Source organism: Arachis hypogaea, chromosome 14 (genome assembly GCF_003086295.3).
Source record: "Arachis hypogaea cultivar Tifrunner chromosome 14, arahy.Tifrunner.gnm2.J5K5, whole genome shotgun sequence".
Taxonomy (NCBI): domain Eukaryota; kingdom Viridiplantae; phylum Streptophyta; class Magnoliopsida; order Fabales; family Fabaceae; genus Arachis; species Arachis hypogaea.
In genome coordinates, this window is record NC_092049.1 from 25,077,767 (window position 1) to 25,149,855 (window position 72,089).

General features: G+C 32.8%; 3 protein-coding genes across 3 annotated transcripts; 2 read left to right on the plus strand and 1 right to left on the minus strand.

The window, feature by feature from the left end:
- The first annotated feature begins 30,746 nt into the window (after nucleotides 1–30,746).
- LOC112741850 (uncharacterized) lies at nucleotides 30,747–31,516 on the plus strand. Its single transcript, XM_025791005.3, has one exon. It carries the CDS (start codon nucleotides 30,845–30,847, stop codon nucleotides 31,268–31,270), a length of 426 nt encoding a protein of 141 aa, XP_025646790.1. The 5' UTR covers nucleotides 30,747–30,844; the 3' UTR covers nucleotides 31,271–31,516.
- A 10,973-nt stretch (nucleotides 31,517–42,489) lies between these two features.
- On the plus strand, nucleotides 42,490–48,571 carry LOC140178546 (serine/threonine-protein phosphatase 7 long form homolog). The gene is made up of 4 exons (XM_072215724.1): nucleotides 42,490–42,567; nucleotides 47,076–47,791; nucleotides 47,876–47,966; nucleotides 48,086–48,571. The coding sequence occupies exons 1-4, from the start codon at nucleotides 42,490–42,492 to the stop codon at nucleotides 48,569–48,571; spliced, it is 1,371 nt and encodes a 456-aa protein (XP_072071825.1).
- A 1,421-nt stretch (nucleotides 48,572–49,992) lies between these two features.
- Nucleotides 49,993–52,910, minus strand: LOC112742436 (uncharacterized). The gene is made up of 8 exons (XM_025791667.1): nucleotides 52,617–52,910; nucleotides 52,365–52,418; nucleotides 52,242–52,257; nucleotides 51,722–51,909; nucleotides 51,518–51,637; nucleotides 51,332–51,418; nucleotides 50,917–51,259; nucleotides 49,993–50,816 (listed from the first exon to the last, which is right to left on the minus strand). Exons 1-8 carry the CDS (start codon nucleotides 52,908–52,910, stop codon nucleotides 49,993–49,995), a joined length of 1,926 nt encoding a protein of 641 aa, XP_025647452.1.
- Nucleotides 52,911–72,089: the final 19,179 nt, after the last annotated feature.

Below are 72,089 nucleotides of genomic sequence, written 5' to 3' on the forward strand. Positions count from 1 at the left end.
ACATTATTTAGGTATCGGATCAAAATTATTGTTTCCCATTCAAATGGCAGCAATATTTTCATACTTGAGGATGATGAGGTGATGCAAGTACTCAAAAAGAGTTATTCAGACTTTTTGATAGACGAAAGAAAATCCTCCCAAGTAATCATTTTGGTTTTAATTTAATTTAGTTGTCCTTCTTTTCGGTTTAATATTTATGGTTCAGGTATGTCAATTTTGCTAATGTACCTTCTCTTTTTTTTTTGTTTTTTCTTAGTCAACCGATGATTACACTGTTCCGAATGGGATGATTTCTCAGTTGATGAACAAGAAAATTGTGTTCATAGTGGATCCTAGACCTGTTGGGTATGAATTGAATACATCTCTTCACGTTGTTCGTGCAGTATGTGATGATGTTGAAATTGTGAAGTTTTTGGAGGACTCCAGCCATGATAATCAACAGCAGGTGATAAGATTATTAAGTGAATCTGATGTTGAGTTAGTCAAGTTTGTTTCTAATCAGGTCAACCTGAATTGGCTATATTGTTCTGTGTTTTCCATGTGTCATGTGTTAATGGTTACTGATGTTATTCCTTTTTTGTTCAATTTAGAAATTTGATCTGGATCCCTTTGTTCCTCGTTTTCCTTTTGAATTTAAGAATCCAGTTCAGTTTCACTCCAATGCAAGCATTCAGTGTTCATCGAGCTCAAGTCCTACAGTGGGTCAGGCTTCACCCATTTCTGTTCTCAACTGGAATTGTTGGGTATTTGTTGACCTAATTCACTTTGATTCTTTATCTCTTTTTAAACTATGTGAACAGTGATAGATATATTCCTACATATGTATCGCTTAAATTTTTTTACTTTATTTGTTTAATATTTGTTTTATTACTCTTCAAAGTTTCATCATACCTGGTTTCTTTCTCATCTTTTTTTATTTATTTTTTTTTTTTTGTGGCTTCTTCATTCGTTGTTCTTATATTTTGATGTGTTATCTGTAGACTGTTAACCATGATTTTCATGCAAGAATCTCATCCTCACAAGGTTCGAATTTATTTGGGAGTCATCAGCCTCTCACTATTAGGGAAGTGCTTCGGAGTGCTTTTGGATAATGTGAAAATACTGTCAAGGCTGTTGAAAGGATGGATGAGTGTAGTGGCTAATGAATTTGTTACATTACAATATATATAGATATCTATAATATAATTCCAACTATGTAAAGAATTGTCAGAACTTTGCTTAGTTGTGTTAAGTAGTTGGAAAATTGGTAAAATCTGTTGTCAATATATCTATTTTGGTATGTAATATCAAGTCATTTCTGGAGTTGTGATGTTTATGAAACTTATTGTACTCTTTCATATATTTAAATTTCTATGTGTGGGTATGTTTCTCTGTGTTATTGAATAAACCATGGTTATTATATATAGATGAAGAACTGAAGATTGATGGTTTAGAAGTTATAGTAAACACTCGTTGCAAGTATAGTTACTAAACCAAGTAATCAACCTTTCTTACAAACGTTTTGGTTGTCACAAGTAACAAACTCCTAAATAAATTGTAACCGAAGTATTTAAACCTCAGGTCGTCTTCTCAAGGAATTGCAGGGAGGTATGTTCTTATTATTGGCTATGAGTTTTGTAAATTGGGGGTTTTGAAGTAAGGAACAAGTAATTTAAATAACAAATAAAATAAATAAATAACTGTAAAATAAACTCTTGGCAAGGTATGAAAATTAGAAGTCCTATCCTAGTTATCCTTATCAATTGTGATGAGAATTGAATTTTTCTCCCACTTTGTTAACCTCTAACTATGAAGGTAAGTTAAGTGGATGAATTAATTTTGATTCCTCAGGTCCTAGTCTTTCCTTGGGAAATGCTAGAGTTATTGGAATTCAAATTAATTCTTAAAGAATTCTAATTTTTAGTCAACAATGAGTTTGATAACTCAAGTGTCTCCAATGACTCAACCAAAGCCAAAAGGAAAAAATTCAAATTATTTATATCATAAATAAAAGAGAGCGATCATAAATCTGAATTACCTCAAATTGCATTAAGTAAAGAAAATCAATCTAAATATAAAGAGTTCATAAACTAAATTGATAAAATAAATAAAAGGAACATTGAACCTGAGAAGAAGTTGAAATCCTAAATCCTTTAAGAGGAATCCTAATCCTAAATCCTAAGAGAGAGGAGAGAACCTCTCTCTCTAAACACTACATCTAAATCCTAAAATTGTGTATTGTGAGCTTATTCGATGAATGGATGCATTCCCCCACTTTATAGCCTCTAATCTGTGTGTTCTGGGCTGAAAACTGGGTCAAAAATAGCCCAGACATCACTCCCAGTAAATTCTGTTATGTTCAGGTCGCGGGAAAGCGACGCGGAGGCGTCGTCCATGTGTTCGCGCGATTGTAATTCGCAGATGCGACACGGGCGCGTCATTCACACGTTCGCGTCGCCTAACTTCGGGGCAGCTATGACAAATTATATATTGTTGTGAAGCCCCTAACGTTAGCTTTCCAACGCAACTGGAACTGCATCATTTGGACCTTTGTAGCTCAAGTTATGACCGTTTGAGTGCAGAGAGGTCAGGCTGGACAGCTTTAGCAGTTCCTTCAACTTCTTGTATTCCTTTCACTTTTGCATGCTTCCTTTCCATCCTCTGAGCCATTCCTGCCCTGTAATCCCTGAAATCACTTAACACACATATCAAGGCATCTAATGGTAATAAGAGAGGATTTAAACATAGGGAACTTAAGGTCAAAGAAGCATATTTTCAATCAAAGCACATAATTAGGAAGGCAAATGTAAAACCATGCAAATAGTATGAATAAGTGGGTAAAGAGTTGATAAAAACTACTCAATTGAGCACAAGATAAACCATAAAATAGTGGTTTATCAACCTCCCACACTTAAACATTAGCATGTCCTCATGCTAAGCTCAAGAGAAGCTATAAAAGAGTGAAGAGGAATGATAGAATGTATGAAATGCAACCTATCTATATGAATGCAACTACATGCAAAATGTTTCTACCTACTTGGTTAAAAATAAATAAGCTCTTCAAGACAAACATAAATCAGATTTCACTAATTCAAATCATACAATAAAAAGCAAATAAACTTGTAAGAAGATAGCTCATGAAAGCAGGGAACATAGAATTAAGCACTGAACCCTTACTGGTAGTGTATATGCACTCTAATCTCTCAAGTGTATAGGGTAATCACTCTACTCTTCTCTAATCATGCTTTCTAAACTTTGTTCTTCATCTAACCAATCAACAATATTTAATGTACCAATACAAACATCATGAGATCTTTTCAGGGTTGTAATGGGGCTGAGGTAAAGGTAAGGATGCATGTATGGCCAAGTGAGCTAAAATATGAATCTTTGACTAACCTAAGCTCTTACCTAACACACACATTATGTAACTTTAAAATCATACCTAGCTACCCATAATTCCCACTTTTGTATTACATGCTCATGTATCAACTTTTCTTTTTTTTATTTATCACATATGCATTGATCTTTCATTAACTTAACACTGGGGTAATTTTGTCCCCTTATTTATTTATTTATTTATTGAATATTTTTTTCTCTTTTTTTATTTTTTTTATTTTTTATTTTTTTATTTTTTTATTTTTATAGAAAAATAAACATAACTTATCAATGCACATGAATTTTTTATTTTTCTAGTCTCACATGAGTAGGTACCCAAATTTCCAATATTTTATCAGAGTAAAAACATAACACATTCCCTTATTAACCCATGTTCCCACAGTTTCCCCACACTTAGTTGATGCACAATCCCTATCTTAAGCTAACCAAAGATTCAATTGGGATATTTAATTGTTTTTCTGCTTAAGGCTAGTGATGTGGTAAAATATAGAATAAATGGGGGTTTACAAGGCTCAAAGTGGCTGACAAGGATGATTTAAAGGGTAGGCTTATTTGGGATAAGTGAGCTAAACAAGTAATGGCCTTAATCATATGCAAGCATATAAATACACTAAATATTGGACATATAGAATGGAACAAAGCAAAGATTGCAATCATAAAGAAGAAAACACACAAGAATAAAAATTTATGGTTAAATAATGTAACCATATAAATAAGCTCAAAATCTCACAGGTTGTGTGTTCTTAGCTTTTTTAACTATGTTCCAAATACAACTTCAAACAAATTTAACACAAAAATTTTGATTTTAAATTAGTGAAATTTTTTCAAAAAATAGGATCTTGAAAAGAAACTTATTATTTCTAAACCAAGCAGTAGCTAAATGCATAAAATCATGCAATGAAACATGCAAATGTAACAATGTACTAAATAAAATATTGGTGTTGAGAAGAAAATAACTAACCCATGGAGATCGGTATCAACCTCCCCACACTTAAAGATTGCACCGTCCTCGGTGCATGCTGAGATGTGCAGGTGGACGGGTTGTTCCAATTGATGCTTTTCTTCAAGGATTGTGCAGATGGACTTGTTTGTCTCCCCTTTTAGAAGTTTCTCCCTTTTTTCGTCTTCGGTGGCCAGCCTAAAAGAAGAGAAAAAGAAGAAAAGTAACCCAAAAGATAGAAAATAAATAAAATATGGGTATTAATGCCAGATGATAAGGGTCTCATTTACATGGAAGCTTTAACATGTTCGTGAGAAAACAATAGAAGCACATGGCATATCAGTGGTGCAGAAATTGCAACAAAGGGGAGGAGTGTGGGTAATAAAAATATCAATATAAGTTAATGTCAATGCAAATGAAGTGCAAGTATCATAAAAGATTGGCATTGGCAGATAATTAATATCATCCCACAGTGTAAAACAAGTCACTAAGCACCAAAGTAATTCAAGAAAAGATGCAACAGTTGAATAAGAACATTTAACACCAATGGTAAAATAATAAATTTAGAAAAGAAAAATAAAAATATGCACAAAATTAAAATGCAATGAAAGAAATATGCAAATAAATTAAGTAAAATAGAATGAAGGTGAAAAAGGATGAGAAGTTAAAAAGATGAAGAGAAAGAAAGTAAGAAAGGAGAGAGAAAGACATTTGGATTTGGGGAAGAAAAGATAAGATATTTTGGCTGATCTGAATATTCTGTGCGCCGCATGCGACGCGGACGCGTGAGTGACGCGGTCGTGTGGTGCGCGATAAGGTCAGGTGACGCAGACGCGTGGGTCACGCGATCACGTGGCATGATTTGTGCGATTGGCGCGAAGGCAGCCTCGCGGTCGCGCAACTCTCTGTTTAAATCTCATTTTGCCAAAAATTTGGGTGACGCGGTCGCGTGGTTGACGCGATCGCGTGGATGGCCATATTTTGAAAATGACGCGGACGCGTGGGGCACGCGTTCGCGTGGTAAGGCTTGTGCTTCTAGCACCGTTCCAGTCCCATTCCGGCCCAACTTACTGCCTTACACTCTTTTACATCGATTTCACAGAGTCACGCGTTCGCATGGGTGACGCGGACGCGTGGGAGGCATTTTTCCCACATGACGCGGACGCGTCAGCGACGCGGTCGCGTGGATCAATTTGTGCCAAAGGCACGCCTCCAGCCACGCTCTCGCATGACTCTCTGTTCACTTTTCTTTTCTTCCAAACGCACTGGTGACGCGGACGCGTCAGCGACGCTGCCGCGTCGCGTGCGTGTTTTTTTTTTATAATGCAGTATGCAGAATGCAATGCTAATATGAATGTTATGCAAAACTCCAGGTTCAATATAATAAAATAAAATAAAACTCGAAAACAAATAAAACTAAATAAAAAAATGAAAAAAGAGCGATCATACCATGGTGGGTTGTATCCCACCTAGCACTTTTAGTTAAAGTCCTTAAGTTGGACATTGGGTGAGCTCCCTGTTATGGTGGCTTATGCTTGTATTCATCCAGGAATCCCCACCAGTGTTTGTGCTTCTAGTAACTTCCGGGGTCCCAAACTAGGCGCAGAAAGCCTTCAAGCAAGTTGAAGCAAGTGATAAGGCCCCAAGAGTGTTGATTTCTAGACTGAATTCCGGGGTCCCAGACCTTGCTTTTGCACCCGTCTTCTTGTTGATCATTATGATTCCATCCGGGTGGCACGCAATTTGAATTCTCACTAAAGCGGCCAAACAACTTCCTAGACCCATTCAGTTGAGCTTTACACCAACCTTTGCGTTTAAATTTAAAGCTTCCAACCATAATGAACCTTGCAGGACAATTCTTACCACTGACCATCTTCCTCTTACTCTTTATGCCACAAAGAGCTCTAAGTTGACCATCTGTCTCCAGTAGCCCATATTCAAGTGGAATTAGAAAGCTAAGGGATATGAATTTTACCCACTTGAATGTTGTGAAGGATGATGGCAACTTAGGGGGAGGGGTCTCCAATAACTTCGGCAAGGTGATTTCAAGCTCCATTCCCCAGGGCTCTTCTTTAACAGCTTCCACCTCTTTGCAAGCTTCTTCAATTTCAACCTCTTCCTCTTGGTAGCTATCTTCCAATTCAATCTCTTCTTCATTGTTCACCAAGAGTGTGGGAGGTTGTGCTTTTTCTTCTTCCATCTCCATGTCAAGTTCAATGGGAGAGGATTCAATTGCGGATAAGAATTCATCAATGATTGAATCCATCTCTTGATCAACCTCTTCAAAGTCTTCAACCATGATATGTCTTGGAGGTTGTACACCCTCTTCAACATCAATTTTAAACGTCTTTGAAGGAGGCTCTATGTCTTGACTTTCCCAAGGAGGTTCAGCATCTCCTAAGTCTTCAACCACTTCTTCTTCTTCAATAATTCCGGCTTCTTCCACTTGTTCCAGTACAAATTCATGCTCCTTGTTGTCCACCGGAGTTTCTAATGTTTCCTTCATGCTACGTTCTTCATTAGATTGTCCACATGAAGCCATGGGGGTTCCTTGAATGTCCGACGTCGGGAAGCTAATTGATTTATCGCTTGATTCAATTGGTGAAGGGTTGCATGAAATCTTTCCACTGTTTCCTTGTGACGATCCTTTGATTCTTGTTGTGCTCGGCTATCATAAGTAGGATCATAGTGCTCTTGGATTGATGGATATGGAGATGGTGAATATTGAGGTGGTGGTTTTGGGCGTGGTTCATATGGTGGTTGGTGTGGTGGATAAGGATTAGGGTTATATGGTGGTGTTTGGTGGTAAGGGGCTTGTGAGTATGGTGGTTCAAAGTTGTGTTGAGGAGATGATTTATTGGCATATGATGGAGCTTGCTGGTAACTACAAGGGGGTCCACCATATCTATTGTCTTGGTATGCATTGTAGGATGGTCGTTGTCCATGGTATTTTGGAAGGTGATGTTGCCGAAAGGGTTGATCAGATCCTCGTGGCTCCTTCCATCTCTGATTGTTTTGACCTCAATGCATGTCCCTGTTATAATTTCCATTCCTTGCAACAACATTGGAACCAAACTCAAAGCGAGAGGGGTGAGAACTCATAATAGTAAATAAAAATTAAAAACGAAAATAAAAACAAATTTTAAATTAAAAGGTTATTTAAATTTTGAATTTGAAAATTAAATTTTTGAAATTTGAATTTTGAAATTTGAAATTTGAACATTTTTAAATTGAATTTTGAAAATTTTTAAATTTGAATTTTGAAATTTGATTTTTGAAATAAGATAAGATAACTAAATTTTTTAAAATTTTTTGAAAAAAAATTTTTTTTTTAATAACTAAATAAAAACCAATAACCTCTTAATTTATGAAAAAAAAAGCAAAAAAATAAAAACAAAAATAAAAACAAATAAACAAGCAAAAAGCAAATATTTACAATAACCAACAACGTTTGCAATTCCCCGGCAATGGCGCCATTTTGAAGAACTGAAGATCGATGGTTTAGAAGTTATAGTAAACACTCGTTGCAAGTATAGTTACTAAACCAAGCAATCAACCTTTCTTACAAATGTTTTGGTTGTCACAAGTAACAAACCCCTAAATAAATTGTAACTGAAGTATTTAAATCTCGAGTCGTCTTTTCAAGGAATTGCAGGGAGGTATGTTCTTATTATTGGCTATGAGTTTTGTAAATTGGGGGTTTTGAAGTAAGGAACAAGTAATTTAAATGACAAGTAAAATAAATAAATAACTGTAAAATAAACTCTTGGCAAGGTATGAAAATTAGAAGTCCTATCCTAGTTATCCTTATCAATTGTGATGAGAATTGGATTTTTCTCCCACTTTGTTAACCTCTAACTATGAAGGTAAGTTAAGTGGATGAATTAATTTTGATTCCTCAGGTCCTAGTCTTTCCTTGGGAACTGCTAGAGTTATTGAAATTCAAATTAATTCTTGAAGAATTCCAATTTTCAGTCAACAATGAGTTTGATAACTCAAGTGTCTCCAATGACTCAACCAAAGCCAAAAGGGAAAAATTCAAATTATTTATATCATAAATAAAAGAGAGCGATCATAAATCTGAATTACCTCAAATTGCATTAAGTAAAGAAAATCAATCTAAACATAAAGAGTTCATAAACTAAATTGATAAAATAAATAAAAGGAACATTGAACCTGAGAAGAAATTGAAATCCTAAATCCTTTAAGAGGAATCCTAATCCTAAATCCTAAGAGAGAGGAGAGAATATCTCTCTCTAAAAACTACATCTAAATCCTAAAATTGTGTATTGTGAGCTTATTCGATAAATGGATGCATTCTCCCACTTTATAGCCTCTAATCTGTGTGTTCTGGGTTGAAAACTGGGTCAAAAACAGCCCAGAAATCGCTCCCAGTAATTTCTGTTATGTTCAGGTCACGGGAAAGCGACGCGGAGGCGTCGTCCATGCGTTCGCACGGATTGCAATTCGCAGATGCGACGCAGGCGCGTCATTCACGCGTTCGCATCACCTAACTTCGGGGCAGCTATGGAAAATTATATATCGTTGTGAAGCCCCAAGTGTTAGCTTTCCAACGCAACTGGAACTGCATCATTTGGACCTCTGTAGCTCAAGTTATGACTGTTTGAGTGCAGAGAGGTCAGGCTGGACAGCTTTAGCAGTTCCTTCAACTTCTTGTATTCCTTCCACTTTTGCATGCTTCCTTTCCATCCTCTGAGCCATTCCTGCCCTATAATCCCTGAAATCACTTAACACACATATCAATGCATCTAATGGTAATAAGAGAGGATTTAAACATAGGGAACTTAAGGCCAAAGAAGCATGTTTTCAATCAAAGCACATAATTAGGAAGGCAAATGTAAAACCATGCAAATAATATGAATAAGTGGGTAAAGAGTTGATAAAAACCACTCAATTGAGCACAAGATAAACCATAAAATAGTGGTTTATCAATAGACATGTGCTTTGTTTGGTATATATATATATATATGATATCTTTTTTTTTTCCTTACAAGTTATTTAAATGTATGCAATAATATAAATAATGAACCCCAAAATCATTGAAAAAATGTATTTCTTTTCAATTGTGTTATAATTTGTACTTATTTCTACTTCCCTTTTTTATACAAAGAAAATTTTTTTTTCTATTAATAGAATGAAAATTGAAACATTCTAAATAACTATCACTCTTACATAAATTATTTTACTGAGTTTTAAAAAATAAAAAATATGTCTGTGTGTGTTTTCTTGTATTGTGACATTCTTTTTATGATTTCTTTCTTCCCTTTTTATCGAAAAAAATATATTTCCGCTTAATACATTTATAAATAATTAGTAAAAAAAATATTACTTTATGCATTTATAAATAACAATATATATATATATATATTAAAAAAATAATGAGTCAAATATATGTTAAACAAAATACAGACAGAATACAAAAAATAAAAAATTAAAAGAAAGAAGAAGAAGAAAAAAGAGAAAAAAGATTTATAAGAAAAATAAAAAAAAAGGATTTGAAACAGTAAAATGTAAATTTAGTAGTATACATTCCATTAATTTTTTTCATAAATTAAAAAATCATTTAACTTTTTTAATTTGGTCAAATTTAAAAAATGTGAAAAGTTTATATGTGAACAATTTGTTTCTATTCCATTATGCAAACTTTTTCGGTCACATATAATCTTTTCATGCTCACATTAATGGATTACATGCTCATATATAATCTTTTCACACTTTTTAAATTTGACCAAGTTAAAAAGGTTAAATGATTTTTGAATTTTTTAAAAAAAATTCATGGGATGTATATTACTAAATTTCTTTACTGTTTCTCATATTTTTTTAATTTTTTTTAAATCTTTTTTCTCTTTTTTCTTCTTCTTCTTTCTTTTAATTTTTTGTTTTTTTATTCTATCTCTATTTTGTTTAACATATATTTGACTCATTATTTTTTTAATATGTATGCATTTTGTTATATATTTTTTTTGTTATTTATAAATGCATAAAGTAATATTAGATGCATATTCCCTTTTTTTTTTTTGTTTAACATATTCCCTTTTTGAAACCATAACGCTTTGGCTCCTCGACACTCTTTGGCCCGGGGGGATCAGTCACAAGCTTCAATGGAGCCACCTCAATGTCACTATGAGTTCATGCTCTTTCTCTCTCTGTATCAAAAGCCTAGACTTTCTCTCTCTAGGAATCTTTTATTATCCCCCTTCTTTCATGTCTGGTTTTTTATTTTCTTTGCAAATCTATGGTTGATTTTCTCGCGTTCTGCGTTGGGCTCGATTTTGGCAGCTTGTGCAATCGTTTGTGTATGGTGTGGTGAATTTGGATACTGATTTTTAGGTGGAATTGTGCCGCGTTTTCGATCTTCTGCGTTTTGGGGATAAATTTGAGATTTACGAGTGATTTTAGGTTTTTGGGATGAGGTTAGTTGAGGGGTAAGTTGGGGGAAGGAGGTAGTAATTGGGGAATTTTTGTCTGTTCTATTTCGTCTCATTTCGATTAGAAGTGGGATATTTTTTAAGAGTTAAGTGAAATTGTGCATAATATTAGATTCTTGGGTTTCGTTGTGGTTTCCTCTTCTCTGTCTCTTAGTGCTTCATTAGGTGTCTCTTAGGTATAACTGTGTGCTTTTTGGGTTTCTGATGTACATGGATGAGAGTTTGAATTATTGCCATCCCGGTTGAAGTTAAGCTTGAGCACTTTCATATAACTATAACTTCGATATGCACTGTAAAGGAAATCCAGGAGAAAGCTTTTTTAGTGCAGATGTTTTAAAGTTAGTAGATTATAACGTTATGTGTAATGAGTAGATATTTTCTTCTCTTTAAATTTTATTTCCTGTGGATATGGATCCCTTGGAACAAATGGTGGGTTTTGATTATTATGTGTTTACAATCTTTGATGCTTTTATCTTCTGATTGTTAGTTAATCATGTGTTTTCAGAATAAATTTTATGCTTATTAGTTTGTAGGAATTCATCATTAACATTAATTAAACCTATGTTAGTATGTTTTCTAACTTATTTTTCTAATTATATAGGAAGGTGTTTCTCCTCTGTGATATTAAACATCACATGTCAATTGGTTTACTCATCCACCAAGAATCATGATTTTGAGCTGATTCTTTGATTAATGGGGTCTTCTCTTCTGATGGAGGCAGCAGGCTTGCTAGCAGCGCCCATGATAATAGTTTCTCTCTCTCTCTCTCTCTCTCTCTCTCTCTCTCTCTCTCTCTCTCTCTCTCTCTCTCTCTCTCTCTCTCTCTCTCTCATGTTTCCTTTAGTAATCAAAGTTATGTTATCTTTGGTATGGTAGGATAAAAATTGACTTATGTTCATATGTTTTCAGGAAGTTAATTAGTAAACTGATAAAGTAAGACTTTAATCAACCTCCTTCATGATTTTCTAATCTAGGTTCAGGTTGAAAGAAAATTATCCATGAGAAAAAAAGTGATTAGTTGATTTTGAATTAGTGTGGGTTCGTCTCAAATTTGTCTTTTTTTTTGGGTTTTGGTTTTATTTTGTTTTTCAAATTTCTTGAAGTTTTAGCCGAGCTCTTTTGCATGAGTGATAAAAGTTTATATTTTTTATTTTATTTTTATTTGGGTCAATCTTCATAATTGATGTGTTTAAATGAATTTTCTAGAGAAAATATTCTGATTCATTTCCAAATTGGGTTCTCGAATATTATGCTCTTGCTGGATCCATTTCCTATTAGTGTGATTTTGCAATTTGTGAGGCTTCATTTGGTTTGCAGCATGATATATTTTGCAGTGTGGTTCTTATTGTTTTCATTTCCCATTATTTGCCGATTGCATTATATAAAATTCACTTTTCATCGGTATTGAAGTTTCATTCTGGTTTTACTTATGTGGTGGAGAAAGATTCCTATGATCTTACCTTTGCTTTGACACTCTGGTTAACAGTTGATAACATGGTACTGACATAGACATCTTTGTATTTCAGGCACCACCCGTGATACTGTTCTCTTTTGCCAGTGCACGACTCGCAGGTAATTTTCTTGATCGTTGTTTAGCATGATTTATATATTCTTACACACTGGTTTGGTATCGGTTCAAGGTTGAGCCACTTTTGAATTTCTAAGTAAAGTTTCACAGAGACACAATAAGGTCTGTTCAAAAGTAAAGAAAGATCTGATTGTATGCTTATTAGTTTGTAGGAATTCATCATTAACATTAATTAAACCTATGTTAGTATGTTTTCTAACTTCTTCTTCTAATTATGTAGGAAGGTGTTTCCCCTCTGTGATATTAAACATCACAGGTCAATTGGTTTACTCATGCACTAAGAATCATGGTTTTTACCTGATTCTTTGTCTAATCGGGTCTTCTCTTCTTATGGAGGCAGCAGTCTTGCTCGCAGCGCCGATGATAATATTCTCTCTCTCTCTCTCTCTCTCTCTCTCTCGTAGGACAAAAATCCACTTATCTTCATATGTTTTCAGGAAGTTGGTAAAGTTTTAAAGTAAGACTTTAATGAACCTCCTTAATGATTTTCTAATCTAGGTTCAGGTTGAAAGAAAATTATCGATGAGAAAAAAGTTATTAGTTGATTTGAATTGTTGTGGGTTGGTCTCAAATTTGTCCTTTTTTTGGGTGTAGGATTTATTTTGTTTTTCAAATGTCTTGAAGTTTCAGCTAACCTCTTTTGCGTGATTGATAAAAGTTTGTGTTTTTTATTTGATTTTTATCTGGGTCAATCTTCATAATTGATGGGTTTAAATGAATTTTCTAGAGAAAACTTTCTTATTTATTTTTGAATTGGCTTCTCGAAAATTATGCTCTTGTTGGATCCATTACCTATTAGTGTCATTTTGCCATTTGTGGGCCTTCGTTCGGTTTGCAGCATCATATATTTTGAAGTGTGGTCCTTACTGTTTTCATTTTCCATTATTTGCAGATTGCATTATATAAAATTCATTTTTCATAGGTATTAAAGTTTCATTCTGGTTTTACTTATGTGGTGGAGAAAGATTCCTAGGATTTTACCTTTGCTTTGATACTCTGGTTACAAGTTGATAACATGGTACTGACATAGACATCTCTCGAGAAAGATTCCTAGGATGTTACCTTTGCTTTGATAAGGTCTGTTCAAAAGTAAAGAAAAATCTAATTGTTGGTAATTTGGGTAATAATTTTTAACTAAAATACTTTTCATTGTGGTCTATAGATTTTATTTGAATCATTAAGAAGTAAGTGTTGATTTTTTCAAGCTATAATTATGGTGAATATTAGTTGGTTCTAATTATCTTTGAGGTGATTAAAATTTTATAAAAATCTGTTAATCTTATTCCGTTCAAGATTATATCAAAACAATATCTAATTAAAAAGAGAGAAGTTGAGAATAGAAAAGGTCAGTTTTTTATTACTTGAACTCAAGATTATTAATTAAGTCTTATTAAAAAGAATTTGAATACCAAAATTAGTAACAATAATCAAAATTTTTTTTAACATGTATCGTATATTCTTACAGAGTAGTTTGCTATTGGTTCAAGGTTGAGGCACGTTTAACCTTTTTAGAAAATTTTTACATGAACACAATAATATCTGTTCAAAAGTGAAGAAAGAACTGATTGTTGGTGATTTTAGTCATAATTTTTAAGTAAAATATTTTTCATTCTGGTTTATAAATTTCATTTGAATCATTAAAAAGTAAATATTAATTTTTCAAACTATAATTATGGTGAATATTAGTTGGTTCTAATTTTCTTTGAGTTGATTAGAATTTTATAAAAATGTCTTATTGTTATTCTACTATAAGATTATATAAAAAAAATATCTAATTAAAAAGAGATTACAAGTTGAGAATAGAAAAGGTCAGTTTTTTATTACTTGAACTCAAGATCATTAATTAAGTCCTATTAAAAACACTTTTAGTACCAAATTTGTTAAGAATAATCAGCTTTTTGTTTTAACATCTATCATATTTATGAAGGAGCAAATATTTTAAAAAAAAAATAAATATATCCGTAATTATTTTTTATCTAATTTTCATAATTTGTATCTTAATGATTTTTGTGTCACGTAAAATTTTTATTAATAATTTAGTTTTTTATTGTTTTTTTTTTTTAGCATTTTGTGATTTTTCGTCATTTTTATGCGCATTAACAATAGAAAAACAATTGAAAAAAATGTGAACATTACTTAAAGTTTAGGATACATCAAATTTATTAATATAAAAAACTCAGAAATAAATAAAGAAAATAATTCATGATATATTTTTTCAAGATTTAACCCTTCTTTTTAATTGTGATAAATACTAAAAAAAATTAAGTGCTTCTTAAGAATTCGAATACTAAAAGTTTTTATCATCATTAGTAATTAATTCTTCATAATGGTCCAGTATAATCTTTTTTTAAAAAAAAATTAACTATCTTTTATTTTTGTGTTCTTTTAATTTTTTTTTAGGTATAAGAAGATCAACAGTAAACACCAGCAAAGAGTAAAAATCCAAAGGTCACGACCCACTCTTTCCACCTTTCCCCCAGCGAAAAAAAAAAAGAAAGAAACGCGACAACAACATACTTACTGAACCTCCTTCGTCTTTCTCTGTATCCTTTCACCTCGCTCAACCCGGAAAGTCTACCACCGGACTTTCTCATATTCAAAAGCCCATATCCTCCTACAAGGTACCAACCTGTCCTCATCTGCGGTGGCTCCCAGTGCTTCCAATCCGTGCGACAGACCAGTGTTGCTCGGTGACTCGGCGGATACTTCATTATCTTCAGGTTTTGACAGATCGAGACACTAAACTTCAGCCAAGTAACAACGGAGGTGCTGTTAAGGTAAATCCTTTAAAAACTAAAAATCAAGCATCAATTTCAGCTTTTGCTCTAATGGTTGCACTGGTAACTAAGTTTTCTGTTTTGTATTTTTTCTTTTCATTTTCTTTTCAGTTTTGCTAGCTTTCTTTGCCTTTAAACTTTTATTTTTTTTGGACATGCATGTATTATTCAGTGAAAGTTTAGCTGCAAATTTAAAGGGAAAGAAAGAAACAGTTGATTTTCAACACATGACATGTCTCATGCTTCCTTGAGCGCAACATCTGATTCTTATCAAGTTGTTTTTGTTCATGCTTTCTGTTAGCATGATTTTAATTTTACATTGAATTTTTTTTTTTTGTGTTCTCTACAAGGATCAGTTATTTTGGAAAGTACCCCAACTATTAATCCCAATTTCATATTCTCAGGTATGGCTTTATTCTTTTAGGTTTTGTAAACTCTTCCTCAGCTTAAAAAATATAATCATTGTTTACATATTTTATCGATTATTTTAAAATATAAAAAAGATTTTTTTGAAACCAGTTTTATCATATTTATTGATTTTTGAATATTCATTCTGGTCTTTTATATTTTAATATTGATCTAATTTTTGTATATTTTCTTTTTTTCATATCGTTTGTAATGCATATTCTAATTAACAAATTCACAATTCATGATTGTTTGTTTAAATTATTATTAGTAGTAGTGGTTAGCTTTCTGAAACTTCTCAACATTATAATTAGCATTAGTAGAAATTTAGTTTACTAGAATAAATAACCATATTTTTGTTCATCTATTTCTTCTTTTGTTTATCAATGGTTGCTGTTTGTTCTTTATGTTTCTGGATTCAATTTTATCACTTATTTTTATTGAATTTCTTGAAATCTTATATTAGGGTTTACTTTATTATAATACTCTCTTTTGCAGTAAGAGACAAGATCTTTTCTCTGTTCTTAAATCTTCATACAAAGTCTCTCTATCTGATAAGGCTGAATCGCGATGGATGCAAATAGAGAAGATCCAAACAGGTATGGTACTGACCATTAAAGAAGATGTTTTCTTTGCTGCATTTTCAATTCGATTGAAGTCTCATTTACTTTTCCATTCAATATATTTCAGATTAACTTTTGAAAATGTTAATGTCAATTAAATATCGATGTTATGCCATCTATAATTTTTTTTTAATTCTTTCTCAGATATTTTTCATGTTGTAATTTAATTTTATTGGCTTCTCATATATATGTAGGCCAGATTTCAGAAGTTGTTGTAATCTGTAAAATATGTTGTGTAGTAGTTTTCCAACATGGTCTCTTGCGTATTTTTCATTAATGTGCTTTTAATTTGTTACTTTTTTTTTGTATACTTAGTTAGTTGGTTTCTTGGTTAAAAGTCTCAGTCTTAAATTCTAATCGCACCGTTATGTGCTAATAGGAGGTTTTTAGCAACCCAGCAATACTGGCCCAATGGAAAAGAACTGGTTTTTAGATTTCGGCTTTTCAGTAAGCAGGTAACGAAATATATTATGGAATATTATATCATGCATGTTAACCGATTAAATAGGTGGGTTAAATCTTTAACTTCGAATGGTTTGTTTTTAATTTATATTCAGTTAGTGGTCTTTTCTACTTTCCTCCTCTTGATAGTTTCTTTTCCCTGTTAGATGAGTTTGATTAGCTAATTCTGTGTTCCTGATCTTTCTAATCTCAAATGGGTGTAGACTACAACAACTCTAAAAAGATTAGTTTTGATAAATTATCAATGCCCATTCAAAATAAATAATATAATGTTTACTAATCATACATATATTGATACTGACTTTAAAGATTCAACATTTATTAATACCTGAAAAGATGATTCGAAGTTCATGTACATGATTTGGTTTCAGAATCCATCCAAATAACAGAAATTTGTTTTTCATTGTTGAAATCTCTCAGTTTTCTCTTTGATTCTTAATAAGCTTGATGGCCAATGTGTAGTTTTGGGCAGTAGTATTAATCTCAATTAATTAGATTCCTGATTTGACTTTATGTTCTTTAATTTTTTATTTTCTGCATGTCTGAGAGTGATTGCTTTGCCCCTTTGTCACTTTTCTATGGATATTTTGTTTAAATTTATTGAGCTGTTTACTGAACTAGAATCTTCTCAATTATTTATGCTAAAGCTTTCTTCTCATTATAATGTTAGTTCATTTACGTGATTATTGTTCTCTTGTGTTGTTCAGTTGGTAATAATGGTAGATTTAAAATACCTCTCTTTGCTAAATAATTAGGTAAAATTATGTGAAGCTTTTTTAGCATGTTTTGTTACATATGAATTAACTTTGAGAAGAAATTTGAATATAGGGTGACAAAGCTCTTCCCCCAACTTTTGTTTCAACTCATGGGGAACGATTAAGGCCAATGTTCTATGTCATTGACGAGTTAGATAATTGTTTAGTGCTGGAAGTGATAAGAAAGAATGATTAGTTGCTCATAACTGACTCCTCATTTGAACAGATTAGAACTTTCTATCTTATCGATAGAGGGGCATCTGTTCAATTTAGGTATGTTGGTTTTGGAATTTTTTTATTTCATTGTGGGATAAGGACAACCAACCCATCCAAGTTCACCTTGATCATGACTGCTATGTTCCTGAGCTAATGGACCCAGAGACACTTGATAATGTATCAAGAGTGTTCCACATAAAGTATACCAGGATGGATGAGGACTCATCAGCTGATGTGATTGTTCTATCTGGGTCTGAACCATCGGATGATCAGTTTTCATCAGATGGTGATGAAGACAATGATCAAGATGGGGCACTGGTAGGGGATAATCCACATAATCCGATAGATTTGTCAATGAACAAAGTAACACGATAAATGAATTGGTTGATCCTAGGTAATGCTAGATGTAACTTTTTTCCTTGTGTTTTGGATTTTAATATCATGGGATAGCTTGCTATTTTTTAGTGTGGTGACTAACATATTCATATTATCCTGAATTAGATATACTCCACAGGTTTCTTATGAAAAGAACATCACAGCTTCAGATCTCGGACAATCTAGATTGGTAACTTGATCTCAAAAGAGTGTTTTCTTTTTTTTTTTTTCCTGCAAGCTTATTGGATGTTCTTCCTAAATCTGTTATTCATTGTGTATGAAAATATTATGTTTATGTTAACTATGAATTATTCATTGCAGTATTTGGCTTCAAAATTTACTGCGTATCTTAAACAATCTGGAGAAGGTTCGATTTGGACGATCACTGGTCCAAATTCCAATGTAGGGAAGAATGTGTTCTTTTTTCACTTACTGAATAGTGGAGGAAGACGTGGAGAATGGAAATTTGGGGTCGGATGGAGTGAATGTTGTAGAATATACAATTTAAAAGAGGGTGATATCATTACTTTGAAACCCAGCTCGATAGCTAACCGCCAGATAGAGTTATCGATTCAGCGACGTTAGGCCTCCTATGTATAACTCTATTTGATGGATATTTTGAATTATATGTTAAGTTGTCTTGGACATATTTTATTTTTTGTTTAATAAATAAATTTATATATGTTGTATATATTTTGTTTTGCTATCAGTAGGTATCTTGACGTTATGTGTTTTTAAGATAATACGTAATAGTAAACTACATCTTTGTTGGACTTCTTTTTTCTGTTTTTTTAGTGTCTAACAATTGTTTGAATATTTTATTATCTTTTATTATCTTACAAAATATGTTATACTATTTATTGACATATTGAATAATTGTTGTATTCTAATTTTTTATTTTAGTGTAGTGATAATTTTGTAATTATCCAAAATTAATACAACATATCTATTTTTATACAATACATTTTAGTTATATTCTTAGTATTTTTCTTTTAAAAAGGTTTAAATCTCGTGAATTCCGTGCATTGCACGGGTTATCACACTAGTATGTATGACTGTATGTGTTGCTTATTTGTTATGACACTAATGAATTTAATTAAAGTTACATTTTTACTTATTTACTGGTATTCACGATATGGAAGTTACATGTTGAGTTGAGTTGATTTTGTGATGCATGGAAGGAACCATGTCATTATTAGACATCTACCACCATGATTCAATTAATTCAATTTAGGTAAGGATGATGATTTGATTATTTCAACATAAAATATTGTGCATTATAGTTGTTGAATCTTCAAGTCATCACATGGATCAAATGGGAGATTGTAATTTATTTTATTAAAATAATCATGTTGGACACGTATTAACATCCTGTAAGCATGCAAGATGCATGTTGAATTACATTTTTTACACATCTATAATATTGTAATATACTTTAAATATCAATATTTAAAGAAAATACTATTTTTATCTCCACATTAAAAAATTTTCTATTATTATGTGGATAGGAAGTTAGAAAATTTTAGTTTATAAATTTAAACTAATTTTAATTAACAATGTATTTATCTAAAAATAAAAATATTTTTTAATTAAAAATAATTAAATAATATTATTTAAATTAAAAGACTGACCAAAGACTAAAATTTAAAGAATAAGTAGTATTTTTGTATCTAAAATAAACATCATACGATGTGATAAGAATAATCCAAGTGTCTACAAAAATACGATTGATTAATTTTTTTAACTAATTTCATATTCAATACTAATAACTTAATTATAATTAAGTAATAAAATAACTTAATTATATTTTATAATTAAGTAATTAAATAATTTAATGTAATTAAGTATTATAATTAAGTAACAAACTAATTTAATTAAAAAAAGCTGAATTTTACAGAAGTAATCATAAAATAATATTAATTAATAATATTCTAATATAATTAAATTTTCAATAAAAAAATGAACTTCATCTATAATTAATCACCTTTTATTGTTCACTCTTAAGTATTACTCCTTTATCTAAAGGATCTAAATAAATAAACATGTCAACTAATTAAATAAAAAAAGTTAAACTAACTAATTAAAACAAGGACAATTTACGAAAATAAAACATTTGAGTTATAAAATTATCGAAATACAATTTTTGCAGTTTGGATACGAAAATGCAACTTTCTACGAAACTATGTAAACCGTAAAAGGAGTCCCACGAATTTAAAATACACGTAAACCGCCGGAGGACCACGGTTTACGTTGATCACGCATTTGGGAAAAAACTGTGGTAGGGATTCCATGGTTTCTGTGAGGATGCAAAATATGAACGGGTCCAACGGTTTATGCATGCTCCGAGTTCTAAATGTATTCGTTGTTATGAAGATGCTTTCGGTAATTGAAGTTAATTTTTACACACAAGTAAGTTTTAGTGTGTTTGAATTACCGTTTACAAACGAGAGAGTTTGTATAAAATTAAGGGTAAAATATATTTTATAATTATGTTTGATTTACTTGTGTTGATGGTTGTTATTATGAAATTGTTGTTGAATCGGTCTTAAATAGATCTTATTAGTTAATTTTATAATAAAATTAATATTTACTTACTAAAATAAAAATAACATATAAAAATAGACAAAATATATTTTTAAAAGAATATTTAATCAAATATGTTACATTTTTTATTAACGTGAAAATGTTACTTTAGTATTTTTTACATCGTACTCTTATTTTAGTACTCTCAATAATCTTATTTTTAATATTATTTTGAAATCCAACGTGTATGATTTTATTATTATTTATAATTAATTTTTTATTTAATTTATCTTTTTTAATGGAATCATTATTTATATTATAGAAAACTATACTAAAACATAGTATACGAAAATTACAATTATAAAAGAGAGTACTAAAAATAATAAAAAAATTAAATATTTATTTTATAGTAATTGAAACAAATTTAAAAATTTTTGATGATCTTTTTGATATAATATATTTTTAGTATTTTTAATATTCTTTTTTAATATGCTATAATTTTTTTATTATTATTATTTACAGTTAATTTTCTAGCCTAGTTGCTAAGAAAAAGAAAAAGCAAAATTGACTTAACTACTAACAACTTAAATATTATAGAAATCAGACCAAAAGGCCAACTAAAAAGGTATGCCTTCAACAATCCAATTATGCACTCTGAATTATTTGTCCATTTTGAATTTGGTTTTAGCATAAGTTTTCTCATGCTATTTTTCAATGCATCCCTTCTTTTCTTTCTTTACACATGGCTAACATTGTGTCCGGAGACTGGATTTTTTGGGCTTTGCAACAATAGGGTGGATGCAATTGATTTTTACACAGACGAAATCGTTAAACTTTCAAAAGAAGCTAATATTACCAAGCCTTCTTGTACAATTTCATGTACTTCATAATTTCTTGTTTACTTGGTGGATCACATAATCTTGTGCCATTATTGTAAACATTTAATAATATTTCTCCATTTCATAATTTGATTGTAAACTTATTCTAAGTTGGTATATGTAGTGGGATTCGGTGCATACATAAATCGTAGAAGGAGTCTAACATTTTTATGTATATTTTGCATCTTCATAGAAATCGTAGAATTTCTACCACGGTTTCTTCCTAAATATGTGATCAACGTAAACCGTGAAATCTTCCAGCGATTTACGTGTATTTTAAATTTGTGGGACCCCTTCTACGGTTTATATAGTTTTATAAAAAATTGTATTTTGGTAATTTTAGAACTCAAATATTTTATTTTCATAAATTATTCTTAAAACAAGTTAAACACGACTAATATGTCTAACATGTACTCTAATTACTTAAATTGATTTTCTCTAATATGACAACTGATTAATTAAAACAAATTAATCTAACATATCATTATTCTAATAACATATTTTCTAGTTAATTAAATTAAATTATTTCAACATATCAATTAAAACTAAATAAATTAAAATATTCTAACATATTAATTAATTAATTAAAATAAAAAATAGACAAACGGTAAGGTCCCACATCGGTTGGGGAGAGGAACGAAGCATGCCTTATAAGGGTGTGATACCTCTCCCTAGAACGCGTTTTGACGAGTGAGTGTGGGGGCTTCGGCTATCATTCCTATCGTTAAAGACAAAACTGTGAGACCTTGTGTACCAAAATGAAAAATATCGTGCTAGCGGATGGTCTGAGCTTTTACACAAACCAACTCCAAAATCTAATACTTCAATTATGTGTTATGTCACATTTAGTCTATTAATATTTCCTGAGCATACTAAATCCCAATGAAACTATATATACTTTCAGAAAAATATCTTAAGTAAAGAAAGTATTTTTTAGTGTTCGGAGCATAAAAAAAAAGATTTCGTGATGGAAGGTCTAGATTGTTCCAAGCCAAAAATTGTTAGTATTATTAGGTTTGACCCATGATTTAATGTATTTGTGAACCAGCAGATAGTTTAGTCGGACCGACGATTTTATGTCCCTTTCTTTTTGAGATATTTAGTTTAGTGGCTTGAGTAATTGTTGGGACTTAAAGAACTTTAATAATCTAAAAATAGTTTAGTTGTTTTGGGCTTTAAAGAGATATAATAATGATAATAATAATAATATTATAATATTAAAAAAAATATTTTTATATTATTATTATAATTTTAATAAAAAAGAAGAAAAACATGCTTCTTCTCTTCATCTTTCTCTCTTCTTCGTTCACAATGACATTGCTTCCATTTTTTCAGCTTCAAACAAAGAAAAGGCAATAATTTTTGGAACTCTACTTTTTTTTTTCTCCAAAGTTCGAATCTTTTGTCCTTGTCATGTCAATTCAAGCAAAAGTCGAACCTGGGCTACCCCCAATTGTCTCATCAACCAGTAACAAAAGCTTGGAGACGATGAGCATTCCTGAACCAGCAGATAGTTTAGTGTATTTGTGAACCAGCAGATAGTTTAGTCGGACCGACGATTTTATGTCCCTTTCTTTTTGAGATATTTAGTTTAGTGGCTTGAGTAATTGTTGGGACTTAAAGAACTTTAATAATCTAAAAATAGTTTAGTTGTTTTGGGCTTTAAAGAGATATAATAATGATAATAATAATAATATTATAATATTAAAAAAAATATTTTTATATTATTATTATAATTTTAATAAAAAAGAAGAAAAACATGCTTCTTCTCTTCATCTTTCTCTCTTCCTCGTTCACAATGACATTGCTTCCATTTTTTCAGCTTCAAACAAAGAAAAGGCAATAATTTTTGGAACTCTACTTTTTTTTTTCTCCAAAGTTCGAATCTTTTGTCCTTGTCATGTCAATTCAAGCAAAAGTCGAACCTGGGCTACCCCCAATTGTCTCATCAACCAGTAACAAAAGCTTGGAGACGATGAGCATTCCTGAACCAGCAGATAGTTTAGTGTATTTGTGAACCAGCAGATAGTTTAGTCGGACCGACGATTTTATGTCCCTTTCTTTTTGAGATATTTAGTTTAGTGGCTTGAGTAATTGTTGGGACTTAAAGAACTTTAATAATCTAAAAATAGTTTAGTTGTTTTGGGCTTTAAAGAGATATAATAATGATAATAATAATAATATTATAATATTAAAAAAAATATTTTTATATTATTATTATAATTTTAATAAAAAAGAAGAAAAACATGCTTCTTCTCTTCATCTTTCTCTCTTCCTCGTTCACAATGACATTGCTTCCATTTTTTCAGCTTCAAACAAAGAAAAGGCAATAATTTTTGGAACTCTACTTTTTTTTTTCTCCAAAGTTCGAATCTTTTGTCCTTGTCATGTCAATTCAAGCAAAAGTCGAACCTGGGCTACCCCCAATTGTCTCATCAACCAGTAACAAAAGCTTGGAGACGATGAGCATTCCTGAACCAGCAGATAGTTTAGTGTATTTGTGAACCAGCAGATAGTTTAGTCGGACCGACGATTTTATGTCCCTTTCTTTTTGAGATATTTAGTTTAGTGGCTTGAGTAATTGTTGGGACTTAAAGAACTTTAATAATCTAAAAATAGTTTAGTTGTTTTGGGCTTTAAAGAGATATAATAATGATAATAATAATAATATTATAATATTAAAAAAAATATTTTTATATTATTATTATAATTTTAATAAAAAAGAAGAAAAACATGCTTCTTCTCTTCATCTTTCTCTCTTCCTCGTTCACAATGACATTGCTTCCATTTTTTCAGCTTCAAACAAAGAAAAGGCAATAATTTTTGGAACTCTACTTTTTTTTTTCTCCAAAGTTCGAATCTTTTGTCCTTGTCATGTCAATTCAAGCAAAAGTCGAACCTGGGCTACCCCCAATTGTCTCATCAACCAGTAACAAAAGCTTGGAGACGATGAGCATTCCTGAACTCATTAAAATTCTTCGAGTTAAGTGGCAAAAAGAAGATTATGACAGAGTTGAAGAGGTTTTGATAACAAGAGAAAAAAAAAAACCTAAAACCTAAGTTGGTCAACTTGAAGAGAAGTTTCAATTTCAAAGTCTAGCTACAATTGATGTTAAGGATAAATTGAAGAAGAAAGTGCAACAGTATGAAAAGGCATAGGAGCTTTATGAGACGTTGTTTAAGGGGTGAAGAAAACTGGGTTAGGACAAAGAAATCATTGAGAATTTGAGGAAGAAGAACAAAGAGTTAGAGTGCGAAAATCTGAAGTTGTTGGAGTTGAAAAAAAAGGGTTAATACTCAAATTCATTTCTGAAAGATCACGCGATCTTCATTTTCATTCTCGAATGGTTTTTTTAATCAAATTAGTCGCTGAAAAATAAAATATAAGTCAAATTAGTCCTTCCGTCAGTTGGATGATGACGTGGCACGTCACATGACAGGTCAGTGACACGTGGCACGCCACGTGGTAGGTCAGTGACTTGACATGTTAAAAAAAATTTTATAATCAAAATAGTTTTTGAAAATCCAGACGTAAATCATTTTCATTCCTCAAATTTTAAAAATTAGTCAAACTAGTCCTTATATAATTTTTTTATAATATTAAATTTACAATATTTTTTTATACTACTAATTTTAATATTATTTTGTAAACCTTAATAAACAAAATTCTCTTTATATAAAATAATAAAAATAATTAAATTTTTATAAAGTTGTTTTGTCATTTGTATTTTAAAATTTTATATTTTTATATTGTAATTTTTTATGTGAATTTTTTTTTATTTAAATGTGTTTATCAAATTATTGTTGATTATATATTTAAAAATTTAATATTTTAAATTTTACTAAATAATATAGTAATTATTTTAAATTTTAAATCTTTTAAATTTTTTAAAATTATAATTTTTATTATTGTTTAATTTATATAGTAAAACTCAATAATTGAAAAAATGATTTATGGAATCACTTTTTGAATCTTAATATTCTAATATAATTTTTTAAATATTTCATTTAAAACTAAAGAAACTTTATTTTAATACAAAGCATATCTATTTATATAATGTACTAGTGCTGACTAGCATGTATTATGCATAGGTATAATGTTTTCTATTTTATTTTATCTCATTGATTTGTGAAATTAAAAGAAAAATTATATAATCTATCTCAAACATATGAAATAGTGGTATAACTTTGTTTAGGTTAACATACATAAATTTTGATTTTGAGCATATAATTTTGTTTAGGTTAATAAATACATACATTTCAATTTTATATATATTCCAGCAAAATGTAATAATGTAAGAAAAAAATTTTAGAATAGAAAAGAATAAGAGAGATTTTGAGAAGAATTAAAGGAGAGAGATAATTTTATTGAAAAAATTTTTAAGAAGAAAAGATACAATTACTAATGTTTTGTTTGTCAATTACATTTCTATTAAAATTAGTAGTATAAAAAAATATTTCAAATTTAATATTATGAAAAAAAATAAAAAAAATTATATAAGGACTAGTTTGACTAATTTTTAAAATTTGAGGGATGAAAATGACTTATGTCTGGACTTTCAAGGACTATTTTGACTATAAAAAACTTTTTTATATGTCAAGTGACACGTCATCATCCAACTGACGGAATGACTAATTTGGCTTATATTTTATTTTTCAAGGACTAATTTGATTAAAAAAATCATTCGAAGATGAAAATGAAGATCGCGTTTCAGAGACGAATTTAAGTATTAACCCTGGAAAAAAAATGAGGTTGATGGCAATACTTTTGAGTTGAATGATAAGAATGGGAAGTTGGTGAGTGAAAAATTGAAGGCTAGTTTTAAGTTTCTGGAATTACTTGATAGGGTTATGAAATTGGAGGAAAGTACAAAATTTTTTATGAGTAATGGAAACTTAGAAATTGATATGTCTAGCATTGACGTATAGTAAATAACAAAGTATACCCCAAATGTTATTTTTTATTATTTGTGAACTAATTTCTATATTTTTTTATTAATTGGTCCTTCAAAGTTTAAAAGATACTTTTCTCACAAAAAAAATTTTACTTTCAGTACTAACCTAAAAGGTGTGACCAAACTTTTTAAAATTTACAAAATCTCTTAAATGAACAAACTTTTTCTCTGCACCTATATATAGTCTGAGGAATTGTCTATGGTGGAGAAAGTATCTTCCAGTTCTTTAAGATCTAAAACAAATATTCTAAATGTGTGGTCATCGTTTGCCTCGTACAGGAATTGTTATTATCAAGGTTTTGAAAATTGGACCAGATCGGTCGGTTCGACTGAGTTAATCGAGAACCAGTTAGTTAGCCAGTTTGGTCAATGCTTAAAACTGGTCTGCAAAAAACTGGTAAAAAACTGGTCGAACCGGTGATTAACCAGTAAACCGAATGAACTGGCCAGTTTTTTTTTGAAGTCCGATTGTCCCCTTCAACATCAAACGTCGTCGTTTTGGTTTAATTAAAAAAAAAACAAAAACAAAACGTGTAGCCCAAATGCCCCCAATCCCCTCTTCCTTCTCTCACTCTCAGTGTCACCAACATACCAAAATCAAAATCCCTAATTCAAAGGTTCTTTGGAGAGCAGTGGAAGAGTGAGCGGAGCGCTTGTCGGAGCACGGCAGCGGCGGAGGAAGGAAGCGGTGGAGCTGTGGTTGAAGTGCATGGCTCCCCGAGCTTCTCTGCTTCTCTCTTCTCTCTCACTCTCAGTCTCACCAAAATGGCAAAATTCTCCAATCTATCTCGCTATTAGTCTCAGACGCCGCCAGTCTTCTCTGTCGTCCCCGTCATCAGCCGCCTCTTTCTCGTCGTAAAAAATGCCTCTGTCTCCGAGACATCTCTCCTGTGTCTGTGTCGAGCACCTCTCTATCTGAAGTGCGAACGTACCTGTGCCGCCGTTGGCTCTTCGCCGTCGCCCGTGAGTTCTTCAATCTTCGTCGTCCCTCAACATCTTTGTGGTCTTGTTTATTTTCACTGATTTCTTTCCTTTTTCACTTTAGTTTTTTATTTGTTTCCTCTGTTGTGTTTGTTAATTTTATTTATTTTGATTTCTGAGTTGCTTCACTTGTTTATTGCTGATTTGTTTGATTCTCAGTTGATGGTGTTATGATGCATTACTTTACTACATTGTTTATGTTGAAATTTTTTCTAGTTTTGAGTTGTTTATGACTTTATGCTATCATTCTTATTTTGAATTGTTTGAGTTTATGCTGATTTTTTCTGATTTGGTGATTCTGCTTCTTGTTCTTTCTGATTCTGAGTTGATGTGCTGTGGTAGAGTATGAAATTTGTGTAAATTCTGAGGTGAATATGCTTCTTTTATTTTAATTTTTGTTAGTTACAAAATATGATGGTCGAAGTAATTTGTTAATTTTTAACTATAGTTTTAAATTTTATTAACCTAAAATTTATTAAATTTAAATATTTAAAATTATATATTAAATTTTTAATAATTTTAATATATATTTAGTTAAACCGGTTGAATTTCGGCTAAACCTCAATTAAACCTTTAAACCATTAAATCAGTCATTCTACCGGTTCATTGACCGGTCCGATTCTCACAACCTTAGTTATTATATCTACCTTAGCCCCAAAATTTTACTAATAAAAAATCGGTACCGATTTGACAAAGCATATAAACCATGTTTTTTTTATTTATAATAAACTATGATTTTGATTGCAATTATATGAAGTTACTAGTGAGTTGTTTATTGGGTTTGAATGAGTTTTGTTAATACAAAATATCTGTTATATACTTTATTATATATTATTAATTTTATAATAAAAATATATCATATAATACTTTTTAATTGTAATTAATTTTTTTAAATTAAAAAATTCTTTTTTTTTTCTTCTAACTTTTTCTCTTTATCACCTATTTTTATTTTATTTTTTAATTTTGATATTATAAAAATAATATTTTATAATATTATTAAAGTATAATGTGTTTAATTAGGATGTAAAGGATACAAATTTAATTAACAAATTTATCATTTAAACCACAAATCTAATCTTCATATATTTGTGTACTTGAATTTTTTAAATTTTTATAATATACAAATCTAACATTTAGATTTAGGAAAAATTATTGTAGAGGACCATTAGGAATATTTAATTATTAAAAAGGACTTTTAATATTAAAATTATTAAGAAGGACCAAATTTTTTTATAATATTTAAGAAGAAGAACCAAATCTTTCTATAAAGAAACAAATATATCTTTAATTATTTTTTAATTATTTTTTATAATTTTTCCTTAAATAATAAAAATTACTAAAATAATAATAAAAAATAAAATTTTAATAACAGTTTTACTAAATATTATTTTTTAAAATTAGTCATTTAAAATTTTAAATTAATAATTATTCTTCAGATACTTATACAATAATACTTATTTCGTGTTATGTATTATAGTAAATTGAGTTTATGAACTGATTCAATTTATCATGTATTTTCTATAATAATAAATTGAATTGGATTGATTAGATTTATTAAAGAATTTAGTGCAGATATAATTTTTCACTTATTTTAATAAATTGAAATGGCCTAATTCGATTTATTTAGATATTTTATCTTATTAATAAATTAAATTTATCTAATTTAATTTATATAGATATATTTAAAACAGATGTGTAATCAAATAATTTTATGTAGGATATCTGTATAATTTTAATCTCTATTTATTAACGTAAATTACCTTTAAATTTATATCATATTTTATTATTATAATTCAATGGCTAAATTAACATAAATGCTATACCCCAAAGAAAATATAAAATGCAGGGTCTCTAAAAATTATACTCTTTATGTTGATAAATTTTATTTCTCTTAAAATTTTAATAATTTTTATTAATAATTTTTATTTATTTTTTTATTTTTGTGATCTTTAGCCAAGAAGAAAAATAAAGCTAAAAGATCAGAAAAGTAAATAAATAAATAAATAAATAATAAAAATTACTAAAATTTTAGAAAAAATTGTTAATATAAAAATTATAAAAAAAAATAAAAAATAATTAAAGATATATTTATCTTTTTATAAAAAAATTTAGTTGTTCTTCTTTAATATTATAAAAAAATTTGGTCCTTCTTAATAATTTTAATATTAAAGATCCTTTTTAATAATTAAATCTTCTTAACGGTCCTTTACAATAATTTTCCCTTAGACTTATGTATAACGGTGCATACAAATCTAATTTTGATCCTTTAAGCACCACAAAATACTTTTTCCATTCAAAAACTCTCTATAGTCTGAATATGTATCTCGAATATTAAGACTCGAAAACCACTAAAAACTTATCCCGGGTGCATAGTTTTATTTTCGGTATTTATTTCATATCCCAAAATGTACCCAAAATCTGTAACATAAAGCAACATATCTCGATGATTGGACGTCCGGAATATATTTTTGTTGTGATATGAATTTTAGTATTCGGGAGGTAGGTATCACATAACGTATATAAATAAATATTTGACAATTTACACATTTTAATAAAAGTTATATCTTATTATTTAAATAAAAAATCCAAAACTAAATAGTGTTATTTATGTTCTATGAATAGTATAATATGAAAACTATTGGAGGAATAATAACTTACACTAATATATATTTAATATGAAAAATTTTAAAATCGAATAAATGCGGGCCAAAATTTCGAAATAAATTAGACTATATTTACAACAACTACACTCACATTTTTGTGTTTAACAAAAGTTTCTTCCTTTTTTTTTCGGCACATGTAAAATTACTATGCACAAACGTATTTTTATCTACCTTCTCTTTCAGAATTTTCCGGATAAACAGACATTAAAAAAAAAAAAAAACACACAAAAGAAGCTCAAGTATTTACCCATTTTTTTAATAATTACAAAATACATATAGCATTGTAATAATCATGAAATAGCCGGTGGGGTGGCCATCGCCCCCTTTTACTCTACTAACGAACTACTCCATTAGATAAACCAACTCTTGGATCTGTCCAACCCCCCTTCTTCCAAACATCTATCCTACAAAGTACAAATTAAATATTCTTTAAATTAAACAAGAAACCAGAAAACACTTTATCCTAGTAATAATATCTTTTTATTATTATTACGTAGAATAAAGCATCAGATCAGAAGTTGGTCATCCTACGTTTGAATATTTGTGTTCATCAATAAGAATATCTCTTACAAGTTACATATAGGAAACCAACCACCTCGTATCAACATCAATAAAGAAACATATATAATAAAAAACGATTTATTCAAAAATAGGAAGGTGAGCTAACAAAAACAATTAGTTCTCCAAACTTGAGTTATATGTTGAATAATTGAAATTTAAACATGTTATGTGTCCGCATATCACACTCTCTAGCAAGCCCTATATAAGACCATGCACCATCCTTTGGCTTCTCATCCAATGCAATCATAATCCAAAAGCAAATTAAATTAAATAACTTACACACACATACCTATATCCCATTCTCAGTTCATTGAAATCATGGCATCATCATCAAGAAGATCCATCATGGATTCATTCCTTGTTGCTCTCATCACCTTGTCAAGCATGAGCATGAGCCTAGCAGCTCGCCATCTCTTGCAAACAAGTGCAATACCGAATTTGCCCCCTGGCATCAATATTCCAACCTTGCCAAAACCAACAGCAACATTGCCACCTCTGCCCTCAATTCCAACATTGCCCTCAATTCAGGGCAACCTTCCTCCATTGCCCACCATTGTACCATCACTGCCACAGCCATCATCATCGCTACCGAAGCCGGTGACGACTTTGCCTCCTCTTCCTGCTGGCATCCCTACCATCCCAACAACAGTCCCACAGATGAGCCTTCCACCATTGCCAAACATGCCCTCAATCCCGACCAGCATTCCCTTCTTCTCCCCACCACCTTCACCTTCTGCCCATTAATTCAAATCTTCCATTTCTTACATGCAATATGGATGGTATTCCTTACGCATGGGGCTATGCATGTGAGAGTATTAGAATTTTATGATTGATGTTATCATTATTGTTATATCTTTGTTGTTTAATTTGGTGTAAGAAACACTATGTTCCTCTTTTTAATTTCATGAGTTTATTATATTGATATTGCTTTTGTACTTTTCTCTTATACATCATTAATTATATTTAGATTATGGCTTTATTATCATGAAATTATTATGATGATGTCTTCTCCTTTCAACTATTCAGATATTCTTTATTGATTAAATATGCCTTCCTATATTTGCTTATGATTTATGTTTCATCATTAAATGTTTGCAACCTATATTCATTGGGTCAATTATTTTAGAGTGAACATCTAAATTGATTGTATTATCAAGAAATTTTAGATAAACAATTTAATTTGTTCATTAATAATTTTTTATCATCTAGAAGTCTTTAAAAATTATTCTTGTCAAGCAAAAATTTTCTTAGATTAAGAGACTCCATAAATAATAATTTTATGGAATAAGTATTGTTTTGTTCCCTAACGTTGAGGGTTAGAATCGAAACCGTTCTGATGTAATTTTTGATTTAGAATCGTCCTTAATGTTGTATTACATTTTAAAATCGTCCTTTCTAATAATTTTTTTTTCTAAATGACAAAAATACCCTTTTTTTATAAAACGTCTTTTTTATTAAAAAAAAGATAAAATAAAATAAAAAGAAAAGATACGAGGGGAAGGGGGAGGGGGACGCCGCCAGCGAAGTTTGGAGCCGCCGTCGCTGTTGCCATCGCGAGCCAGGGAGAGAGCTTCTGCTTCTGCATCGCTGCTCCTCACCGCCGCGTTCTCGCCGCTACTCCTCGCCGCGTTCTCGCCGCCTCTGCTTCTTGCTTTGACTTCTATTTCTGCTTTCTCCTCTGCTTCTGCTATAACCAACTTCCTTTTTCCTCCTTCATTTCTTATTGACCAGTATTCTTCATACCTAGTTAGATCATTCTCAAGTTTTGTTAAGGTATCTCCTACTGTTTCTCTACAAACAAAGACAACTATTTGGAAAATACCATAAACTTGTAAAACCATTCAATGATGTTTTGTTTTGAATACAGGATTTGCATAAATTGGGAGATCTTCAGATTGTTGTGTTTGATATTTACAAGTCTCTCTGTGACCTTGTTCAATCCCCTTCAAAATTTGGTAAGATTGGAATACAATAATCTCATACATGGCATTCATGTCTTGCTGAAAAATCATGTTGTGTAATCTTTTAATTAACCCGTCTAATTTAAAATGTTCAACATAGGTTTTGCGGAAGCAAGGAAAGGCTGTTGTGGTATTGGGATAGTTGAGACAACATCCTTATTGTGCAATCCAAAATCACTAGGAGTTTGCTCCGATGCAACTCTGTTTCAGATTATGGGATTCATAAGTGTGACATTGGAAATGGATTTGGCGATTTTGGTGGTTTTTTTGGTGATGTAAGTTTGCCTAACTTTTGTGTCAACTATCATGTGCGCTGTGATTTTTATAAACATCTTCGTCCTCTCAATTTGTTGGTTTTGATCTTGTTCTTATTTTTGAATTTTTGGATTGCTGTTGTTTTTCTTTTATTTTTGGATTTCTTGTTTCTTCCTAATTTTTAGTCTTGTTCTTATATCACTACAACATTTTTGGCCTAAGATAACCCTTATTCGAAGCAACATTTAAGAAATGTTGTCTTAGATAGAAAAAGACAACATTTTTAACAAGTTGTCTTTGAGTAAGGCAAAGATAACAAAATTTTTAGCCACCCACCAAAATAGTTGTCTTTGATATCTAAAACAACACCTAAAAAATATTGCATTATACAAAATTTAAGACAACATTTTATAAGAGTTATAAAAAAAATTAGATAAATAACATTTATAAAAGTTGCCTAAAATTATTCATAACTAAAAATTTTAGAGAAAAACTTTTAATTATATTCCAACTAATTATTTTTCCAATCAAATAACTTAGGGAAAAAAAAGGTAAGGAAGAAATGTGCTTCAGTTCATCACTACCATAAGCTAGCCCTACCCTTCGAAAGCAATCCCAAACATCAACACACCCTTCACGATCGCAGCTCTCCTCCATGTACGACAGCAATGCTCTCCTCCATGGGCAACGGCGCGGTGCTCCCTTCCACGAGCGTCGATGCAGTGCTCTCCTCCACGGGTGTCGGCGCGGTCATCTTCTCCACGGCGACGGCGCGGGCGCTCTTCGTTTTGTGCCAAACCACCACCGTCGAGAAACCCCTCTCCCTTCTCTTCTCCTTCTTCCTCTTCTTCCTCTCTCTCACCTCCTCCTTTTCACGAGCTCTGACAACTCTACACGCAGCTGTAATCCCCCTCCTCCTCCTCTGCGTATTGGTAAGAAATGTCTAAACTTTACTATAGGAATAAAATTTCTGAATGCATTGATTCTGAATTTTAGTATGGAAATGGAATTTCTGAATGCTTTAATTCTGAATTTTAGTATGGAAATGTTCTGAATTTTAGTACGGGAATGAAATTTTTGAATGCATTGATTCTGAATTTTACTATGGGAATGGAATTTTTGAATGCATTGATTTTGAATTTTTGGGGCTTTTTGATAGTTCTGATTTTGGGGATTTTATTTCATTTTTTCTGAATTTTTTATGGTTCTGATTGTTGCTTCTTAGGGTTTTCTTTTTTATTTTGCATTTTGATTTTGATTTTGCGTCATTTTTTATAAGCATACATTCGACAAGATTCCTTTCATTGCTTAATGCCTATGAATATAAAACCATCATTTCTAGGGTTTTTACTTCCTGTTTTGAGGGAGTCTAATGGAGAAGGAGAAGAAAAACCTTCTTTTGTGTTCTTTCTTCTTTAATTTTCGACTTTATAACTGAAATTTACGCTTTACTTGAGCTTTTCACTCTTTTTTTGTTGTTGCTTTTCAATTTCGGTGGCAATTTGTGGTTCTGTTGACTTTTTTATTCATGTGATGAATTTCAGTGGCAATTTGCATAATATTGTTGGTAATTTAGACTTGCTTAAAGGGTTTGAACTGAATTATAAATTCAACCCAAAAATACACCCTTAATGGCTGTTTGGGCAATAATTCCAACTATGCTGAGTTTAACTGCACTCTTATATTTGCAACAATTTTGAAGTTTATTAAAAATAATCTTCCAGCTGTCACTATATACACTTCCCATTGGGATAAAAAGAAAAGCCTTTCTTCCTAGCAATGGTGTTATAATCAGGAATTTTTTTTCTCTGAGATTTTTGTCAGTGGTTGAACTCTAAAGAGCACATTGAATCGTGATTGAGTTAACTTATAGCACATTGAATCGCTAGTCTATTGGTCTGGCAACACGGCGACCACCCCTCAGTTGCAACCTCCTCACCTCTGTCTTCTTGTTACTCTATTCTTCAGTTTTCAGGTTTTTGGAAAAACTCATTTTGCTGTTCTCTGATTTAATTCATTACATTTTAGTTAGATTTTAATTTTTACTTAGTAATTTTATTTAGTCAATTTTATTTTTGCTGATTAGGTTAATTTAGATTAAAATTAGGATTTTCTTATCAATATTTGTCTTAGTTCATAGTTAATTAAGCATGCTATTATGATTCTTGAGTCTGAAATTTTAATTTGTTTGGACTGGCTTGATTGATATTTTGTTGAATTTCAGGTTTTTCACTGCTTTTCCAATGAGGTGCGATTCTCTACACTGGTTGTTGCTGATTCGGCAATTTCTGGTTTTCCACATTGATTCTGGTACTTTTCCCCTTTGATTTCTTCATTTTTAATGTAAATTACAGAATAATTAATTTTCATAATTCGCTGAGTTAACTATTTCATATAGAATCGATTATTGTTTTTTGTTTGTTTGTTCTGTTGGCCACTTTGATTAAGTTAAATAATTCATAGAGAATAATGTAAATTTTATTCTTTACTCCTTTATAGAGAAATATTGCCACTTTGTTAATTGTTATTGATTTTAATTTGTTAATGGTTAATTATTAGTACTGCTGCCAAGGTAGTTAGAATCGCGAGTTAACTTGCAAAATCATATGTGTTTGCGTTTCTATTCCTCCATTTCATAACGTTCTTGCTCTGCGTCTCAGAGAAGTAGTGTTCGCATAGAATCGACGAGTAAGCACACCAAATCGCCAGAATCGCATCTATGGTGGTGACTGATATCCAAGGTAGCAGGGTGGCGAGAAGTTACTGTCCATGCCCCAATTCAAAACCAAACTCAAATCCAAGCCGCAATCCTTTGAGAAGAAGGCTTGAACCGTAGGTTTATGTATGTTAAGCTTTATGTCTCCATTTTTTTCAGGACAATAGGTAACTGATTAACTGGTTATATAGATTTTATATTCCCTTGTTTGCTTTGTAACAATTTCTCTGATGTCTTTGATGAAGAGTAGTTCATTAATTCTTTAGCTAATGATGTAAAATTATTAACAAGCTACTTAAAACACTATTTCATGCTACCAACATGGTGATCCAGTTCAAAAGCTGGTCTGGTATGGAAATACTATAGGTAAAGTCATAACATTCAGAGAAATTGATGCTAGAATTTAGGTGCCTAAGTTAAATAATGTGACTAGTAATTATATGATGATGTATGTGAGAATAGTATTAGGCACCTCATAGATCATATATTCATATGGTTGAATTATCATGTATCAATATATGGTAATAAGCATCTTTATTTTTTTAGGTAGTGGCTTTTCTTTTCTTTTCTTTTTTTCTTCTTTCATTTATTCTGTGTGATATCTTTAAGCTCTTTCAGTAGGATTCAAGTTAAAGGGAAAAGAACAAGAAAGAAGGAACAAAAAGAGCAGTTTGTGACACTATTAAAATTTTAGTTTTCAAGGTGTCTGTTTTTTTTTCTTTAGTTTTCTTTTGAGTGCTATTTGATGTCATATATATCATTATTGTTGTCTGAGGTAATGACCAAATCAGTACCCGAAAGATTAAAACGCTGACATTGCGGTACCTGACTATTGTTAACGACAAAATGGTACCTGGATGATTTTAAAATCTGACAAACGTATCCATAACCTGGCCGGACCTAAGCTCCGGTGAGGAGAATGCCTACGTGATCACCGGATTATGCTGACATATCATGTTTTAATTGAGTTGTCATTTCTAATTAATTAAATTGCTAGCCTAGGTGGAAATTAGGTTAATTGGAATTCAATTTTCCCCTAAACCATTAGTCTTTGCCCTAATCCCAAATCAAACAAGTGTTGTTACTGCTGGGTGAGTTACTGTGACTTAGTGTTTCACTAAGAGTAAAACTGAAGGGTCACGTAAAGAGAGAGAGACGTTGCCCTGGTTACTTGGCGCGAAGAAGAACGAAGAGGATTTGAGAGACATTGTCGAAGTCGTAGCGTTAACAGGGAGGGGTTGGTAGTGGCATCATCACAACCCCAGTCTTCGCAAGGAAGAACGCTACGTAGAGGTAAGTTCACCTTCACTCCATCCTCTCATTTACGTGCCTTCTGTCGACAGCATTATTATCATGTTGATTGTTTTATTCATTGTATCTTTCCTCTACGATTTTTTAGATGGATCGTCTAGTTACCTTTGTTTATCATCACATGGGTGCCTTGAAAAGGGGTGTTGACGGTAATGTGATATACGACGGGGGTTTAGTAACTGAGATACACAGGGTGAATGTGGAGACATGTAACATGTTCTTTGTCGAGGGTTTATTTTTAGACTTGGGTTACCCTGGATACAGTGAGGTGTACTGGCTAGAACCTGGTTTAGAGTTAGGTAAGGGTCTTAGAGTGCTTAGGACAGATGCTGAAGTCATGAGAATGTGTGAGAGTGCGATGAAGAATGACAACACTGTACACCTATATTTTGATCACCCCATTGACGCAAACCCTGAAATCATAGATGAAGAAGTCTTTTCTGATGGTAGTAGTGATAGTGTGGTTGAAGTCAATCCAGATGGTGATAGTGTGAAGGAGGATGAAGTTACTAATAAGGTTGACGGTCATGCTAATGAGACGGAGAATGAAGGTGTGAATGAGACCAGTGGTGAGGTTAATGAATTGGAGATGGGGTTGAGTGTGGCTGTGAAGGAGAATATGAATGACGGTGTACCTGAGGCAACTGTTGATGTTAACGAGTCGAACAAAGGTGAGAGTGGTGCAGGGGAAGAAGCTGCCAATGACGGGAATGCGGAGAAGGACACTGAAGGAGCATCAGCTCCGAAAAAACCGGCTAAGAAGGTTAGAAAGAGACATCCAAGACCAGCCCCTAGTGGTTTACCCCGAGAAAGAAGAGCTGCCGAGAATGAGGGTGTAAATGAGAGTAACCATGGAGAAGCTGAAGCTGGGAATGAACCCACCGAGGAGACCAATGCTGATGATGTTGCTGGTCTCAATGGAGGTTCTGAATTTCGAGAACCTTTCGTGGATGAGGAAAGGGTAGAGGACCCTGTTACAGAAAACCCAACAGGTAAATTAGTTTTTTAATTTAGTTAGAGTAGATGTGAATAGAAATTGCTTCAATTCTCATGTATCTCAACTGACTTTACAGCAGATAATGTAACACAAACTAGTGGGAGGGATAATACAAGGAGAAATCATCCAAGGCCTCAACCATCTGGGCAAAGAATTGTACCTGGAAATGAGGATGAAGCACCAAGGGTAGAGGTGCCTAACCCGAATAGAGAAGATGGTGATAGTGAACCTGAGATGTACCAATATGAATTCGAAGAACTCTGTAGCCCCCCTGCAACTGATGACGAAGAGGAAACTGTATTTCCTCAACATAATCCCAACACGCCATATGGAAAAATAACTCTGGAGTTGAATATGGAGTTTGAGACCATGGAGCAGTTCAAAGCAGCAGTGCAGAAGTACAACATACAAATTGGGAGACAGGTGTTCTACCTTAGGAATGAGAGGAAGAGGTGTAGGGTGATCTGCTATGATCCAGACTGCCCTTGGTTGTGCTACTGTGCCAGGACCAACTACCCAGCATCCTTTCAGATAAAGACATTTGTGGATGAGCATACGTGCCCCAGGAGTAACAAAAGTAAATCTGTTTCATGTGCTTGGGTTGCTGAGGAACTGGTCCCAAAGCTGAGGATCCATCCCAACATGCTGCAGAGAGAGGCACAGGAATGGTTTAAAGTGGAGTATGACATCTCAGTCAACGAGAGGATGATGTATAAGGCTATGGTCAAAGCCAAGGAAGTTATCGAGGGAACAGAGAAAGATCAATACCTAAGGCTCAGAGACTACCTTAACGAAATCATGAAGGCAAATCCTGGTTCAAGAGCCAACATGGGGACTACTCCACATCCAGAGGGGTTGCCTAAGTTCAGAAACTTGTACATCTATTTGGCTGCTTGCAAAAATGGCTTTAGAGCAGGGTGTAGGCCATTTATTGTTTTGGATGGAACGTTTCTGAAAGGGTACTTTGGAGGGCAATTATTAACAGCAGTTGGTCAGGATGCGAACAATCAGCTGTTTCCAATAGCGTATGGGGTTGTTGATGCAGAAACTAGGGAAAATTGGAGATTCTTTTTGGAGGAGTTGCACACAGACATTGGGGACTTCAATGAGAATGGCTGGGTTTTTATGTCAGACCAGCAAAAGGTGATGTGGACTATCTTAATGTTTTTTGAGTTCCTGTAAGTATACATAAATTAGTTTTCAAATGTCCTCTAATTCATTGTGGTTACCATTCAATGCAGGGTTTAATCCCAGCATTACAGGACGTCATGCCAGGGGTGAAGCACAGATTCTGTTGTATGCATATGTGGAGAAATCTGAACAAGAGATGGAAGGATAAGGAACTTAAGGCAACATTTTGGCAATGTGCAAAGGCAACTACTGATCAGGAATTTAATGATGCAATGGGAGCTGTGAAACGGATCAACAAACAGGCTTGGGAGTATTTGTCAAAGTTTGAACAAGAACAGTGGTCGAGATCAAGGTTTTCAGACTGGCCAAAGGTAGACAGTTTGACAAGCAACAACTGTGAATCATTTAACTCAACAATTGTGGGACTTCGGGGGAAGAGCATTTTGACAATGCTTGAGGAGCTTAGGTTCTACATCATGAAGACAATGGCAACTCACAAAGACTCACTGATGGCTTATACTGGACAAATAGCCCCTGCACAGGTCAGTAGGTTAGAGAAAGAAAAAAGACAAGCCAATTACTGGGAAGCACAATGGTGTGGTGATGATGAGCACAATCAGTTTGAAGTAACAAAATGGCAGCATAGAGTCAGAGTCAATACACGAGAGAGGACATGCTCATGCAGAAAATGGCAGCTCACTGGACTACCATGCTGTCATGGGATTGCAGCAATCCAAAGAAAGAATGAGAAACCTGAAGACTATGTCCATCACAAACTCACTATCGAGGCTTATAATAGAACTTATATGTTTCACATTAATAGCATACCGAGTCAGGAGTACTGGGAGCATCACGAAGGGCTGCCATGTCTGCCCCCTCCATACAAGAGGCCTATTGGCAGACCTACAAAGAAGAGAAGAAAGGATAGCACTGAGCAAAGTTCTGGCAGCCAATACAAGGCCAAGAGAAGATATGGACAGATAACATGCCAAACCTGCAAAAGGGTGAGCAAAACAAAATCCATTACTTAAATGCATTTACTTTACCTTATAGCAGAACTTTATTAATGCTGCTTCTCCTATCTCATGTGTTTTTTGCAAGGCTGGACATAATGGCAGAACTTGTCCTGACAAAGGAAGTGGAGCAGCAGCTGAAGAACCAGATCTTGATGAGGATGAAGCTAGGGAGCAAGAAGCTAACTGGGAGGAGACCATGGAGGCTGCACACGCTGCATATGTTGCAGATGAGGAAGAGCTCACTCAAAACCATCCACAAACTCAGCCTGATCATGTAAATGTTAGTGATTTATTTTACCTTGTTGTACTAAACTGTTGGATCTGTCTCCATAGAAGATTTGATTTAATGAATGCACAAACTGATGCAGAATAACATCAATGATGGCAACACTACAGCAAGTGCTTCAGCCCCTAATGTAGCCACCATACCAGCAGCAACCAACCCATGTGCTCCACCAGCTAGCTCAGAACCATCACCAGCACCAAAGAGGAGAGGCAGACCATCTTTTGTTAGGGGCAATACAGTTCCACCAAGAGGAATGGGCAGCACCACTCGAAGAGGAATGGCAGCCACTACAACAACTCCAACCCCAGCACAAAATGCAGCAGCTGCACCACCACCCCCTGCTCAACCTAGTCTTGTCAGCCCTGAAATTCGGTCTAGATCCCAAATTCCTGCATCTCCATCCAATGTTGGGCCTCAGCCTCAAGGTCCATTACCTAGGCCCAGTCTTCAGGCCCAACCTACAGCACCATTTAGGCCCCCAACTGTGACTAGGGAGACCATGGCAGCAGCAAGCCCAGCCACCCAGAGCAGGTTCACAGGCTTCATGCCCACCCCATCCTTGAAGAAGAAAAAGCCATCCGGACCACCACCATCAAAGCCATCAAGAAATGACAAGAAATGAGCTTAGATTCTTGGGTTTTTTAGTTTGTTGTTATTTGCATTTTGGACATGATTTACTTAAAATGCACCCAACTGCCATTATGGCATGTAAGTGCTAACCTAGTGTTTCTGTGTTTTGTTACTGTGATCTTGGGTCTGTAGCAGGTACTATGAACATGTGTCATTTTGGTTGTCTTATTTGGGGCCTGAACTTTGTTACTCTAAATAGTTAATGGTTATAACTGGATGTTATTTTGGTGTTTTATTCAGTTTATGTTTACAAAACTAATTGACATGGCTTACATAAACTCCATGTATATTGGTTAAATCACCACAACAACAACTCAAACAAAGCAAAACAAGAACACAGCATACATTAATTTATCTCAATTACATTGAGGACAAGATTACAAAATTCCAATCTCTGACTGTTATACTATTATAATCTACAATGTCTACCTACTTAGCCACCATAAACATAATCAAAGCCACATTTAACCCAATCAAAATACACATAAAAATTAGGCACAACTCAACCCTCTTCAGATTCTCCTTCATGTCATTCACCACAGACAGTACCATCATTATCCTTTGAATTTCCTGGCCATCCCCACAGTCAACATTGATTCTGCCTTTCTTTTTGGGTTCTGATTTGCCTAGCATATTACTGTTCTCTGAAGAAACTTCTCCTTCCACACATTCCGCTTGTATTTCATCCAACCATTGGAAATACCCGCAACGCATTTCTGTGTTCTGGCACAACACGAAGAGTTCAAACATCAGAGAACAATCAAAATCTAAAAATGAATGAGAACAGACGATAAACCAAGAAGGGATATTACTCTACTTCCTCACATATTCATCACACTTCCAATCTTACCTTCCATAGAGGGCAGCGTAGAAACCATCTATCAGGGTTGCTACTTGTCTTCGACTTCAACGGAACCACTGGAAGGGGACAAAAGCAACAGCCATCGTAACTTTTACTCACAATGCCTGAAGCACCATCCACGTCGCAGGCTTGCATCGAGGGCTGCCTTCTCAGCGTTGCATATTTTCCACGAGCCCTTGCAGAATGCATCTTCCAATCTTGGATCCCCTACTGCGAATGAAGGAACAGAGAGCGTTGTTGATTTGGGATTAGGGCAAAGACTAATGGTTTAGGGGAAAATTGAATTCCAATTAACCTAATTTCCACCTAGGCTAGCAATTTAATTAATTAGAAATGACAACTCAATTAAAACATGATATGTCAGCATAATCCGGTGACCACGTAGGCATTCTCCTCACCGGAGCTTAGGTCCGGCCAGGTTATGGATACGTTTGTCAGATTTTAAAATCATCCAGGTACCATTTTGTCGTTAACAATAGTCAGGTACTGCAATGTCAGCATTTTAATCTTTCGGGTACTGATTTGGTCATTATCTCTTGTTGTCTTGTTGGTAGATGCTGATGTAATATGTGGTGGAGCTTGGGAATTCTGGCCGCTAGAGCTTATGGCTTGCCTCAATTTCGACTGCAAATATTTTTATGGGGTGTTAAACCTTCTGAGGTATTCTAATGTTTTTGTTGTAGTATCTTTCAAAATACAGTTATCATGGTTATTTACATAAAAAGAAAATATTATTTTCATTCTTATATTTTAGTGTTGAATTTCAAATTTGAGTTAAATTATTATTGTTCTTTCTACATGGTTCCAAAGCTGTCTCAATTCCCTCTTCCAACTCATGATGTTATTGTCAGGGGTGTTATTCTTTTAGAATTCGAGGTATGTGCAAGTTTTACATAGGACTTATGTAACTATGTTTTGAATGGTAAGCTAATTTTTTAGAGGAGTTTATTAGTCATGGCATGGTGATTAATTGGCATGTTCATTGATTTCAACCAGCCATAGGTTTGTTGGTAGTTATTTACTATTAAATTGTTTGGAGTTAGAAAATCTATTTTATAATTTGAATGCTAAATGGATGATTAAGTCTCATTTTTTCTATTTTTTAATTTAAAAAAGTATTGCAAAATCTCGAATTATAATATATTGAAGCCCTTAAAAAAATTTATTTACTTGCATATAAATACAGTTGCACATGATGAAGGTCACCATATTACAATGGAAAAAAATAACTTATATTGGAAGATGCTACTTCTGACCTTTCTCTGGTATATTTTAATTTTTTATTCATCCTTTTATTGCCTTTATGTTTTATGATAATTTGGTTGTTGATGAATGTTATTACCCTATTCATATTGAGAATGATGAAAGTCGTTTCATTTGGTCCTTATATTGTGTTACATTTACACTATATCGTTGTTTTCTTTAGTATTGAATATGGTTTTATTCTTTGATTGGTATTTTATATGATACGAAGATGTTTAGCTTAATAGGTTACTTGTTGTTTGGTCACTGGTGAATATGGTTGAACTGCAAACATGTGGAGAGAATTATGAAGGCTCAGGCCTTGAGAGATAACGGTGTGACTGGCTACATATCTAGTAAGAAGACTATGGAGATCAACCCTGACATATATAGGCATTATGGATAGTACGAAGACTATGGAGATCAACTTTGACATACATCGGCATTATGGAAGAACTGACGAAGAGAACGGAAGCTAAGCTGATGAAATTAGGCATTTATTTGTTTTTTTTTTTTGTTTAGTTATTATGTGTATTTTTATTTGAATTGGCAACTGTGAGTATATGTATTTAAAATTTATTTAGTTGGATTTGAAACAACTTTTTGATTTAATATATATGCAATATATTAGTTTATTAGCTTATCTTTTCTTTCTATTTATCAAATTTAGTTTAAATAATTAAATTTTATTAAAGTATGCTGTATATCTTTTTAAAAAGACAATTCTAAATAAATTTAGATAAATGTTGCTTTAGATATCTGAAAAGGCAATACCAAAAAACTTAGATAAGTGTTGCTTTAGGTCTATGAAAAAAGTAACTTAAAAAAATTTGAATAAGTGTTGTTTTAAGTATATCAAAAGGCAACTTAAAACAAATCTGAACAAGTGTTGCTTTATGTATTAGAAAATACAACTCATAAAAAGTGTTGCCATAAATTCTTATCTAAAACGTTGTGTTTGGGTCCTCTAAGGCAACCCTTTTATGGAGTTGCTTTTTTTGTAGAAAAGGCAACGTTTTTTTAAGGTTGCCATAAAAAGGGTTCCCTTTGATACACAAAAGCGTTGCCTTAGACCAAAGGTAACGGCCGTATAGCCAACCCCCCAAAAAGCGTTGCGTTTTGTCGGAAAGTGTTGCCTTTGATAAAAGGCAACACTTTTCCTTATTATAGGCAACGTTTTTTAAGGGTTGTCTCAGCCTGAATTTGTTGTAGTGTATTTGATTTCTTACTAATTAAATTTATAGATTTTTTATTTTTGTAATTGAAGATGAATTTAGGTATTTTTAATTCTTGTAATTGGATTTTGTTAACTGTATTTAAAAATTTGAAAATTTGAGTTTTGTTAATGGAAGAAGAAGAACAAGAAGAATGAAATGGTGGGAAAAAGGGTAGTTTTGTTATTTATAAAAAAATTTTATTGGAAATGACGATTTTAAAATGAAATGCAACATTAAGGACGATTCTAAATAAAAAATTATATCAGGGACGGTTTCGATTCTGACCCTCAACATTAGGGATCAAAACAATACTTATCCCTAATTTTATTTTTTACAAAATACACAAATTCAAACAAGCATTTATTTTTATTGCCCATCCTAAAAAGAAATTCTTTATAAAAAATTGTATTAGAGATATAATTATTTATGTATTTTATCTTACTTGTTTAAATTTTTGAAGATGTGGTTTATGAAGGAGAATGAGTCACTAAACAGTTTTTTCACTTTTGTCCTACAAATTCATATTTAAAAAAAAATTAAGTTTAACATAAATTTAAAATTTTTACACGGGGGCTGATTTTTTGTATATGTATTACTTAGTATGATAGTTGTTATGACAATGATTAATGAATGTTAAATCACGATGAGTTATACTATGTGTACATTAAAATTAGTCATTAAAGTTAGCTACGGTATAAAATACATGTTGGAGTACAAATACACATTGAAAATAAATTAAATCACACATATATGTATTTATATATAAATATATTAGTGACTGATTTTAGTATACAAATAGCATTTTTATGATACAAATAGCATTTTTAAATCATATCATAATACCGTTATGAGAATGTGGCCTGGCCGTTTGAAATTAAAATTTGTTGACAATTGAATTTTTTTAAATACATAAATTTGATAAATTTTAACAAATAACACTCATGATAACTCTCGCAAGATTGTGGTTTGACAATTTAAAATGAAAATTTGTAGATGAACAAATTTGTTAAATGTGTTCGATAAATATTATCCAATATAACACACATGATGATCCTTGTGGATTATGGCTGAACTCTTTAAATTGAAAATCTATTGATAGTTGTATTCTTAGCTTGAACACATGAATTTGATCAATGTTAGCAAGTAACACTATCATCCTATATGCCGCTTTTTAATTTTCATATGGGTCCATGAATCGTGCTTTGCGTGGATATGTGATAGGTGGGTGCTAAACATTTTTGTGGTGTCAGTGAGAAAAGTAATCGGACCCTGCGTGTTGAGTGTGAGTGGCAACACGGACCGTGCGTGTTAGGAGACATTAGCCACTCGGACCCTGCGATATCTGAACTCCAAACGGACCGTCCGATTTGCACCAAGGCAAACGCACGGTCCGATTTCTTCAGTTGAATGGACACGCGGCGCGCAGGGGTGGCTAGCAGAAGCGGTGCCCTGAAAAGCAAAGGAAGCCAGCTAACCTACTCTCTCCATCCGAATTAACCCATTATTTCACTCTCAACCAATTTCACTCCCAACTCCTTCTTCTTCCTTTCACCTTTCACCATCTAAAAGCCAGGCCTTCAATCAAGAAGAACATGCCGAAGAAAAATAAATATAAAGATGTTGATCGGGTTGAGCTTCACATTATTCATTATCTTAGCCATTCTGATTATGTAAGTGATATTTTTAATTTTTGTAAATTTTTTATATTTATAATTATTATTATTAAGAATATAATTACTATATTTATTATTAGAAATGCAGCTTAGAAACGTAAATAAAATGATTATTAAGATATGTCCATAATTGTTATATTTTTTTAAAAGTTTGGCTGAAAATTTTTTCTGTAAATCTTTCATTATAAATATTGTTATTAAGAAAATTTGTTATTACTAGCTTGCATATTATTATAGCAAAATGTAAAGAGAACGTTGGTGGTAGTTAATTTTTTTCAGAGAGAATGTAAAATTTTTTGTAATTTTTGAATTAAATTTTATGACTATCTGATTTATATTTATGTAGGGTAGGGTAAGTGTTAGTTTTGGATTTTAGAAATTTTGTTATATTTATAGTTGTTATTGTTAGAAATATAATTATTTTGATTATTGTTATAAATGCAAGTTATAAATAAAATTAGAATGATTATTAGGATATTTCTGTATTTATTAGATGTTTAAAAATATTAGTGTGAAATATTTTTCTAATTTGTTATTGTGAATATTATTATTAGAAAATTTATTATTACTATTATGGTTGTTGGTTTGTTGTTATTAGAAAAATGTAAACAGAGGCGGTAATTAAATGTTAAGAGACAATGTAACATTTTTTTTAATTGGTTATTAAAATTTATTATTATCTGATTTATGCAGGGTATGTTAGTGTGACTTTTAGAATTTGAATTTTTTTATATTTATATTTATAATTATTATTGTTAGAAATATAATTATTATGATTATTGTTAGAAACGCATGTAAGAAATATAAATAGAATGATTATTAGGATATTTCCGTATATGTTAGAAATTTTTTTAATATTAGTCTGAAATTTTGGTATTTTTGATTATATTATATGAGGATTATAATTGGAAAAAACCGTGTAAATTTATTAAGATTTTCTTAGAAAATTTAAGATTTTGTTACTGTAACTGTTATGGATGAATGATAGTTGAGGAAATAATGTTTTAAATGATAGTAAATCAGTAATTACTATAAGATGTTATGGTAGATGTTGTAACTTCAGAATTTTGATTAAAAATTTTTGCGTTGATAATTATTTTCATTAGTTGTGAGTTTTGAATAAAATTAAGGCTTAATAATTAATTTTAGTAGTAAGAATAATTAGTGTTAAAAGCATTTAGTTAAATGATTCATGATAGTCATATGCTAATTGTTAATGAGCTGAGTATGAATTTGTTATCTTTTTTTGTAGAAATTAAGAATGTTGACCTGTAACCATCCACTTCCTCCCAACCGGTACAACGATAGCGCGGAGGACCTTTTACGACTTACCGGTTTCTACCATGCATCGCAAATTGGTGTAGTGCAGTGTCAAAAAGCATTAGTGAATGCTCTGATTGAACGTTGGCACCCGGAAACACATACGTTCCACCTTCCCATTGGTGAATGTGCCGTGAGTCTTGAAGATGTGGCTCTAATTCTTGGTCTTCCTACCGATGGTCTTCCAGTCACGGGGATGACCATGAGTAGTTTTGAAGCGTTGGAGGCGGAGTGTTTGATTCAATTTGGAGTTGCACCTCTTAAGTCAGATTGTAGAGGTAGTTGCATAAGACTTACGTGGCTGCGAAATCTAAAGGAAAATTTAGAGTTGACTGATGATATCAGTATACAGAGGTATGTGAGATGCCATATTATGTTGCTGATAGGGACTATCTTGTTTGGGGATAAGTCTGGGGCAGGTGTCCATTGGAAATTTCTACCCTTGTTGCGTGATGTTGTTAGTATTGGACAGTATAGTTGGGGCTCGGCATCCCTAGCACACCTCTACAGGGCATTATGTCGTGCATCTCGTTATAACTGCAAAGAAATAGATGGTCCACTAACACTGCTACTCTGTTGGGCTTGGATGAGGCTGCCATATCTATCGCCGCTACCTAGGGAACCCCGAAGTTTTCCACTAGCAAACAGGTAATAATTTGAGAATATATGCCGTTATGTTGATTTTTAAGATTCATTTAATGGTAGTTGAGCTAATTCAATATATCATATTAGGTGGCGGAACTGGGAGCGTGGTGACCGACGATATAGATATCTGAAGTTAGACCACTTTAGGAAGGCATTTGACGAACTTCAGGAAGGACAGGTGTGTTTTAATTAAAGAAGTATTAGTTTCCGGTTTAGGTTCTGAGACATAATTATAAAGCATTGTTTTTGAAGTTGGCATTGTGGATTGTGTTCATTATGTTCCTTTATTTTTTCCAGTTTGTTTGGGTTGCTTATGCTGTGGATCGGGTGGACCCGAACATCATTCCGCCTGAAATCTACATGCAATCGGTTGTCTGGAGCGCTACAGTTCCTTTGGTTTCATTTGAATGTATCGAGTGGCATGCTACCGATAGGTTTAGGCGACAGTTTGGTCTTGTTCAAGGACAACCTAATCAGGAACGAAATCTAGAGAAGGCGCATGGAGAAGTCCTGACTGGTCCCAAGAATCTCAATTGGGCCACTGCATCGACTCATTCAGTTTGGGTGATGCATTGGTCAAACAGGTATAACTACGTGCTATCTGAGCTACCGATGCCTTCACACAATACGTTAGATTGTTACATGCGTTGGTACCGATTAAGATTTGGGGACCACTTGAACTTGTCAAATCTTGTTGGTCAAGATAATGATGAAGATGATCAGGAAGTTGATGAGGGCGATCAGGATATGGATGAGGATAATCAGGAAGGATTTGGATGCTGACAATGAAGGACAGGAGCCACGCTCGCCGCATATGTTACCTCCAAACCCAATTCCAGTGGAACAACCTCAGTCCTCAAGCCAGTATGTGCCTCAGACACAGTTCCCCCCATCAGTTCCATTAAGTCAACAATATTGAGGAACCTCACAGTTTGATGCAGGAGAAGGAGGTTCTTTTAGCCAGTTGCTTGGGTTCATGTCTGGAGATCCTGGACTATCACAATATGGCCATCAGCCTGAGTTCATGGCAGGTAGGTATTCATTGGATGCGAGGTACCCGGGCCATACCTCGTCGGTTGCTTCTGGGGGGTTTGTGTCGGTTGACTCTAGTAGGAGTGACGGTGGACGAGGAGCCTTTTTTACTCAGAACCCTAACCGTGTTTCCATGGGACTCATCGAGGAAAATGCTAACACTCTCGAGAAAGAGACCGATGCGTATCTCGTAGATGACGAGGAGGATGATATAGAGGATATCGATGAGGATGAGGAATCTCGTAATGATGGTATTATGATGTTTACTTTTACTTTACATGTTCGATTAGTTATTATTTTTTGGTTCATAATTGGCATCTCTGTTTGATATTTACTTAATAATATGTGGTATATGTGTTGATTTGATTAACTGATGTACTTAATTTTACTAGTTTTTTACAACTTGTATACAGGTCAGGAACGCACTCCGGATGAAACATCCAAAGGATACAATCTTAGGGTTGATCCACCACGTCGCAGCGCTAATCGTTACACTCCATCCGTCTTGAAAAAGGCGGCCAAGAAATGCAAGAATTTTGTCAAGGATGTGAAGTGGGCCATCAGAAAGTAGTTGTGGTTTAGATTATTAACTTACGTATTAAGCACGTGTTGGTGATTATGACTTAGAGTAACTTGTATTATAGTAACATGTATTTGTTGGACTTTATGAATTACTGAGCTGGACTATGCTAAGAGTTCTAATGTATGTTTAGAGTATTTATGTTCAGTTATTATTGATCTATGGTCTGTATCTTGGGTACATAAGATCTGAGAATATTTCTATAGATATCAGCTTAATATACCTCATTCGGAAGATTGAGATCACATTATAACAAGTTACAGGTATCCTGGATGTACAGCTTGTGGAAATAGGTCCAGACCGGCCGGTTCATATAAAAAAACTTGTGAACCGGACCGGCCGGTTCAATTTTGTTTATTAATACATACCTGTAGTCTATATTAAAATAACAGATATGAACTACCGAGTAAGTTATAAAAACTCAGACATTACAACTATTTTAAACCAAAAACAAATTAGGATGGTTACACAATGTTACATAGTGGTTAGGTTTCGAGTGATATCCCACAAAGTTTCATACACGTCGTCAAGTTATCTCAAATGCACAACCCATGCCAAACTAGATACGTGCTACACCTATCATACTGTGAACCTACTGAGCATCTCCGTCGGCATTTGTACCACCTGACCGACGGCATCTGCTACGACTATGTCCCTCAGCTCCACATAGCGTACATCGCCTAGGACGACGTAACATTCGCGTGTCCATCTCATTCAAGAAGCGCATCATCCTGGGACGACCTTTCGAGACGCGTCTCAGATATGGATTCGGTACGAAGCGAGGACCGTGGTACGCAGGCCATGTCGTCGGGTTATCTAGCGGCCTAAATCTCGCTCGATACACCCGCCGAATTTGCTCCATCTTATACACATCATGCACATACAGTTTCCAATCCAGTCGCTGATTGGCGCAACATGCGAACACATGTCTGCATGGGATCCGGTCCACCTGGAACTCACCGCAGTCACATCGTAGGCCACGTAGATCGACTGCAAACTCTAGTCCACTTGGCATCTCACGCACCTCAAATACCTCATTCTGCCGGTCAAAGCAACTGACCTGAATATTTCCTGAAGCAATTTGGTTTGCACGCAACTTGGAGGTCACGACATCGGAGAACACATGGCCAGCATTAATCCGCGCTTCTGCCTCCAATCTCTTTCTGGTGAACAGCTCGTTTAGCCTGTAGAATGTTGCCTTGACAAGAGCAGTAACAGGAAGATTCCGTGCACCCTTCAACACTGAATTGATACATTCCACTAGATTCGTTGTCATGTGACCCCATCGGTAACCACCATCAAATGCCAATACATACTGTTCGCGAGGAATTCGGTTTAACCAGTTTGTGTATGCTTCGCCCCGTTCCCGGAGTCGCTGGTAACGCACTTCGTACTCTCGCACCGTCCTCGAATATCCTAGAGGATAGCAACAAAAAAAACGAGTAATTGTAGATGTCAAAACAAATATTGACGGTTATGTCTGCTAATAAGTTACTTAAATTTAGTAAATAGTTACCAATGTTGACGACCAATTTTTGGAGGTATGGTGCCTTGAATTTACGCAAAAAATTCGACTCAATATGCCTGATGCAGAACATATGAAAAGCTCTAGGAGGTGACCAAGCTCCGTTACTGCGTTCCACTGCTGCATTGATAGATTCGTGTCGGTCGGATATTAGACCCACACCATCCCGAGTGACAACATGTTGACGAAGGTTACTAAGGAAGAAGTGCCAAGCATCAGAAGTCTCTCCCTCCACAATAGCGAACGCAATTGGGACGATGTTGTTGTTGCCATCCTGTGAAACTGCCACCAGTAGACAACCCTTATACTTTCCATACAAGTGAGTCCCATCCACCTGGACAATTGGCTTACAATGTCTGAATGCCCTAATACAGGGGTAATAACTCCAAAATACTCGATGCAGTACTTGAATATCACGCACCACCTCATCGCCTTGATATGCAGGCATTGTCTCAAAATGGACAACAGCTGATGGCTCCTTATGACACATGGCCTGGAACCATATAGGCAACGCTTCAAAAGATGCCTCCCAACCACCAAATATTTTTTCTACTGCCCTTTGCTTAGCCAACCATGCTTTCCGGTAACTGACGGTGTAGTTGAACTTCGATTGCACTTCTGCTATAACCGACTTTACCTTCAAGGAGGGGTCAGCCTCAACCAAAGGCTTTATCACCTCCGCAATTGTGATAGAATCCAGTTTCGAATGATCCTGTGAAATGGTGGCTCTGGTACAGGTGTGACTACCATTATACCTCCTTATAACCCAACAGTACTTCCTGCTGATCATGCTAACCCTGATAAGCCAATCACAGCCGGACCCATACTGTGTACATTTCGCATAAAATGTCAATGGCTCAGACTCATACACCCGGTAGTCAACGCTTCGTCGTATGGTGTAATCCTTTATCGCCTTAATAACAGCTTCCCTGGAACTGAACTCCATACCCACGACAAACTCACCATCTGCGACCATAGGAACCTCTGCAATTGAAAACCAGCATAGGAAAAATCAAATAAAGACACAGAGATTTAAAAACCAAAAATATGAGCAATTCTACAGTCACCGCCTCTAGCATGATATAAATCCGAGTCTAACAACATGTTATTGTGTCACTCTAATTAAAACAAGAACAACAGCAGAGAATATTTATTACGGGCCAGACATGCCGGTTCGACAACCAAGCCAAATGAACCGGAACCTAACCGATTCGGTTCACTGGGTTTTAACCATTAACAGGATGTTTCAACTGCGAGTGGTAACTAGAGACTAACGTAATAGTTACTAATCATGTTCGACAGAATCTACTTATTACCTAATAAGTACTTATACTATACATATATAAGTGAAAAAAATTAATTCTTCTTATAAAACACAAACATTTCAACCTCGTTATTTAACATTCCTGCTATTTTTTAATTTGTTATTTCCATAGCACCAGCGGTTGAACCAGTGACTCAGTCACCTGAACTGCTCGACCGCCGGTTCGATGCTAAGAAATATGACATCAATGAATGGTTATATAATGGCAACTAATTTCTAATTTATTCATAACTATATCAATATTTGACTAAAAAAAAAAATCAAACACGACGTCTTACGTACCTGCAGTCATATATTCCGGAAACTCCGGAGCATGCATGGCTTCCAAGTCCAAAACTCGCATGAATGATGGCTCCTCAAACGGCACTTCGTTTGCAAGTGCATTTGCCACCTCTGTCACATCTGGAGCCGTATTTCCATCACCTTGATCTTCATCTCCATCTGGACCAACAAACTCGTAGTTACTTTCGAACTCTTCTTCACTGTCACTATTATAATCTTCCCTTACAATATTCCGGTCAGCCTCCGATTGTTCAAACTCAACATACAACTCGATGAACGCGATCTGAGCCCGATTTTCAATATACATTGAAAACATCTCTTGCATGCTCGCCTCGTCCGTCACATATTTGGTTTGAAACTGGATGAATCCACCAAACATCTGTATGGGATATCTATAGAGAATACAGGATATCTTTCTTGCCCTCTCAGAATCAATCTTTTCACAGATCACACCTTTGAGCTCTTCAAATGAGATGATAAAAGGAATAACAACATCTAACGGATTTTCACAAATAAATTTTATTCCTTCAGATGTTTGTAGTAAAATCTGACCAAAATAATATACCTTTAATAACACTCTATCACTCATTTTTGTGAATCTCCCAAAAAAATATAGAAACAACTAATGAAGATACGAGAAAGAACAGAAGAAGGGCAGCCGCTCAAGCTCGGGGACGAAGACACGAGTGAGTAATGAGTTCACTTTCTACTTTTATATAAACCACTTATCACAACTCGCACCCTTCGACTAGGTTAACATGTTTAAAATAATCTAAAAAATCCAATCGGACCATGCGACTTGTGCTCGCAGTTAACCAAAACAATTTCCATATGTAGACAAAACGGAGGGTCCGATTTCTTCTCAATATTTTACCATAGAAATAGGACCATGGGCCTTGCACTAAACGTAGGGTCCGATTACGTGCATCCCATATTTGGTTTGCCTAAGCCATGCAAATTGGACCGTGAGATTTCTGATGCAAAATTCAGAAACAAAGAAAACCCACGGTCCGATTTCTTAACTGTGACACTGCAAAAGTTCTGTCCCACATTTACGTCTAGCACACCTACCTTCCATATCCAAGAAAAGCACACACTTAGTTTCCATTTCGATAAAAATCAGCCCCTATATGCAAAGACACACGCGACCTCTTTATGAAGGCACATTATCATGCATTCTCCTTTGAGAAACGTGCAATGCATTGTTTCAATTCTGAGAAGAATTTTGTTAGGGAGACAATGAAAAATTTTGACAATGTGTACAATGGGTTAGTTATTTAGCCCAATAGGAATAAATAATAAAAATTTCTCTACAGATTATCCTAAATTCAAAAACTCTCATTCAGTTATTTCACATCAAATTTTAAAATTTTCAATTTTAAATTTTCAAAAAATCCAATTAATTATTTCAAAAAAATAACCATCCAAAATTCTAATTTACCAAAATATTTCACTCCAATACTCTCTTCTTTTTCAATCGGCGGCCATCCGGCCAAGGATTCGATGGTCCCAGAACGTTTGGACCATTAAATGGTCCCATAACAAAATATGTTTTTAAAGTTTTTTTAACAACTACTACATAGTCGGCACCAGATTCGATGGTCTCAGAACGTTTGGACCATTAAATGGTCCCATAACAAAACATGTTTTTTAAGTTTTTCAATAACTACTAAATAGTCCATTTTTAATTTTAATTACAAATTAACCCCATATATTTTATTTAATCATAAAAACTATTTTTTATTTTATAAATTATTATTTTATTATTCATCTACATTTTCTATTAATCGTAATAAATATTTTGCAATCTTAATCGATCATAATTTTATCATTGATCTCTTACATACATATTGGATTGGAAAAATCGTGTTCGTTAGAAATTCAATCGATTGGATGCACAAATCAATCGATTGAATTTTGCATGGCATGTGGGGTTTTTCTTATTCAATCGATTGCTCATATCACCCAATCGATTTAAGTCTTCAAAGCAACATAGATTTCACAATTCAATCGATTGGTTGTGTTACCCAATCGATTGAATTGTGTAATGCGTTATATGTTACGTTTCTCTAATTTTTTCTGATCGTGATTATAAATTATTATTTTATTATTCATCTATCTTATCTTTAAAATTCTATCTTCAATTTTTAAGTTTTTATTTTGATTTAGATACTCTAATCTTATCTTTTCTTTAATATTAAGATTATAAATTGGTGAATAATCTATCAACAATTACTCAATCCAACCATTATAATCGTTTATCAATCTGATTGATTATCAATTTTTTCATTGTTTTTGTTCATTGTTTATCCATCTACTTAATATCCAATTTTTCTTTATTATTTATCCGTCTCTTTAATATCCAATATTTGTTCATCATTAATTGATAATCACGGTTGGTGAAAGAGATCCAATCGATTTTTTCACGGTAGTGTTTAGAAAACAATCCATTGTTTTGATTACAAAATCAAGATTAGTCTCTAATTTTGCAATTCTTTGTTTTGATTATTTATTCATGCAATTGATTGTATAATGAAAAAATATTTTTTTAATCTTTTAGTAATGGATTTTTTCTGAAATAAAATAAAAAATTATTATTTTCCAAAATTCAATTTTTCAACTTTAATTTCCCAAATACGAATTTTTTTTTATGTAGAGCAAGGCGAACTTCACTTCAAATTCTAAAAAATAGCTAACTCAAATTATTAATCTTCACAATAGACAATGGCAACCATTACACAAGAGTACACATGAATAAGTCTTATTTTTATTGAAAAAATATTTTTTTTAATTTATAATGAAAAAAAATTCTTGTTAAATACGGTTTATTCCCGTGTATCTATGTATTTCTCAAGTTGCTTTGAATAAAGAAACCCCACATGCCATGGAAAAACTAATCAATTGAATAAAGAAACCCCACATGTCGTGAAAAATTCAATCGATTGTGTATCAATTCCAATCGATTGAATTTCTAACAAACATGATTTTTCCAATCCAATACATATGTAACAGATCAATGATAAAATTACGATCGATTAAGATTGCAAAATATTTATTACGATTAATGGAAGATCTAATTTATTATTATTTTAGTTTTTTATTATTAATAAACATGATAGATGAATAATAAAATAATAATTTATAAAATAAAAAATAGATTTTATAATTAAATAATATATAAAAGATTAATTTATAATTAAAATTAAATAAGAACTATTTAGCAGTTATTAAAAAACTTAAAAAATATGTTTTGTTATAGGACCATTTAATGGTCTAAACGTTCTGGGACTATCGAATCCGGTGCCTACATAGTCTTTTAACTAATTTTAATTACAAATTAACCCCATATATTTTATTTAATTATAAAAACTGTTTTTTATTTTATAAATTATTATTTTATCAATCATCTATTATGTTTATTAACAATCAAAAACAAAAACAATAACAAATTAGATCTTCCATTGATCGTAATAAAGCTTTTGGCTTTCCAATGGATTAAAAGTTTATATTTGATCCGTGACGTTCCTGATGAACCATAAAATCGTGTTTCCTTAAAAACCAATCGATTGGATTATAGTTTATCACAAAACAATCGATTGAAAATTGCAAGGCAGCATGATTTTCGCATAAATCAATCGATTGGTCATATGACCCAATCGATTGAACGATGAATAAAAAGTGGATTTTTGTAATTCAATCGATTGTTTATACCCTCCAATCGATTGAATGCTTGAAAACAAACTGAGGTCTCACAATTCAATCGATTGGTTGTGCAACCCAATCGATTAAAATGTGTAGTACGCCTATTTCAATCTTGTTATCGTTTTTAGAAATTATCTTGTTATTCATCTATCTTATCTTTTAAATACTATCTTCCATTTTTAAGGTTTTATTTTGATTTAGATACTCTAATCTTATCTTTTCCTTAATATTAACATTATAAATTGGTGAATAATCAATCACCAATTATTCAATCCCACCATTGAAATCGTGTATCATTCTCTTTGATTATAAAATTTTTTATTGTTTTTCTTTCGAACATCCATCTACTCAATATCCAATTTTTTTTTATTTTTTATCCGTCTATTTAATATCCACTATTTGTTCAACGTTAATTGACAATCACCATTGCAGCAATCATCAAAGGTCCAATCAATTTTTTCATTGTAGTGTTCAGAAAAGAATCCATCATTTTGATTACAAAATCGAGGTCAGTGAATAGAATCTCTAATTTTGCAATTATTCTTTCGATACTTTATTCGTGAAATTGATTGTGTAATGAAAAAATATTTTTTTATCTTTTATTAATTCACAGACATTGAAAAATACTAAAAAGTAAATAGATGTTATTATTTTTTATTATTAATTAGCTAGCAATCAGGGACGGACCTAGAGGGGGCGAGTAGTGGCCTGGACCCCCAAAATTTTAAGAAACTATACTTATATATAAGATTTGTGTTTAAAAAATAAAAGAATATTATGTAATTTAATAATTTTATATGTATTATTTTTCACTATGTAATAGATCTATGTCTTAATTGTTTAATTCACTAATATTTTTACCTAACTAATTTAATATCATACCCTCAAGTCTTTGTACCTTTCAAATTAGTTTTTATATAATAATTTCTATATTTATTTTTTAAAAAAATCATTTGTTTTTTTATATTAATATATTTAACATTCATATTTTTATATTAATAATAACTTAAGTAGTTATGTTTTGGTAATCACATTATGTACTGTAGATATTATTTTCTTATAAAAAATATTAATTCTTCTTCTATATTTACGTTGGTAAAAGAAAAATTTTATAAAGATATCGTATATCTTGTATTCTATAAGGGTACCGTGTCTTTCAAATAATTAATAATTTATAATTTATTTTCAAATTTTTTAAAACTTTTGAAAGAATGAATTTTAATTAATAAGATATGGGATAATTTTTAGCAAATCTCGTTATAAATTATTGGTATTTTATAAATTTATAATGTACAATTGATATTGTTATATTTTATTTATGTAATTATCATATTAAAAATAAAATTGTGGAAAAAATTATAATTATATGTATCTTAATAAATCTGTTAAAAAAACTAACTCCAATAACTATATGCTAATTATTTTTATAAATTAAAAAATTATATAAAAATTGGCACCTCCATGTTAAAATCTCTGGATCCGTCCCTGCTAGCAATATTAGAATCTATCTATTTTATATAATGTTATAAGACGGAGTGTACTGCTTTTTTTTTCATTGGACATTTTTAAGATGTCAGGTATATTTACGGATACTGAGATGAATGAGCAATACCAGGAGGACGATGACTTTAACCAACAAGAAGAGCTAGTAAGTGACCAAGATATGATGGATGAACAGAATGAATTCGAACAAGATTTCGGAGATGAATTTACTGAGGGAGCATATTTTTTTGAATCTGATCAGTCAGAAGATATCCTTGAAGCTGCTTATGCGGTTGACTCCGTGCAAGACATTACAACTTTGAAATTTAGTGAAATTTTGCGGAGAAAATTGGCAAATATCACTTTTCTACTTTGCAGCTTGCATTTGATTTTTATCTGAAGTACTCAAAGTCGAAGGGCTTTAGTGCAAAGAAGAGCAAGACCTTCAAGAATAGTATTGGCGAGATTTACAAACAAAAGTTTGTATGTCATAGGCAAGGATTCAGGGAGGAGAAATATTACATGATGGAAATATTACAAACTACTGATACATATATTTGGCTCCTGCGTCAACTCATGTTTGCAATGAAGGGCAAGACCCTGACCTCAATAATAACTTATGGGGCCATGGCGATTAGGAATGCAGTAAGAGATGTATTTCCCGAACTCAGACATAGATTATGCGCTTGGCACCTTATTCGAAATGCAACTAGCAATGTTGAAAATCCATCGTTTACATCTAAATTCAGAAAAATCATGTTGGGAGACTACGAGATTCCCGTGTTTAAGCATAAGTGGGTTCAGCTTATTGAAGAATTTGGCCTTGAGGATAAGCCGTGGGTGATCAACATGTACAAAGAGAAGCATATATGGGCTACTGCATATATAAGAGGAAAATTCTTTGCTGGCTTTAGAACTACCTCAAGATGTGAAGGTTTACACTCAGTTGTGGCAAGGTATGTGGGGTCGCGGTATGATTTGACAAGTTTTGTAGAGCATTTTCAAAGGTGTGTTGCACACTTGCGCTTTAAAGAATTTAATGCGGATTATGAATCTACACGTAGGGTGCCCGTCATGCAGACTTGTATAGAGCTACTAGAGAGATATGCTGCTGAGTTATACACTCATGAGATTTTTTTTGTTTCGGCCATTTCTCTCTAGAGCTGGATCAATGCGGGTTCTAAACATAGAGAATAACGATGATTGCATAAAGTACATTGTGTGTAAGTATGGGAGGCCCGATTTTATGTGGACCGTTGATTTTCGTCAAGAAGAAATGATCTTCATGTGTACTTGTTTAAGAATGGAGTCATTTGGAATTCCCTGCGAACATATCGTGAAAGTTCTGGTTGACAAAGACATTTGTGAGATTCCCCGGTCATTGGTATTGGATAGATGGACAAAAAAGGTTAAATCAGCACTCAATGATCCAAGTGGGTTCACCAGGGATGCTGTTGTTATTAGTCGTCAAAGTGCCTTGATGGAATTTTCTAAACAATTGGCTGTTGTTGCTGCTAAAGTACTAGAGAGATATGAAGAGACACGTGACCTAATTATGGGATTGTACTCATCTTACAAGGCTGCAGACGAAGGCACTAATCAACCTCAGTCAGGTGTAGCTAAAAGTAGCAATCCGTATGTACATCAAAGCGATGTAGGCTCAGGACAACCATCTAGGAAGAAGCGGCAACGTTGTAGTATTTGTCAAATGGAAGGACATAAGAAGACATGTCCTTGGCAAAAGGACATTGACAACAACGTTATTGAAGATGAAGCTAATGGTTCGGATGATGGCGACGTATATCCAGAACCGACGGCTGAGTTAGATAGTGATAACTAGCCACCTCCATATACATAATATTTTTGCAGAGAAAATCAGTTCCATATTTATATTTATTTATTTTTTTGCACTATATTAATGAAATTTTATATATTCTTCTAATAGTCGTGCGTATGCTTTTTAGATGAAATAATTGTCAAATAAATATCGGTTTGCGAAAAGGGTAAAAAATCGGTCAAACCGGCAATGTAAACGGTCTGGTCCAGTATTTAAAACCGTCAGATTGAAAACCGTTGAAAACTGTTGAACCGGTCGGTTTGACCGGACCGTGATATCCGACCGGTTCTTATAAAGGATGCCGGTTTGATTAAAAACAACACCAAATGCGTAACGCGTCAACCCCCCTTCCCCTAACTCCCCCCCCCCCATTCGTTCCTCATTCAGAATCAGAATCAGAAAAACAAATCTTCAAAGTCTATAAATTAGGGTTCTACCGGCGTCGTCCGTTGTTGTCGGTGCCTCCGCGGCCTCTTCCTTCCCTCTGACTAAAATTAATTTAAATACGAAAAAAAAGTGTTATCACTTAAACTTTTTTTTCACCTTGTCTCTCATTGACTAGGGGTGTTCAAAACCTATCCAGACCGAACAAAACCAACCAACCGAACCAAAAAAATCGAAAACCGAATAAACCGAAAATCGAAAAAACCAAAAAATTATGTTTTGCTATTTTTTTGCGGTTCGGTTCGGTTTTCGGTTTTGCCACTAAAAACCTGAATCGAACTGAACCGAACCGGTCAAATAGAAAACCTAAAATAACTATTAGACCATTACCCCACCCCACCCCCATCACTCATCAGATAACCTAATCCCCTAACATCCCTAACTCCTAACCTAGCGCAGCCACACTCTCACATAAGCCCCATTACCCAAGCCCCTCACAAACCCGCCTCCCAACGCCTTGCAGCTCCTCCTAATTCCGCCGAACCAGCGCCTCCTAGCTCCTCCCATCAGCGCCTCCCAGCTCCTCCCATCAGCACCTCCAAGCAGTGCCGGACCAGCCACCCAGCAACGACATTCAGCCTCTCCTAGCAACGTGAACTAGCAAACCCAACGCCTCCCAGCAGCGCCAGACCAGCCACCTAGAAGCGACGTTCAACCCCTCCCAGTAGCGCAAACCGGCAAACCCAGCCACCCAGTAGTGACGTTCAGGTATTAATTTGAATGATTTTTGTTCTATAATCAGTGTATTTTTGTTCGAATTTTCGGTAATTGTTAATAATTTTATTTTGTTTGAATAATTTCTATTCTAACTTCTACGTTCAGTGTATTTTTGTTTGAATTTCTAGTCATGGTTAATAATTTTATTTTGTTTGAATTTACTATTTTGTTTGAATTTCTGTTCTAACTTCAAAGTATTTGTAATTGCTATTAATTTTGTTTTGTTGTTCAATGTATAATTTCAGTGATATTTGTTGCTGATTGTTCTTCATTATTTAATTTAATTCTTGTTGATTTATTGAAATTGCTTCTGATTATGGTTCATTTATTTGTTGTTGATTTACTGAAATTGCTCTGATTGTTGTTCTGTTGTTAACTATTCAGTATTCAATGTTCAGTGTTCAAGCTCAAAGGAAGTCCCTAACATAGAAAGCTCTTCCCTAAGCCTTAGGTTTTGTTTTTTTTTTTGTTCTGATTCTATTTTATTTAGTTTTGGTTCAGTCTTATTGATTCTAATTTGTAGTAAACACTTGGTTGGCTTGTTCTTGATTCTATGGTTGAGTTGTTGATTCTGATTTTATTTTTTAACTTAGAACTTTTTGTTCTGTTTTGATTTAGGGTAATTTTGACTTAGAGTTGATTCTAAACTTTTTGTTTACTCAATGATAATACAGGAAAGGAGAAAGGAGAAGGTGAAAGAGAAAGAATTTGTGGAATTGGTGCACCACATGAAAATTTTTGAAATTAGTTTGGTTGTATTTTTTATTCATTTTGGTTCTATTTCTGATCCAGTCCCTTTTTGCATTTCTTTTTGCTTCTTGATTTTTCTGAGTCAGGTTCATTATCTAATTTGAATTTGTGGTTTGGTGTTCTAATTTATGTTGCTTTAATTTTTTGAAGACAGAGTTTTAAATCACCTGATATATATACATCGTATAGAAGTAGTGATTGATTGATAATAGTTGTTACTTTCCACCACCCTTATTCTTATTGCTATGATTTAGTCAATTTCTTTACAGCTTAAGTTTTTCATACTATGATTCATATGTTCGTATTATGGCTTAATTTGATTAGGTAAGAATGGATAGAATTTTACATTTTTCAAATGATTGAAAAAATCGAATCGAACCGAACCAAACCGATTTTCTGCAGCGTGTACGTATTCATTATCATTATTGCAAATTAAAAGCTTATTAATTGGGTTTTGAATTTTGACCTTCCATAAACATGCTTATTTAAAATATATATTATTAATCATGTTTGTATTTTTTTATTGAAGATAATTCATGAGCCACGAAGTGTTCACATACAGAATATAAATATATTGCAATTGCAATCTATTCCCACTCGTGGTCAATGGGTAGCATTGTTGAGTGGACAATGGTATAAAAACGAAGACTTTGATGATTCGAAATAAATTATCTAAAAATGGATACTCTGACTTTTAAGAAAGTATCTCTTTTCACACTACAATATATAGTAATCATGATTTATTGTTTTTATGGTTACTGTTATCTAGATTTATTTTTCTATTAGCAATATATATAATTTTAATTAAAATTAGTTAGTCACATTAATAATTATTTAATATATGGTTATAATTAATTTTATAATAGAAATACATAAAAATACATAAAATTAATTATCTAATAGAAGGTATTTATTAAGTAGTTAATCTTTGTATTTTTTATAACCAAAATAAGAAAAAAATTCTAACTCTTTGTCTAGAGAGATATTGCATGGTGTTTTTTTCTTCTCGTCAACATTTAATAGAGATGTCAAATCTTGATCAAATGAAAACTACAAAATAGAATGCAAACAAATAAAAAGATCTGGAATTTTTTTTACATAAATTAATTACATAAAATAAAATATAATTCACAAGACATAATATTTGTATGCCATTGTTGCTGAAATAATAAATGAAAATAATATTACTTCATCAAAATAATATGATTTTTTTAAACTAAAATATCTATATAGTGCATAGAAATAGAGAAAAATTGTAAAAGCCACAAAACGATAAATATCTATTTAAGAAGACCATTGAAAAATAATTAAAGAAGTACATCCATCAAACATAACAAATAAATAGGCAATAACCAAAGTATTAAGTTTTATCTAGATTACTACTATAATCTTTACATCTCATGGTTTGTGTGCATATTCCAAAACTCATTGGTCGATACTATAATTTATGACTTCTTATGGTTGATCCGACTCCGGAGTAAATGCACAGCGGTTATCATGCGAATATCGTGATCCTCAAGCTGCAATTTATTCACTATAAATTAGTACAAAAAATGGTAAGTAAATATTAGAGAGTTGTTTTATAAATGCACACCTTATTGTTACCATTTGGTTTAAACTCAAAAGTCATATCCATCCACTTCATCACCCAAGTTGCAGAGTTCAAGCTTGAACTACATTGAGGTATATCTTCTGGCTTCGTAATTTTGTAGTCATGAAATTGTTTATTATACTCTTGAATGCCATCATCTTTGTAAAAGTTCGACTTGATGACTTGCTCCAGTACATTTAACTAGTTAGATAATAAAAACAAAATATCAGCAAATAAGCTTAGTAAAATTTTTTCAAATCCTTACTAGTGCCTTGATAACACGTTCACGATAGTGAATTCTGTCATCATTAAAATGGGTGTCCAAGTGATAGATTGTGCAATCGCAAACTGAGATTACCATTAGATACCAGTGGTCACCTTCTTGAATAGGAATATATATCTAGACCATAAAATTTGCTCGTGAGTTATGTTTGTTAATGATGAAAAACTACATCCAACCATGAATATCCAAATAAAAAATCTTACAAATTTTAAATCAGGAGTAGGTTGCATAAATTTATAAATATAGTGTTCCATCTTCTTTAAATTTATCTTGCTGAAGACATCCACTTAATTCATTAATGCAAACCAATATAACTGTTAGTACATGATAAAGCATGATTTTAGTACATGATAAAGCATGGTTCTATATCAGCATTACATTTATAACTTATAATCAGTAAAATTATCTTGTTATGGGTTATATAACATACCTCAAATCTTGGTGGAAGTTGCCACGTTGTCTTGAAACTTACATCAGATTGGTCATCAGTGCATCTCAATGCCGCTAATTCAAGAATCTGAACCATAATCCAAATATAGTACTCGTTTGTGTGAAAAATCAAATGTAAATTAATGAATAGATTATTTGTGTATCTTATCAGTAATGGGTCTGTCAGGTATGAAATGTTCAAAGTCTGATCTAGTTGCTCTGATTGTATCTGTTACCATAAGTTCTTCCCTGTATCAGTTAAAAACCAAAAACACATTAGATTGGTCATCATTCATCGACAACAAATATAATATCATATTAACTTACGATGGATCCAACGAGGCTGAAAATGCATATGCACAGGCCTTTATCTGATCTTCCAAAAGACGCATGGTTGGAGTTGGCATAAATTTACAATGCATTGACTACGAATGTTTGATACAAAAGTATTAGCAATACACAACTATATGGTTAATTAGCAATACTCACAAGAGACTAGATAATTAAAGATTGGTGTCTAAGTGGTAATTACGTCCGTAATGGAAAAGAAATAAACAGGTCTTCTATAGCCACTTGTGGATTGGCTCAGTTCATAAGATACCTTGGATTTATTGGATGATTTGGACTCAATCTTTGGCTTTCTAATTCTGCTTGGGGATTGAACGGTAATTTTTTCTGTATCCCCATAGTGGTCTTACCCTAAGAAAAAAATAGATTCAGTAAATTCTTATTATCATTTTAAGAATATAAAAGTAAAAAATATGAGTTGTTGTCCATTAATGCACATGCATTACCTTTGATATATTTTTCTTTTTTGTTGCGGCTCTTATAGTTGGGGATACCGGGTTGTCCATATTGATCTCAATTTTGAACGCATCATCGTGAATAAAAGACCTCTTGTCTAGTTCGATAAGATCATCCTCATCGTCTGATATAGCAGTATGAATATCAATAACCGAATTCTTAGCCTTCAATCTATTTCAGAATGGATTTTTCTTTTGTACAGAAAGCTTGGTCGAAGCCTCGAAATCATTGTTCAGACTGAGTTGTGAAATCATTATCTCAATGCGGCTTACAGATTCAAGGATTTTATCAATCTGTTCGTCCCGAGCCATGTTTACAACTCTCATTGACTGCAAACATTTTAGGTAAAATAATGTCATGTAAATGTAAAAATACAAAAAGAGTGAGAAAAAATGTTTATACTATATAGATTGTATGACATAATATAAATTGCATTACTGGTTATCAAATTAAATTACCTCCATGCTACGGAGGACCTCTTCCACTTTACTAGACAATTTTTCACTTTTATTTAGATCCTTGCTTTGAATAACACCATCATTGATAACTAGGTCATCCTGTAAAAAGAAAACATAAAAGATTAAATTACTCATAATACATTCTACTAAAATTTAAAAACCGATTACGTCTTACCTTAGCACTAGGAATTGTAGTTTCAATTTGATCACCAAGATCAACTGTGATAAGATCACAGTCTGTAGCCAGTGACATATTCTGTGTATTACATGCATCGTTGAGGACTAAATCTTCTTTAGGATGAATATCCATGATTATTATCAACGGAAGAATATTTTATGAGTAGATTTGGTTGAAAGGCAATTACTTAAACTAATTGGTCAACGTATAAAAAATTAGTCGGGTTGAGCACATATATATACACCAAAAAAAGATAATCAAATTAATTAATTCTATCTTATTTAAAATTTTTAAATTAAGTGAACAATCTAAAAAAATTTTATGTTATCTTATCTTTTGGTTAAAATCAAATACAAATCAAATTTTATCTTGATTGTTATTTACAATTTAACAAAGTAAATTATATTAATTCATAATTTTATATCTTATCTATAATTATTTTTAAGTAGCTAAATACTGAGATAATAGTAATAATGATAACATTAGACGAATCACTAATAATTAAATAAAAACACTGCTAAACTGGTTAATAGGCACTATACGTGTTCAAGCAAAGTGAACAATTTTAAAAATTTCTATGTTATCTTATCTTTTGGTTTAAAATCAAATAAGAATAAAATTTTATCTTGATTTTTATTTACAATTTAACAAAGTAAATTTTATTAATTCATATGATTATATCTTATCTATAATTATTTTTAACTAGATAAATACTCAAATAATAATAATAATAAGATTAGATGGATCGTTAATAATCAAATAAAAACAGTTTCAATACTAGTTGATAGGCACTAACAAAATAATCGAATGAAACATTAAGTAAGTGTACTTCAATCGATTACAATAACAATACAATCGATTGAATCAGTAATTGAGGATAATTCAATCGATTGCACTAACAACCCAATCGATTGAAACGGTAATTAAGAGTACTTCAATCGATTCATTAACAGTTCAATCGATTGAATCATTAACTGAGGATAATTCAATCGATTGCACTAACAAACCAATTGATTGAAATTTTAGTGTACTTCAATCGATTACAATAACAAAACAATCAATTGAAACAGTAATTAAGTATGCTTCAATCGATTGCACTAAAAAAATAATCGATTGAATCAGCAATTGAGTATACATCAATCGATTGCACAACCAAAACAATTGATTGTATCCATACAAACACATGATTGCAAGCATTTTTCAATCGATTGCTTTTCTAATGAAATCGATTGAATGCATCTTAATTGATATCAAGAACTGAGACATTTGCAGTAACCACTCCACATTAGGAATTGATTCGATTCAATTTCACCATCAAACGAAAAAGAATATCCAGAAGCTCAAAATATAAAAAAATTGGGGCATTAATAAATATAAATAACTAAATTCAATCCAGCAAAGCCATTAATGAAAAATAGCTGATAAAATCCAAAAGCTTTTTTTTTTAAAAGATACTACAAAAGAAAGGCAATAACATGAATGCAACATAAGCAGTAAATTCCTCAAGGTTTCCTTAAATATCAAATCCAATTCAACAAGTTGCAGAACTTAGCATGAATTAACTGATCTATTGCCCAATTTAGAATGTTAACAAAAAAAATACAGTAAATTTAGATCCTTTATTCAATGATTTACCCTAACCAAATTCATCAAATTTCTAAACATAAGTCTCAAACACAAGCAACCCCAATATCATACACACAATGACACATTCATAACTGATAAAAGAATTTCTTCATTCGTCGACAAAATTTCTTCATGGTCCAGGCCTTGGGATGATGCCCCTTGGGTTTGTGATGCCTAGATTAGTGTATAGAAGATCAATTGCTTCTCCTTGACGATTGATAGCTTCAGTTTGCCTGTCTTGATGCTGCCTCATATCAGTAAATTGCTCCTCCATATATACTCTCATGCTTCGTAATTCATCCATCAAATCTCGCATTGATGGCGAAGGAGGGGGTGGTGATGGGGATTCCTGTGATTGTGCTTGCACCTCAGGGTCTTGTGGTTGTCCTTGGATCTGAGGTTCTTGGGCATCCGGATCTCTTCCCATCTGTCTTAGAGTGCTGTCATCAATCTTGGCTACATTACTCAAGGAGACACTTTTCTCTTCACCCCAGTCAATTCCAAGCCAGGTGAAAATCTTGGTCCAATGGCAAGCATATCCTAAACCAACACTTGATTTTCCTTTCTTCATTTCAAGCATATGATGAACCATAAAATAAAGCCAGTTTATCTCCTTTCCAGTCACCATAGCCCAAAGCACTAGAATATCTTCGTTAAACAAGATTCCATGGTTATGTTTTCTTGGAATCAACATGTATGAAAACAAATACATCAATATACGCTGTACCCAATCCACTGCAACTTATATTACCTCTAGCATCCATATATGGATTTTCATACTGTAGACTCTAGAAACCAACCAATCTATTATATTCACCCCATTCCTCATCTACCGCAATACCTCCAGTAAATTTTGCCCCGTGATAAACTAAATTCCATTGTTCAGCTAATTCTTCCAAAGTAACTCTATAATGTTGTGACCCTAAATCAAACTCAATCAGCGACATTACCTCACCCTCTTCATCAGGTTCAGGAACAACATAATTTAAAGTACTATAAATAGCCCTAACCAAGTGCGGGTAATAATCATCCTTAGTTTGTACAAAATCAGTTAAGTGATGTGTTTGCAAAGCATTCCACACCAAATTATAATGTCTATTATAAATGAACTCGGCTGTTATATACCTGGGAGGAACAATTGCCCTTGACTCAAACTTCTCCACATAGTTGTTTAATACCCTCGGAGACGGCAGCCACATTGCCATGTAATGGGATGAAGCAATTAGCCTAGTGGAGGCAGAGCTTTCTCCCTCAACCCAAGCTCTTTTGGCGTTCTCAGTTCTGGCCATTATGGGAATATTAGTTTGGTGGGTTTGGTAAGGATTTGGATGAGGGTTTATATTATGTATGTAGTTTGGCGTGGATGTTGGTGAGATTGGAGAAGAAGAAGTGGGAAGCTTTCTAGATTTTAGAAAGAGGAGAGAGGAACCAAAATGGTCTTCTTACGTTTCAAAACGGGGAGAGATTGGGTGTGAATACGCATGGTTTTCTGGTTTAATAGATAGCGTATTTCAAATTTCAATCGATTGGATTATATTACCAATCGATTGAATTTAGAACAAAAATCATTTACATCGCTTTCCAATCGATTGAATTCTCATGCCAATCGATTGAATTGGAATTCAGATACACAACCAATCGATTGAATTTGGTCAATCCATATTGTTTTGGTGAATTCAATCGATTGAGTAACAAAACCAATCGATTGAATTGTAAGACCTCAGGTTGTTTTCAAGCATTCAATCGATTAGAGAGTATAAACAATTGATTGAATTACAAAAATCCACTTTTTATTCATCGTTCAATCGATTGGGTCATATGACCAATCGATTGATTTATGTGAAAACCATGCTGCCTTGTAATTTTCAATCGATTGTTTTGTGATACACTGTAATCCAATCGATTGGTTTTCAAGGAAACACGATTTTATGGTTCATCACTAACGTCACGGATCAAATATAAACTTTTAATCCATTGGAATGGCCAAAAGCTTTATTACGATCAATGGAAGATCTAATTCGTTATTATTTTTGTTTTTGATTGTTAATAAACATAATAGATGATTGATAAAATAATAATTTATAAAACAAAAAATAGTTTTTATAATTAAGCAAAATATATGGGGTTAATTTGTAATTACTGATTAGTTAAAGGACTATGTAGCAGTTGTTAAAAAAACTTAAAAAATATGTTTTGTTATGGGACCATTTAATGGTCCAAACGTTCTGGGACCATCGAATCCGGTGCCCGGCCATCCCCACCTTCATCAATAATCATCCCACTACACATTCACTCACCTTAGCTTGCCACACACCACTCACCCTTAGTAAAAATAACCATCCACTTAAGAATAAAAATAATTATCTGCTTACCTAATGAATTGAACATCCAACATATTTTAATTATATATAACTAAACTCAATCCAGTTAAAATAATCATCTACATAAAATTTAAAATAACCATCCGCATACCTACTAAAATGACCATCCTAAATTAACCATTAAAATAGAAGAAGAAGGAGATGAATAAACGGAAGAAGCAACTATTATCATCCAACAATTTAATTTTTATTAAAAGAAGAAAAAAAATGTATAATTTGACACATGAGTCTTATGATTTGATGTAACCATAAAATGAAAAAATGAAAAAAAGAAAAGCTTGAACAGATGAGGAGAAGACGACGCCGGTAGATGTGAGGGAGCCATAATACTAATGCGACCGTGACTCGTTGCACGGTCACGCCTTTAACTGGCTGACGAAGGAGGTAGGAGACAGGCAGACGCAGGGCACGCACACCGTGCATGTTACTGACGCGGAGATAGGCCGGCGCTGAAAGACGAGCGCGCGCAATGGGTGAGCAATGCAGGACCGGGGCCGACCGAAGCAGCTGCTGCCAACGGGAGAAGACGCGCGCGAAGGAGGTTAGGCACTGCAGTTCTGATCGGCGCTGATGAAGGCTTCAAGTCACGCGGCGCCGCGGCGATGGATGTTGAGGGCTACGGCGGCTGGTGTCTGTGGCGGCGCAGCAGATGAGAGAGGATGGAGAGGGAGAGAGAGGGAGAGGAAGACTGATTAGAGGTGTTCGTGACTGTTTGAAATCCTTATTTATTTTGTATTTGGAATCCTTATTTTCTTTGTATTTAAAATTGAAAATAATTTTGTAATTAATTAATTTAATTATCATTTAATGTTAATTTTAAAAATATTTTTATTATACATATTGTACACTAATTACATTGGCTCCTCATATTTTCTATTATGAAAAGTCTCCATCCGTGCATCGTGCCTTGGATTAATTTAAGATGTCATTGTAAATTACTTCTTTCGCATAATTAAATGGAGTTCCTCTTCTAAAACTCATACATGCATCAATGTTACATCATAAAATGTATCATAATAGCATGAATTGAATTTCCTTAATTTGTCCATCAAAACCGATCATTAAAATACAAGGATTAAGACTAATTTTTAGAGTTATCCTTTGAAGATACTATTGAGTATTGATTATAGAAAGATGGCAATTTTTGTAGATTCTGAGGATGGGAAGCCTGGATATTTGATTTCATTGTTGAGAGAAATTGATTGATCCTGAGAGGATCGTTGAATATATCAGAAACAAATGTTAGAGGTTAGGCGATACCTTGAATATGGCATGCCAAATAATGGAGCACAGTTGATGAAATAATATGCGCCAAGTTTCAAAAAAGTTACCCTTGATTAAACTGATGAGCAACCGTGACAAAGATTAAGTGATTAAGTTATTCGCATATACTTTTATTTTTGTACTTTAAAACATGAAAATATTAAAAATGAGAAAAATGTAACTAGTAAATAATCAATAATCAATCAATCAAATGATATTAGATAGATATTATAAAATTCATTTGGATTTAGAGTAGAATTTATAAACTTGAAAAGAAGGATAATAATAATAATAATAATAATAATAATAATAATAATAATAATAATAATAAGTATGAAATATTAAATTTACCTGTAAAAGAGTAAAACTTTTGAATTGAATATTTTATGAAGCACGTGAGAGAGAAGAACGTAGGAAAGAAAGAGCTTAGGAGAGAGAGAAGCACGTAGGAAGGATTTTTTTTTGTTTATAAAATAAAATAATTAATTAATTCTCCAAAAAAAAATTTTCAGCTTTATTTTTAAGAATACGATTTTTTTTTGGGATTAAGAGCAAGTTTGTCGTACTCCCGGCGAACTCTATGATGACTTCGGCAGACTATATATACTGGTGGGACCATTTTTGTTTGTCCCTTTCTGCTTCTATTCTCCCTTCTAAATTTTCTCTTTTACTTTTTTCTGCCTTTTCGACATCCGTGAAGTTTAGTGTGGGCGATTTTCTCAGTTCCAGGTAGGGGTGGAAAAAGGCCAGGCGGCCTGCTAGGGGCCTGCAGCCTGGCCTGTGTTTAGCCTGGCCTGGCCTGGCCTGTTATAAAATAGGCACAGGCTCAGGCTCTTTTAAAAGTCTTAATACGTTAATAGGCCAGGCTCAGGCTCGCTAATTAGCCTTATTGGCCTGTCAGGCCTGCCTGGGCCTGTTAAAATATAATTAAATATATAAATAATATTTATTATAACAAAATTATGTGATATTTTAAATTTATTATATTTTATTATAAATATTTTTGTATATTTTAAATACATTAAAAATTTAAAATTTTTTATAAATATTAAATATATGACATATTACATATAAATATTTTTATTAAAAAATAATTTTTTTATTTTTGTAAGAAAAAAAAATTATCAGGCCTTTTAACAGGCTTCAGGCCAGGCCAGGCTGAATAACAGGCCAAGCCTAGTATCTTATAAAGAGCCTATAACAGGCTACAGGCCAGGTTCAGGCCAATTAACTGTATGACAGGCCAGGCCTGTTAAGAACAAAGCCTGGCCTGACCTGGCCTGTTTCCACCCCTAGTTCCAGGTTAGTAAATAATAGTCCATTTTTTTATGTTAATTAGAATTATGTGGTTTACTGTTTACATGTTAGATAAAATTGTTAGGTATAGATTGTTTGTTGGTTAGAATAACAGATTTATTGTTTACATGTTAGTTAGTTAGACGTACTTTTAAGTGTTATGTTAGGTAGATTATTTTATGTCACCGTCTTTTAGTATAGTGGCTGTCTATGAACATATTAAAGAATATAGGAAAGTATGTTATTAGAAAATTTAGTCAGAGCTATTAGATTGCGTTGCGAATTAGAAGGTAATTAATCGAATAATCAATTAGGTT

Excerpts from the sequence above, each read along its gene's own strand:
- LOC112741850 (XM_025791005.3), top strand. The coding sequence starts at position 30,845 with ATGGCATCATCATCAAGAAGATCCATCATGGATTCATTCCTTGTTGCT.
- LOC140178546 (XM_072215724.1), top strand. The coding sequence starts at position 42,490 with ATGGTTCCAAAGCTGTCTCAATTCCCTCTTCCAACTCATGATGTTATT. Across the intron at positions 42,568-47,075 it reads TTATTCTTTTAGAATTCGAG|AAATTAAGAATGTTGACCTG; the intron begins GTATGTGCAAGT and ends CTTTTTTTGTAG. Across the intron at positions 47,967-48,085 it reads ACGAACTTCAGGAAGGACAG|TTTGTTTGGGTTGCTTATGC; the intron begins GTGTGTTTTAAT and ends TATTTTTTCCAG.
- LOC112742436 (XM_025791667.1), bottom strand. The coding sequence starts at position 52,910 with ATGTTTGGTGGATTCATCCAGTTTCAAACCAAATATGTGACGGACGAG. Across the intron at positions 52,419-52,616 it reads CAAATGCACTTGCAAACGAA|CATCGAACCGGCGGTCGAGC; the intron begins GTGCCGTTTGAG and ends CATATTTCTTAG. Across the intron at positions 51,419-51,517 it reads AATCGAAGTTCAACTACACC|GCCATGTGTCATAAGGAGCC; the intron begins GTCAGTTACCGG and ends ATATGGTTCCAG.